This window comes from Helianthus annuus, chromosome 9, assembly GCF_002127325.2.
Source record: "Helianthus annuus cultivar XRQ/B chromosome 9, HanXRQr2.0-SUNRISE, whole genome shotgun sequence".
Taxonomy (NCBI): Eukaryota; Viridiplantae; Streptophyta; class Magnoliopsida; order Asterales; family Asteraceae; genus Helianthus; species Helianthus annuus.
Genome location: NC_035441.2, coordinates 93,304,064 through 93,376,152, shown reverse-complemented (window position 1 = coordinate 93,376,152; position 72,089 = coordinate 93,304,064). Strand labels below are relative to the sequence as shown.

Below are 72,089 nucleotides of genomic sequence, written 5' to 3'. Positions count from 1 at the left end.
GGGAGTGATAGAATTCCATCACTAGTGATTCCACCCCTCCTACATTTCTATCACTAGTGATAGAAATTTGGTTGATGACATGTCATGATTTGATTGGAGAGTGGGAGTGATAGAATCCATCACTAGTGAACCACCCCTAGTCCCCTAATGCCTATACACCGTTTCAGGAGGAAACTTAATAAATATGAGAAAACCCACTTATAAATCGAACCCAGAACCTATTGATTCCAAAGCCTATTTTCACCCCAAAACCATGGTTTATCTATAATTCTCATCATCACTTTCTCTTTAGGCACAATCTGTTTATTTGTCTTTCCATCATCATGAAATAATTCATCTTGCTCTTTTGTTGTGTTTGGTATTTGAAAACTTCTAACATCTTGAATGTTTACCTTAATTATTTTTAAATCGTATAGTTAAACTCTAAAAACATATTTTTATAACTATAATTTATTTTTCTTTATTTTGTAATACAAATTAACCTATCTTGTCTCACGTATAATTTAAAAATTGTTAGGCTATATTAATAAACTGTTAAACTATATTGATAAACGTAAAATGTTTTTAATAAAAAGATTAAACTGTTAAATCACATAATATGGTTAAATATAAAAAATATTTAAACTCATACTTGAGTTTACATTTGATTATTCTCCATAGTAACTCAAATTTTGTTTCAAACATATAAAGTTGTCTATCGTAATGCTTAAAAATCCGTAGATTCTACATTTTCTAGGTAATTAAATTCAAAAGTATCAGTTTTATTACTATTATAAATATAATAGAATTCAACTGTTTTTAGCAAGTTTTAATACAAAAATATCATTATCATTATAAGTTATAATTTAAAAATATATTTGAAGTAGGAGCGGATATTAAGGTAACGTATTTAAAAGAAGCAATATTGTCATTATATGATATTAACATGATATAAAATATAAAAAAATTAATTTTTGATTAGAAACGAATTCTTAGGTATGATACGATGTTGACACGTGACATTCTTTAAAATCGTGTATTAAAAGTAAGATTTATTATTGTAAAAATTTTGTATTGATAAGATGTAAACAAATATGAAAACCTATAAAAATTTTAATTGTGTACTGCTATGCTAAAAGTAGGAAAAATAAGATGTAAAAAAGTTATCTCTAAAACAAATACAACACTTCTTAAATGGAAAAGATAATAGTAATAAAAAATAAATAAAAATTAATCAATATCATGAACTATAATTTTGATAATAATAGAAAAGGATTAAAAAGTAGATAACTCTTTTTCTGTAAATTTAAATTGAAGTATGTGAATTAGATTAGATTAGATTTTATTAATCTATTAAATCTTTAATCAAAACATAAATAAAAAAAATGAGAGATTGTGGGAGAGAATGTCATGTGTAATTAATTAAATAAAAAAATGAGAGATTGTGAGAGAAAATGCAATATGTAACTAAATAGAGTCTTTTGTTAATATTTAGATTATTCTATAAGCTTAAATTTACTTTTTGAAAGAAGCTAATACTAATTTAATTTAATTAAAAATCATACTATTTAATGCACAAATCAATATTTATGTCTTCTACCATTTCTTATAAATAAAATTGATGATTTCGGCCATACACATACATATATACAAATGATATTTTGAGAAAAACATTATTACGAGAAGAGAAACATCAAGGGTATAACGGTAAAACACTGAACATTTTATTTAAAATTTATCCGTCGAAAATGGATTTCATAAAAACCCGACCCTTTCGTAAACCGGACTACCTCGTGTACAAAAATATATAATAACAATAATAAGAATTTATTTTTATTTTATTTATTATTAAAAGTTGTTTAACACTAATGTTTAATTATTTAATAAGCTAATGGGTTGTTAGGATATAATTAACTTAGTTAGCACATGTTAAATTATAAAATTGCAGGGACCGATAATGTCATTAATGGAATCTGCTAAAAAGGAAGTAAGAAAAAAATGGTGTGCCGTGGGACTCAAACCCGGGTCTCGCCGACCCATTAACACAACACACACATCCACTACCACTCCACCCCTACATGTTTTGGTATGATACAAAATACTCATTTCCTTTTAAACGAAACTTCACGCTGGTTTTAAATACTGGATTGCCGCCAAAGACTGTTAACAACGAACCTCAACCATATCTTTCATAAATCCTGTCCAAATCTTCTCTGATATTTGTTTTTACATGAGGTTATTGTTTCCATAATGTAAAGCAGGAATCAGGGCTTCGAATCAAGCGTATTCGTGATGTTAAAACCAACCAAATATCGTGTTTCATCAATTCAAATCTTCAAAATCGTTTTCTTTAGAAACAGAATCAAAATCGAATCAATTATTGTTTGATGTTGAAACCCTTTTAAATACAAGTCATAAATCGAACATGCGAACCTTTAGACCTACGCAGTTTCATCTCAAAACGTTCGATATCATCGTCTGCATACTTCGGCGGAAAACAGAAACCTTGCCAGAATATTTTCTATGAGGTCACCGTAGGTACATTATTCATCGTTCATATTCCTTTTTTATGACTTTTTTATGTAGATCAAAAGCTTAATGTGGTTAATCAAAACGTTATCTGTGTTGAACCAATTGAGGGAATAAATGGTTAGGGTTCGAGTTGGGTATGAACGATGAAGATGATACAATGCAGGTTTTATTCAGAATTTAAGCGAAACATATTTAAAAATAGAAACAGAAGTGGTGTAGTGGTGAGGATTGTTACGATAAGGCACGGTATATTGTCAGGACAAGTCCTAACCTTCAACGAGGCAATGATAAATTTACAGGTTAATCATATTCGCAACGGTATATTGTCAGGACAAGTCCTAACCTTCTACTTGGTGATATAACTCTGATCTCACACAGATCCTTAGGATCTAGGAAACCATGATGACACGAAACTTACCTTGCGAATAATAATAAAATGTAAAATAATTAATCGATAAAGATTCGTTGTGGTTTTGTATATATTATATTTAGAATTTTGTATCTATGTTTTAGGATAATTCTCGTCCTTTGAAGTTTCCTCTTCCATTGTGTGCTTATTTCAAGGAATCACAAAACATAACCCGTGAGTAGATCTTTCCCAATTCCTTTTTTATATTTTAAATGTTTTGGGGTGTATTATGTGTCATAACACATTTATTTAGTTCTTCAAGTTTTCATTATTCAAGTACATGCAAAGTTCAATGTATGATTATGTGGTAGTTGTAGTTTGTTCAGTGTTTTTGTCAATAACCATTGTCGCTAATTAGGTGTCGTTAATCATTATTCACATGGATCCATCAGGCTGACTAGGTTTCCCACGGCCATGGGTTGTAGACTAGTATCGCCACATCATTTAGATTCGGTCGTTGGTGGGCTTGAGTCTCATATTTACAGTGTCGTCATGTTCAGTTCAGTTGGTACATTTACATTATCTTGTTGGATGATTGATTATGAGTTATTTTTTTATTATTAACATTTATCGTCATAATTTAATTACCATTGGATTTGCATGTTAACATTTTTCTTAATACAAATAAACATAAACACTTTTCTTTAAAATAATAAGATTTACTCACCAATTTATGTTGACCCAAAAACTATTTATACACATGATACATGTAAACAGGTTTGAGGATGTTGATGATGCCATGTGGGGATGATTGCGTTAGAGAAATTCACGGATTATTTGTTTTGTCATGTTTTGTTTGGACAAGTTGAATGTATTGTGGTTTTTGAGACGTTTATTGAATTTGAATCTTAATAATATTAAAATATTAATTAGTATCATGAGTTGTGAACAATCATCATACCCTGCTCACCTATTCCGCTGCGGGTCAGGGTGTGACATATTGGTTTCGGAACCAATGACTATAGGGATTTAGGATAGGTTATTAGACCCTTAAACGTAGTTGATTAAATGTTTAACTGCTATGTGCAAAATTATTATGTTCTAGCTTATGATCATTATTTGATTGCATGCTTTTAAATTCCCGAATATCACACACAAATGCATGTGAGCACTTTAATTGCTATGTGATCTAAGTATTACATGTTATGATAATATGTGATTTGTTTACATATTTATAATATATATGATATATATACATATACACATAATAATATCACACCACAAACATTGCACGATATAAATATTAAAATTTATAATATCCTTATTATAAGTTCTAAACATTGCAGTTATCCTCAAAAATATTTTTCATTTATTTCTATTTAAATTTGAATTTTATCTTTCATTTTCCAAATCTCATCAAAGTAAGTTCACGTAACGGACATGTAGTAACTAGAAGGGTTTAAGTACCGGTAAATTGAATGACTAGTGTGCCTACCTAGGGACTAAAGCTAAGAGTACGAAAGACATATTAGGCTAAAGAATGTCACACCAATCGTTTTGTGAACTTACAATACTTTGATCAGTCATCGTATACATCCATGGGCACCTTCCGACATTATTTCACTTCACATTAATTCAAGTTTCTCAACATTTCACTATTTTCTAGTTTTTATGTACGTCAATGGGTTAACATATGTGAACCATACAAAAGCTTGGTAATCGCGGGGGCCCACGTGATTATGAAAGTGACGTATGGAAGGCATACAAAGCCCAATTACGAGCAAAGCCCATGACATTTTCAATGTTTCATATTTGAAACATCACATTATCTCATGTTTATTATTTTATGTTTTGACACACTATTAAGATCTGAGTTTGATACTTGTGATTTTTAAGAAAAAAAATAAGAACAAACAACTTTATCAGTTGTTTTCCATTGAAATTAAATGATTACAAATTACAATATGATGATTATACAATCTCCCCCCTCAACTTGATCACTCATAGATCAGTTCGTACAAAAGAGAATTTGTGTGAAATGATAACTAGACCTCTAACAGGTGAGATCTATTTATACTAAGTACAAAAGGTATGTTTGCAATCGGCTGACATCACCCTGATAGTGACATCTAATATTCCTAATAGAAAAGATTCCATAGATGTTTGCAAACATCTGTGGGAATCTAACATCTGATCTAATATACTAAAACTCTGTTACAAGCAAAATAATGTTACATAGATGAATCTACTGATCTTTAAACCGTTGTTGCTTCATATCAAATATCCGTTCGGCCTGAACGGATGTTTGGTCTTCTTTAACAGATCTTTGCTTCAACAACACTTTGGTCTTGATCAGTGCTTGGTTATTCTTCAACAATGGTTTCCAAGGCTTGAACAGATGTTAGCATGTCTTCAACAGATGTTCTGATTAGTGTTCAAGATTCACTATCTTAGGAAGGAGAATGCTTCATGTATTGTTTATTTCTTGATCAGATAGGTCATGTTTTGGCTTTTGAATATCATTTGTTCTTTTGTAGGTCCAACAATCTTCCCCTAGAACAGATGATGCCAAAACAGATGTTTATTAGATCAACTTTATTCCTTATCATTTTCTCTCTGATTTGGGCTTTGAATTGCTTCTCAAATTTTATAGAGAGAGAGTCATCTGGATCCCTTTCAAGTGGAAGACTCAGTAAGTCTTGCAGATCTTCAATTTTTAGTCCAGATGCACTATTTATTGAGTTCTTTCACACTTCTCAATTAGCTCTGACTATTGTCAATTCATGGCTTGCCCTGACGGATGACAATTTTAGAATTTTTAAGCTAGATGGATTTCTTAGGGTAGATGTTATTTGATGAGTTGAGTGAAATTGCTTTCCTAAGACTTGCCCAAGCAGTTCTTCTGGTTTAGCATCTGGATGCCCATACATTAATTCATTCTTGATCCCTTCTTTTCTTATTTCATCTTCATATTTCTTCAAGTTTTCTGTAGACATCTCTTTTAGCCTTTTAAGGTAGCTTTTGATAGGTGAAGAGATGTTCTTTGCAGTGGGAAGCTTTGAAGGGTCAACTAGAGATCTGATGGGAATGTTTATGTCTTTCTAATTTGGCCTTTTTGGGACCGAGGGATCGTTTTCTCTTAAAGCTTCAAGTTTCTTGTAGTTTTCTTTGATTGTTGGCTCATCCCATCTGGCCATTGATAGCATAGAGCCAAATTTGGCTGCTACCATCACCTCTTTCATCCTTTTAAGTTCAAGAGCCTTTTGGCCAACAGGCTTTTTACCTACTCTCCAATTGGGACAAGTGGGTTGGATATTAGGATTGAGATTTATTTTCTCAATCCTCAAAAATTCTTCTAGAAGGCCTTCTGTAGACCATCTAGAGAATTGAGCTCTTGTTGCTTTATAAGGCTTGTTCTTCATTATGCGCTCCATGTAGTCTTCCCTTAATGCTTTTTTTGAGGTTAGGGTCACTTACAGGGCCTTGTGAAGCCTTCTTGCTAAGATCCTTAGCATAATCTTCAAGTATACTCACTTTAGTGAATTCTTCTGATAAGATTTGCTGAGCCTCTTTGTCTCCATTCCTTTTACTTCTATTTGCTGCAATATCTCTACTTGTTTAAGATCTAGTTCTAAATATTCTTTGACATTAGAAGACTTTGGTAGATCATGCAAAGATGGGAATGAGAGTTGGCTAGGGTCAGATGAGGAATAGAAAGACTGTATTTCTGTTGATATAATTTCTAATTGCACTGGATGCGAATAGATGGTTATGGAAGTTGTGGTTGATGGTTGAGTTGTCGCAGTTGTGGTTGATGGTCGAGATGTGATGGTTAGTGTTGTGTTGTGACGGTTTTGATAGGTGATGCATCAGGTGTTTCTTCATCATCATCTTGAATAATGAATTTAGCTCTGCTGGATCTGGTTTGAGATGTGGGGGAGGTAGTGGAAGTTTTGTAGATGGTTTTCTTTTGATGAGTAGCCTTATAAGGGACTTTTGTGTTGATGGTAGTACAGATGTAACATGTGTTGTCACTTTTGTAGTGACAACAGATGTTTGGGCAATAGAAACAATGGTTTGGATAGTTGGTGGTGGATTTATTGATGTAGTGCTTTTAGAAACCTCTGTTGAGGAGACTTGATTATCTTGAATTTTCTTTCTTTCAATAATCTCTTGCACTGGCATCATCATGTTTGCTTCCCTTGTGTCTTTCCTCTTTTCTTTTTCAATTTCTTCTTGTCTGGCCTTTTTTGCTTCAGAAGTATCAGGCCTCTTTTGGGCTTTCGTTACAAGATGAGGGAGATTTCTCATGCTATCACTCTCCCCCTTTTTGGCATCATCTATGTATTTGGGGAGAATGGGAGTTGTACCAATGGTTTGAAGAATATGTTCTTTGATGGGCTTAAGGTATGCTTGAGTATCTTTGTACCTAGCATCCACCATGTTTCGTATCAGCTGCATTTGCATGTTGTTTGTTGCTTCTAAGATTGTTTTTGAAGATGGAGGTACATCTATGCATGCACCCACATTTCTTTTTCTATCTCTACATTGGTTGGTGGAGGTCTTGAGTTTTGTACCAAGGTCTTCAACATATTTTTAATCTCTTCAACAGAAGACTCTAACTTAGGTACTCTCTCCGTCAAATCCTTGTATCTTAACCATCACCTAAGTTAATAGGATCATCTGAATTCCCACCAGAGGTGGTTGTACTTGGTTTTGAACCAAGTGCCTCTTGTTCTTGGTACTGGGGAAGTCCAACTGTTATTGAATAAACTATCGTTGATTCAACATTTGTTGCCTTCAGGAAGGTCTTAGTTATGTAACCACTATCCAATTGTGCGACTGTTGTCTCTACGGTTGTAGTGGCTGCCTCACTTGAAAAAGCTGCAAGTGACTCTTGAGACGCAAGAGGTGTAGCCTCCTCTGCTTGTTGGCTAGCAATGACTTTTCAACTTGCCATAGTCACTTGTTATGGTATATTCTCGGTGATATGTTTTTAAGTGGAACTAGGTATGCACAAGTCAGTTTTATCAATTGCATCAAGCAATGATTGGAATGTTGGGGGTATTATTTTTGTGGGTGGTGGAGTAAAAAGAGAAGTAGCCCTGGGAGAGTGGCTTGAGAAGAAATGTTCAAATGAATCATCTCCTTCTTGATTTGGTTCCCATGTGCTTACAACACTATCCGTTTGTAAGGATAAGTGAGGGGTTTGGATGGGTGGAGATGCTTGAGTCTGTTGTGAGGAAGTATCAACAGATGTTTGCTGCTTTTGTGTTACCAAGGGATCTCTTGCATCTCAACATCCATAGATACCCTCTTTTTTTTGGATTTGGGGATGGGAGTGGAGTTGGTTTGTGTGGAAATATCTGATGTGGGTACCACAGTGGTGGGTTGATCATTGTGGGCATCAGGAGCAGTAGGCTCAACAACAAATGTTGTAACCTCTGTTGGTTGGTTTTGTAAAACATTTTCTTCAAGGGCATTTTCTTGACCTTTTGAGGCCAGCATGTAAGTGTTTCATTTGAAAGGCTATTCATTTCGAGGGCTTCACTCTATTCAAAATTTTCTTGGTATTAAAGCATTGTGTAGTCCAACCAGTGAATTGAGCTCTTGTGGTTGTATAAGGCTTATTTTTCTTGATGAATTCTAAGTAATCTTCCATTAAAGTTTTTCTAAGCTTAGGGTTGTTTGCTGGTCCTTGTGAAGCCTTTTGACTTTTGACTGACATCTTTGGCAAAATCTTCTAATGTATTCACTTTTGTGAATTCTTTAGATAGAATATGTTGTGCCTCCTTATCACGTTTCCCTTGCTTTTAACACCAGTTATTCTATCAGCCTGTATGATCTTTAGGTCCATGTACTCTTTTACATTTGTGGGCTTTGAATATCTATTGAGGGATGGAAAGGTAAGTTGGCTGGTGTCAGTTGTAGAGTAGAAAGATTGTATTTCTTTTGCTACATTTTCTAACTCTAATAGGTCAAGTACGGTGATAGGTGGTTTTGTTGGTGGAGATGTAACGGTTAATGTTGTGGTGGTTGTTGTAGATGGTTGAGATGTAATGTATAAAGCTATGGTGGTTCTAGTTTTGATAGGTGATGCATCAGGAGTTTCTTCATCATCATCTTGGACAATGAATTTTGTTCTCCTGGTTCTGGTTTGAAGTATTGGTGTTTTTGATGGTGGTTGTGTAAGCTTTATTGTTGGTTTTCTTTTGATAAGTAGTCTTTTAGGGGAGATATGTGTTGGTGGTGGTGGTAGTGTGGTTGTAACATTTGTTATCACTTTTGTAGTGCCAACGGATGTTTGGGTTATGGGAGCAGTGGTTTGGGCAACAGGTGTTTGGATAGAGGTAACAGTGGTTCAGATAGTTGATGTAGTGCTTTTTGAAACCTCTGTTGAAGATCCTTGATTATCTTGAATTATCTTCCTTTCAATAATCTCTTGCATTGTTATCTGCATATTTGCTTCCCTTGTGTCTCCCCTTTTCTCTTTTTCTTCTGCTTTTGCAATTTCTTCTTGTCTAGCCTTTTTGGTTGCAGCAATGTTAAGCCTTTTTCCAGCTTTCTTGGCATCATCTTGATATTTGGGAAGAATAAGAGTTGTACTGGTGGTTTCAAGGATAAAGTTTTTTTATGGCCTTAACCTATGCTTGAGTATCTTTATATACTTTACATCCGCCAATGTTCGTACTAACTCCATTTGCATGTTTCGTTTTTCTTCTGCAGCTTGTTTTTGAAGGTGAAGGTACATCTGTGCATGCACTCATATTTCTTTTGCAATATCTGCATTTGACGGTCGAGGTATTGAGTTTTGTTCCAAATTCTTGATCATCTCTTTGATTTCATCAACTGAAGATTCCAACTTGGTTACTATCTCCATCGATTCTGGATAGTTTAACCCATCACCTAACTTAATAGGATCATCTGAATTCTCACCAAAGGTGGTTAAACTTTGTTTTGAACCAAGTGCCCTTTTTTCTTGGTACTTGGGACTTCCAACTGCTATAGAGATTACATTTGTAGTCTCAACACTTGTTTCATTCAAGGAGGTCTTAGTAACTACTGTCCAATTGAGAGACTGTTGTCTCAACAATTGTAGTAGCTGCCCCACTTGAAAAACCTTCAAGTATCCCTTGAGACACAAGAGATGTCATCTCATCTGCTTGTGGGCTAGCAATGATTTCTAAACTTGCCCTAGTCACTTATTGAGGTATACTCTCTATGATTTGTTATTGAGAGGAACTAGGTTTGTGCAAGTCAGTTTTATCCTGCATCAAGCAATGATTGGAATGTTAATGGGTTTGGTTTTGTGGTTTGTGGAGTAAAAAAAAAAAGAAGTAGCCCTGTGAGAGGGGCTTGAGAAGAGATATTCAAGTGAGTAGTCTCCCTCTTAATTTGGTTCCCTGTGCTTACAACACTATCCTTTTCTGCGGATGAGTGAGGAGTTTGGATATGTAAAGATGAATGCATCTGTTGTGAGGAAGTAACAACAGATGTTTGCTGCATTTGTGCTACAACAGGTACCTCTGGCATCTCAACCCCTAGAGATACCTTCTTTTTGGTTTTTCTTTTGGATTTGGGGATAGGAATGGAAGTGGTTTTTGTGGAAATTTCTGGTGTGTTCCATACTGCTGGGTTGTGCACTGTGGTCACCAGGAGCAGTGGGCTCAACAACAGATGTTGCTTGGTTTTGTAAAACATTTTCTTCACCCATATTTTCTTGACCATTTGTCATTATACGCGTGAATGTTTCATTTGAAAGGTTGTTTATTTCAAGGGCTCCACCTTGTTTAAAACTTTCTTGTTTTAAAACACCTTCCTCTGTTAATATCATATGCTCTTAACTTAAACAGTCTTTTGTTATATGATTTTTCTTTCCACAAAATTTACAAAGTAGTTCTTTGGTCCTATCTTTCGTGTTACCCTTATCTCTTTTTCCAGTATCAGATGTTTTAGCATCAGATGTTTTAGTATCTGTTGGAGAGTTGGTAATAAGAATGACTTTTATCTTGGGGTGGCTTGAGACTATCTGGGTTGGTGAAATCAACTGGTTTGAAATTTTCAAGAACAGCACATTCATCAGACATGTGGGTTTAAATTTATATTTTTATTTTTCAGCCTGAATGGAACTTCGTGGCGTTTCAAGAGTAATCTTTTTCACACTAGGTTTAATGATCTTGATATCTTCACCAGTTGAGTTGGTTGGAATAATCTCAACCATTTCTGAGTCAATGGAAGTGTTGGAAAGTTGTTCTTTATCACGTTTTCTAAACCCAACACCAAACTTCACATTGCTTTTATTTTATTTTTCTAAAAGCATCTCACAACCATTACAAGATTCAACCCATTTTTCACAGGTAATCTAAGTGGATTCCAACTCCTTTTTGCAATTTTGATATTTTTCTATCATTGTTTGGACTTGGTCCTTGGTTATAGTTGCTTCATGCTTGAGATTGCTTATTTCTAGATCTTTTTCCGCAATTCTTGTTTTAAAATCTCTTTTCAATTTTTCAAGAACTATTTCACTGATTTGAACCTTTTCTCTTAATTTTTCATTTACCTCTTTAACATTTTCAAAATCTATGTAACATCTGTTAGAACACAACTCTTTGAGAGTTTGAGGTGATACCTTAGAGTCAGCCATTTGAACTTGATCCGCACTGATACATTTGGTGGAACTTTTGGGACAGTTTTCTTCAATCCTTACTGCATGCTCTTGGTCACAAACATATATTTGACCTAAGCTATCTGCAGTTTCCTCAACAAGACTTTCACCAACAGTTATTTGAACTTGATCTTCTTCACCTAAGATATGTTCAATAGCCATGAAACAGAAATTTGCATGTTCACCACAATCATTTGCCATTAATGCAAAATTTTCATCAATTAAATTTTAAATTTTCTGGCAAGCTTCTCCAATCAATATAGCCTTGTGTAAAGAAGCTTTGTTGATTAGGCTCTGTAGGTGCAGGAGAAGGATCAAGTTGTGGTGCTTAAACATGTGTAAAAGGTACTTGAACATACTGAACCTGAGGAACAGGAGTTGCTTGAACATAATGCACATGCACAGGGTTCTTGCTTTGTGCAAAATGGGTTGTGTTTTGTACACTTGGTCCACGGGTAGTTTGGATATTTTGATAAAACTATGGTTGTACATTAGATTGAGGTCTTTGATTAGAGTATGTGATCAATGGTGCATAGTTGTTTGATTTACTCTTACATTCTCTTGCAAAGTGACCTAATCTATTACACTTGAAACATTTGATTTTAGATTTATCCAACCCCACCTTTGACCTCCCACTTAACCCTGGATATGTCGCACCAGTCTTTTTGTAAAAGTTATTTGCTCTTAAACTTAGTATCCACTTGGTGCAATATATCCATTTCCTCAAGGCTAGTTGGGTCTATATACTTCAGATTATCAAGGACAAACTATCAGGACCATGACCATCAACATTTGCTGTAAATGCATAATTTGAGGAACATTGATCAGAGTTGATTCCAGTTGATATATCAATAAAATAATCAAAACTATGATCATTTGAAATTTTTGAAAATGATCCTTCCTGACTCAGAAGTGTCATGCTTCCGATATCAGACACTTTTCCAGTTTCCGAGAGCTTCTTTTTCTGGACAAGCTCCTTTCCAAATGTTGGGAGCCTTCCAAGAAGTTGAGTCACAGTCATGTCTTTGAAATCTTGGGATGTTCTTATCACTATAGCAATAGTGTCTCACTTCTCAGGGGGAGATGTTAAAAATTGGTTACTTAACCTTAATTTACAAAATTCTTTGTTTACCAACTTTATTTCACTGATTAGACATAGAAACCGTTCAAACTGTTGTGTAAGGGTTTCTCCCTTGATGTGTGTGAAAGTTTCGTATTGTTGGTTAAAGATTTCTCGAGTATTTTCGATAACTTCCTCCGTTCCACAAACTACTCTTTCAATGCAACCCATAACTCTTTGGTATTGTTGCAATGTAACAGGCCTGCATTTCATTCGGTAGAGCCATGGCCACAATGCTAAAGGCTTTGGCATCTCGCTCGAATTTTTGGAAACCTTGCTCTAAGTAGTTTTCCGGCTACTTTGGCTCTTGCACACTCGGGTATTCGGCTCTAGGTACCATTGGAATGTGAGGTTCAAATATAACTGATTTCCAACACCCGGTGTTTTGTTGAGCAAGTATGTGAGCCATCCTACCTTTCTAGATATTAAATTCTGATCAGACAAGCATGGTAGGCTTATTACTAAAAACAGTGTTATGGGGACCATTTTTTGCTATTTTCTTTTGTTCTTTTGAAGAAAAACAGAGTATGTGTTAGACACTATTGAGTTCTACATTTTACTACTCTAAGCTACGAACATATTTGGATCTTTGTGAGCTGATCTTTGTATGTTAAACTGATTGTGAAATTATGTTTAACATAACCAAGCTCTGATACCAATTGTTAGGTCTGAGTATACAAGGCTTGTGATTAAATGATAATTAAGAACAGATAATTTTGTATTTTCTAAGTAAAGATAAACAATCACAAGCAAGGAATCATCATCAACATCTGTTTCTCAATTATAATCCAATGATTACAAAAAGTTTTACAGAAAGATTGACTGTACAGACTCCCCCATCATCAACATTTGTTTCTCAATTATAATCCAGTTTAGTTGATACATTTACATTGTCATGTTGGATAATTCTTTATGAGTTACTTATTTATTATTAACATTTATCATCATCATTTTATTACTGTTGGGTTCGCATGTTAACATTTTTGTTAAAACGACTAAACATAAACAATTTATATTTAAAACAATAAGATTTACTCACCAACATACGTTGACCCTAAAACTATTTTTACACATGATACAGGTAAACATGTTTAAGGATGATGATGATGCCATGTAGGGATGATTGTCTTACAGAAATAAATGGATTATTTGTTTTGTCTTCTCTTGTTTTGTTTTGTTTGGACAAGTTGAATGTATTGTGGTTTTTGAGAGGTTTATTGAATTTGAATCTTAATATTAATATATCATAATTAGTGTCATGAAATGTGAACATAATCATGCACTGGTTTCCCTATCCGTTGTGGGTCGGGTTGTGACAATCCTACATATATTTTATACAAACCAAAATTCATCCTACATTTATCGAAATTAATCCTACATAAATTCTACACATATCGAAATTCATCATACAATATGAATTTGTTTTGTTTTGTTTTGTTTTAAGAGAATATATTTTGAAAATTAGTTATGCGTTTCATTTATTTGGCTAATACCTCACTCAAAACACTCCAAATCAGTAGCTAAATCTCAGTTTAAGGTCAGATTCAAGGCATGAACTTTCAAGTATAAAAACAACCATAACTTCCTCATTTAGGGTTACAATAAATTAATCAATCATATAGATTTTACCTCTATATCTTTACAATAACATTAAATACAAGTATTAAATAAAATATTATTATTGGTTTGAACTTTTTTTTTCTTACTAGAGATTTTCTTATCATTTAAACCCTGCAACATATATATATATATATATATATATATATATATATATATATATATATATATATATATATATATATATATATAGGACAAAGATCCATTAGCAACCACCCTTTATTGCGAGAACCGCGAGAACCGCGAGAACCAATGTGAACACAACCAAAAATGCCTAAAAATAGCTAAAAAACACACAATTTTTTTAATATTTTTTATAAAAAAATCGTTACTTTTAGGTTTTTTTTTTTTGGGGGGGGGTAGGGGTTAGGTTTTTTTAGAGTTTTTTTAGCTATTTTAGGTTGTGTTCACATTGGTTCTCGCGGTTCTCGCAATAAAGGTGGTTCTCACATGAACCTTACCCTATATATATATATATATATATATATATATATATGGGAAGTTTCTAAGCAAAACACTAAATATTATGAGAACACCTTGAACAAAATGAATCATCCAATTTTTTCAATCCTAAAAATCAAAAAAGTAAATGAAAATGTTACAAATGTAAGATTCATTATTTCTTAAACTAGAATTTAAAACAAAATATGAAAAATTTTCAGGTTTTATGTAACCTACACACATGTAGGTTATGTGTCGGTTAAGTTACCTATATGCATGTAGGCAATGTGTAGATAAAAATATATGGTCTTTTATGTATATATATAATACACATATGAACCTTAAATCTCAAGTTTTAATGATTTAGAGTATTTCTTTAATTTCTCACAATAATTAATGTTCTATAATGATTCTATAGTAAGAACAAAAACTTGATAATTTTATAGACAAAATGTAAATGTTTTGATATAATACTGTAAATTTAACAATAGGACATGTGTTAACATATGATTATAGTCAATTATTTACCAACATAGATACTTCAAGAATGAGCTACCGAGCAATTAAGACAATTTATCATTTTTTTAACAACTGATGCGTGTCAGTGTGTATATGTTTTTAGATGTATATTTTAAGCCCTTTTTACACTTTTAGCCAAGTTTTAAATTTATAAAACACGATATTTACTAACACTAAACACACATATGGGCAAGTGCACCCATCGTGGACGTAGTATAGTGTTGGTAAGATACCGAGGTCGTCCAAGGACACAAGAGCTTTTAGTACCGGTTTATCCTCAACGTCTAATCAAATCAAAATATTAGAAAAGATTTTTAAACTAAGAAAATAAAAACTAACTAAATGCTGAAAAATAAAATAAAAATAAAAAACAGATAGACAAGATGAATCACTTGGATCCGACTCGTGTATTAGTATAAGCTTTGATTATTTTCTCACTTTTGCACTTGTTTAAGAAATTATCTTAGTTATTGTAGTAGGCCCCTCTTTTGAAGGCGACGTTACCCTCAACCCAGTAGTTTGAGTCAGCAAGGATACAATCCTAAAGGGTCGGATTATTGAAAGATAATGAATTAAGTTATTAATGAAAATTATGGTAGGCCCCTCTTTTGGAGGTGACGTTACCCTCGACTAAGTAGTTTGAGTCAGCAGGGATACAGTCCTAAATAGCCGGGTTATAGTATTAATAGTAGTTAACTTATGAGGGGGTCAAAGAGTTTGGATCCCCGCCATCCAATACCTATGGGTATTGAAGGAGATCCTACTAAATTTGACCCAGGTCCCTTGCAGGACCTCTAAACGCTGAACAAGGGCAAGACCCTTACCAAACCGTTCCCTTAACCCCCGACCAGGTAGCCAACATACCTCCATATAGACCGTGGAGATATGAATGGTGAAAATCTTTTATTTTATATAGACAGTAAAATAATGCCAAGACACCACGGACAAACGATAAGGAAGAATCACCTTCAACATAAGTAACTAGTTATTAAAGTCATTAATACAAAACCAAAAAAAAAGTGCAAAAGATTAAAAATAAAAAGTATTATACTAAACACTTGTCTTCACCAAGTGATGTAAGAGACTTAGGCAAACATGACCTTGATTGTCAAGAACTCTTACGATCAATCTTGGATCCCGAGACGACTCACACACTCTATGATGGACAATGGATGATGGTGGTGGATGATGGTGTTATGGTGGTGGTGGGTGATGGATGAAGTGTGAGAGAGGTGGTGTGCCAAAGGATGAGTTGCAATGAAACCAAGCACTCCTATTTATAGGCTGAACAGAAGGCTGGGCACGGCCCCGTGTCCGCTGGGCACGGCCCCGTGCCTGTCTGACAGTCTCTCTCCTCATTAATTGTAATTCGCAATTACAATTAATGCGCCTGCAGTACTTTCGCCACGCCCCCGTGTTCACTGGGCACGGCCCCGTGGTGGGCAATAGAAGCTTCTATAGGTTTGTCTTTTCTGCTGCTTCTTGGGCACGGCCCCGTGCTGGCTGAGCACGGGGCGTGTTCAGTCTTCTGCCTTCTCTGTTTTGCTTGGGAGGATGCTGTTGAGGGGTCGGGCAATCCACTTTTGTTCCTTTTCTTATATTTATGTTAGATTTAGTTGTCTTTTTGCTTCTTTTGTTAATTTGAGCTCATTTAATCATGAAAATACAAAAGGAAGACAAAAACACTCTTTTTCCAACATTAGTACTTAAAAAGGGTTAGTTTTATGCCTCATTTGATGTAATTTATATGTTGCATTTTACACACATCAACAACCAATATTATTAAAACCAACAAACTAGCCAGACGCTAGACCATACATCACATAATTACTAAATATTAAAGTTATACCAATTCAACCAATCAAATGAGTATATCTTTGCTCTGTTTTTCACTTAAAGGAAGCTCGTCGTTTTGATTCCTACCAAGAGCCGAGAGATGTCGACCCGAATGCTTTAGAAGACCACTTCATTACGAAGCCGCTAAATACACCAGCATGATATTCGAACGATAGCACCATTATCTTCATTGAATTTGGGCCTGAAATATCATGATGAATCTGGAGCAGATCAAAAACTGAAAAAGCATAGATAAGTGGAATTGAGAGCCATCCGGAAACCATCTGCCACACAAGAATACTGATGTAACAAGATATGAAAATATTCTCGACCGATTCGTCCCTGTCGCTACGAAAAGAACAATGAGTAGAGGCCATTGATGTGTGCAAAATGCAACATATAAATTACATCAAACGAGGCATAAAACTAACCCTTTTTAGTACTAATGTTGGAAAAAGTTTGTTTTGTCTTCCTTTTGTATTTTCAGGGTTAAATGAGCTTAATTGAACAAAAGAAGCAAAAATGCAGCCAAATCTAACAATAATACAAGAAAAGGAATAATCGTGGTATGCCCGACCCCTCGACAACATCCTCCCAAGCAAAAACAAGAGAACAGAAGGCTGAACACGCCTCGTGCTCATTGAGCACGGGGGCGTGCCCGTCTGCAGAAAAGACAAAGTTGTAGAAGTTTCTATCACCCACCACGGGGGCGTGCCCAGCGGACACGGGGCCGTGGTCAACGCAAAGATTCGCAGAATCCAAGCAAATCTTGATAGTACAGATTCGCTTCTGCACACGGGGCCGTGCCCAGCAGACACGGGGGAGTGGTCGACTAATGCAGACAAACTGCATTTAATGAAGAAAGAGAAGATGGATGGATACGGGGCCGCGCCCAATGGACACGGGGCCGTGTCCAGGCTTCTGTGCAGGCTATAAATAGGGGTGCTTGGCTCACTGCAACTCATCCCTTGGCAAACCACCTCTCTCACACTTCACCCAACCACCACCACCATCACAACCCACATCCACCACCATCATCCATCATCCATCATCCATCATCCATCATAGAGTGTGTGTAGTAGTCTTGGGATCCAAGATTGATTGTAAGAGTTCTTGACAATCAAAGGCCATGTTTGCCTAAGTCTGTTACATCACTTGGTGAAGACAAGCATTTAGTGTAATACTCTTTATTTTTAATCTATTCGCACTTTTTATTTGGTTATGTATTAATGACTTTAATAACTAGTTTCTTATGTTGAAGGTGATTCTTCCTTATCATTTGTCCGTGGTGTCTTGGCGTTATTTTACTGTCTATATAAAATAAAAGATTTACACCATTCATATCTCCACGGTCTATATGGAGAAATGTTGGCTACCTGGTCGGGGGTTAAGGGAATGGTTTGGTAAGAGTCTTGCCTTGTTCAGTGTATAGATCCTGCAAGGACCTGGGTCAAGCTTAGTAGGACCTCCGTCAATACCCACTGGTATTGGATGGCGGGGGTTCAAATTTCTTGATCCCCTCATATGTAAACTACTATTAAAACATTAACCCGGCTACTTAGGATTGTATCCCTGCTGACTCAAACTACTTAGCCGAGGGTAACGTCACCTTCAAAAGAGGGGCCTACCACATTACGCATTAATAACTTAATTAATTATCTTTCAATAATCCAACCCTTTAGGATTGTATACTTGCTGACTCAAACTACTGGGTTGAGGGTAACGTCACCTTCAAAAGAGGGGCCTACTACTATAACTAAGATAATCTCTTAAAAAGTGCAAAAGTGCGGAAATAATCAAAGGTTACACTAAAGGCGAGTCAGATCCAAGTGATTCATCTTGTCTATCTGTTTTTATTTTTATTTTATTTTCAGCATTTTTAGTTTTTATTTTCATGTTTAAACCTTTTTCTAAAATTTTGATTTGATTAGACGTTGAGAATAAACCGGTATTAAAAGCTCTTGTGTCCTTGGACGACCTCGGTATCTTACCAAAACTATACTACGCTGACAATGGGTGCACTTGCCCATATGTGTGTTTGGTGTTAGTAAAGTATCGTGTTTTATAAATTTAAAACTTGAGTAAAGTGTTAAAAGGGGCTAAAAATATATATAAAATATATCACACCGCACGTACATCAAGTTTTTGGCGCCGTTGCTAGGGACACAAGGATTTTAAGAAAGCTTAAAATCGACGACCTAATCAGTTTTTCGAAACCTTTTTAAAACGCGCACACATTTTTCTTCATTTTAGTTAGTTTTTGCATTTACAGTAACCTAAACACGGGGCCGTGTTCACTGAACACGGGGCCGTGCTGCATTTTTTTATAAACACCCAGATACAGAGTCTGAACACGAGGTCATGCTCACTGAACACGCCCCGTGCTGCACAAAACCAGTCACTTTTATTAAAATGCCCAGATACAGACCCTGAACACGGGCCGTGTCCACTGAACAAGGGGTCGTGCCCAGCCTCTGTTTCCGTTTTTATTTTTTGTTTTCTGGTCTCGAGACTCTGTTGTGGTCTGCTGAGTGATTCTTATGGATCAATACTCAGGAGATTACAACTACACCTATGAGGATGATGATTATAGGGAAGACTATTGCACCATTTGTAGTAACCCTCACTCGGTACAATATTGTGACTTATTTCAACCATCCACTTCATACACCTACTATGAGGAGCCCAAGTACGAGCCGTCCACTTCATACACATCCTATGAAGACCCAAGGTATGAACCTTCTCCCTCATACTCATATTTTGATGAACCAAGGTTTGAGCCTTCATACTCATACTTTGAGGAACCAATATATGAGCCTCCACCTTCATCTGCTTATTATGAGGAACCATGGCGTGAACAACCCACCTCATATGAGTACTATGAAGACCGGTCCGGCCTGGATCCGGAGACTGCAGCGGGCCGGTTCCATGGTTTGAGCCCTTTCAACAATGTGCCGGTGGTCGGGCCAGTGGGTCATAGCAAGGGTCGGGCTGGTCACAAGGGAACATGAATTCTTTGAATGTAAGAAGAAGTCATGGTGGTGCTATAAAAAGTGAAAAACAATTGGAGAAGATGAAGTATAGATATTAAATAAAAACCAGATACACTCTTTTTTAGGTAAAGGATTTTCACTTTCTGTACTACTAAAACTCAAACTTATATTACTTTCTGTCAACTCAAATATTATTATATAAAGTGAATTTTTTCTTTATTGGTTTATTTAACTTAGTTTTAAAAGGTTTAATTGTATGTCGATTTTAGTTAAACTATATTATTTTACCTTTATTAGTATATTACTTTGTGCATTTATTAAGAATTGGCAAAAAAAAAAAAAACAATCATCAAACTCAAGTGAATATATATATTATGACCCTTCGTTTATAAAAGTCTGGTTTCGGTCACTGCCTGAGCAAATCCGGTCTTAAATTCGGGTCTTAAATCCGGTCGAACCGGTCGGACCGGTCCGAATTTTGACCCGGTAAGGCGACCGGGTCGACTTTCGGTCCGGTCATGAAAACATTGCTCAAAAGAGCTTCCATGGCTAGGATGAAGATGAATGGCCAATGCCGGTTCATAGGGGACTCGTTGACCAATATCGAAGAGCGTGATGAAATAAGGATACCATGAATCCAATGCCTCCATAAAGCGGGAAAGTTCATTTGTTGGAAGACCATGTCAATAAAATTCCAATTACCTGTGTCAATGGCCTATTGAAAATCGATCTTGAATAAGAATGCTCGGGCTTTGCCGTGCTTTACCCAAGAAATGATTTCACTAGTGATAAGGGGACCATCCAAGATGTTCCTATCCGAGAGGTAAGCCGATTGTTCTTCCGATATGACCGTAACAATAACCGATTTTAGGCGATTGGCGAGGACCTTCGAGATAACCTTGCTAATACACTCAATAAGGTTAATTGAGCAGAAATCATTTAAGTTAACCGGGTCATTGACTTTTGGAATTAAGGTGATAAACGAGGAACTACACCCTTTTGAAATATGCCCGGTATCATGAAATTGGACCATAATCTTATAAAAATCATCCCTAACAAGTTCCAGTAGTGCTTTATGAATGTGAAATTAAAACCATCCGTCCCCGGGGATTTGTGCCGCCATAATCCAAACTGCATATTTATTTCGTTAAAAAAGAACGGAGAAATAAGAGAAGTACCCTACTCGTCTGATAATTTTTTGAGTTGATGACATGTGAATGAAGGTCTCGAGTAAATTGACTCTAAGAACTTGTTTTCAAAGAATTTTTGAACCTCATCCTTGACACGAGAAGGATCGGCGCACCACTTACCATCAATCATGAGACCGTTCAACCTGCTTCTTGCTACCCTATTGTTGATGTAACCGTGGAAAAAGCCGATTTCTCGTCCCCATCCACAGCCCATTTGACCCGAGATTTTTGATGGAGTTCTTTTAGCCGATTGTCGTTGATATCTGTCACTTTATTTTTATGTTCAACGTATTCCGCTGCTTCAATATCTGAAAAGTCCCTGGTTTCCCCTAAAGAGTCCAATTTCTCTAAGGCTTCAGTCGAGGCTACAAGACAAGCATCCTCTTCCTTCTTAGTGAGTCTGTTCCAATCTTTAATCGCTTTCTTGATGCACCTTAACTTTTCCGCCACACAATCGAACCCAGGTTTGGTAAGCAAGGCATTAAAAATTTAAATGGAATATGACCATAATCGTTTGGTTTTGTGATCAACATTAACATGCAATGATCTGAGAGGTCCCTCAGAAGAGCTCTTAGTGTGGCAGTTGGCCATAGTCCCCAGAACTTATCGCATACTAGCATACGATCCAGTTTGCTGAGTTTATTACCCCTGTCGAGCCATCTTGTAAATTTAAACCCATTCATGTTATACTCTGCGAGATTCGCTTCATATTTGAATGAGTTAAAATCAACGTTAGGTGTAGGGTCAAAAATGCAATTTCTTTTCTCTTCAGCAGATCTGACTTGATTAAAGTCAGCAAGTAAGATCCAAATACCCCTTCGTGTCGCCATTATTGCATTAATTTGCTCCCACAGAGCCCGTTTTGCTGGGGCATTGTGGGGAGCGTAAATATTCAACACATAAATTGGCTCGCTAACTCCCATGATCGTACCACATAATAAAAAAATACATGTGCTTGATGGTATCCGATTTAGTGAAAAGTCTGGGATCCCATAAGCTGGCGATACCACCCGACCTACCCTCCGAGTTAACCTAGTCTACTTCCAGAGGCGAATTCCCCAAAACCTCATGAAATTAATTCTTGACCCATCCGCATACATGGTTTCCTGAATTGCGATAAAGCTGATCCCATGCTCTCTCTTTAGTCTCTTGATCCAACCTCCTTTACGAGTATCGCCCACCCCTCTTATATTTATTGTGAGAAAATTCATTGGTCCACTCTATTTTCTCCAAATCCCCTGACCATGCCTTCAAAGAGACTTGAAAAATTCTCCACATGCATTCCCGCGACACGTCCCACCTGAATTGTTGCATTAATTTCAGTAGTAAAGTCGGGGACATCCTCACCCTCGTTTGGTACTATCATTTCTTCATGGAGACTCTCAGCTTCAATTTGTACCTCCGGGACCGGATTGGGCGGAGCAAAAAAGATGGGTACCTCAGTTCTTCCACCACCTGGATGAACATCGTTGGTCGGTATCTCAGAAGATTGAGGGTGGATGGTGGAAGGGCGAAGATAATCCAGATAGGGTGGGAGGGGAAAGTCAAACGAAGTTTGGATATGTGATGCTGGGTCAATGTCATCGCACCTGGGTCTTTTGGTTGAAGGTTGTCTAGGGCTAGATAGAGGCCCAGGGGAGGAGCAATTGGGCTTGGACGAAGCCCATTAGTAGACCGCCTGGTTCTATTAGGTCCAAATTTATTGTTATGGGCCCTACTGGGATTTATGGCTGTAAATGTGTTGATATTCCTTTGATCCACTCCAGTTGTAACTTCCAAGGTAACTTTTTGGGGAAAAGCTGGCACTGCCTCTTGGGTATCTCCCCCATGCACGAAGCGTCACCCATGCATGACTGTTCGATTTCCTGCACAAACCCCTTGTCCTCTCTAACATTTCCCATCTCACTGGACGATATAGGTATGTCATCGTGAATAACACCTCCGACGGATACTTGACAGCGTTTTGGTCCACCAGTGCTCCTAGTGATAAAGTCCGGAACCCAGTCTTTCATAATCTCCGAGATCCATACCTTGTGCTCCTCATCCTCCCAGAAAATAGATAGCTCTTCCTTAATTTCCTTGCCGGAATTTATAAGGACTCCAACAATTTCAAAGGAAAGATTACAATCCTTAATCACGGCCCCCAGTGGTAGATAACTGCCTCAAAAGTGGTAGCTATCGTATTGAAAACCTCATGGTCCCAAGCTTGAATTGGAACCCCGTCGATGCGTAGCCAAGCTATCTTGTCCACAAAAGATTCCGTACTTTCCCATGGCTTGATCGAAGATAACCATTTTGAATTCTTCTCACAGTAATGGTTTAGGAAAGCGTCGCAGTGGATTTTGCGATTGAACGTCATGAGGAATCTTAACTCTCCGATGTACCTGAGATCGTCGAGGAACGTGGCAACCTTCCCCGTGATTTCGAGTAGGTTGCATTTATTTTATAAAATACTCTCTGAAAAGAGTAAGCATTTAATGTTATAAGAATCCAACTTCAAATAAGACATTTATTTGATTTATTTAACATTGAATAAAGAGGGTAATATTAGCTGTTAAAAAAATAAGGCATTTATTTGATTTATTTAACACTGAATAAACTCTTCATAAAATTTACTCCTACAATCCATTTAATATTTATTTTGTGTGACTCAAACTTGTATCATTTTAACGAGATCAAACACTTTGTGTTATTATGCCAAGAGGCTATGATTTTATTTGATGCTTTTTCTTATTTTGTTTATTTCTATTGTTACATGAATAAGATACTATATTACATCAGATAAAATTTCATGTGTAATACAATTAAGTGCATCAATCTTTCATGCTTTATGTGATCTATATCTATATATATGTGTGTGGAGGGAGGAATCGATATTGTTCCAAACACTCACAGACAAAGGAGCTTCAGTCTTTCAGAAGACCAAAAAAGAAAGCATACTTTTCTTTACCACCCCACAATGAAAAAGCTATCAGATTTCAAACCATCATAAGATCATGGAGATCAATCTCTCTCTCTCTCTCTCTCTCTCTCACACACACACACACACACATATATATAATATATATATACACATGTAAAAGTGTATTATAAATATGCTTGTATTGTGGCCAAATTAAGCGTGGATCTTAGTTTAGTAAAACTTTAAACCCCATATGCTCCTTCTTTCTCTATCCCTCTGTTTTAGCATAGAAAATTACTCATCTTGTACCCAAACCCACGCTTTTTGCCATTTTTCTTGGAAATATGCATCATTTTAAAGATGCGTCTTTTGATTTTTTCTTACTTTCTCTTTTAAATAGATCATGTAGATACATATACCGTACATACATGTCGACCCTTCTCATATCCTAAATCTCTCATCAACATCTACATTTGAAGGGTTAAGTTTTATAACATTGATTTCTTTCCATTTTCATCTATTTCTAGAGGTGTGCACATGCATGAACATATGCCTGGCTCCCTGTATGCCATTTGCAGATCTCCTCGACATATCGATGGCTTCCGTGGATGGCGTATGAGGAGCCAAGCATATATATTCCTCATCTTGTACACACTACCATCTACAACTGCTCTCATTTCTTTATTTGCGATTTTTTTTATATTTCTTGTATTTTCATGAAACTTTTATATTAATATACACTCATATATATCAATTTGTGTGTGTGTGTAAGTGTGTATAGATAATTAGATACAGGTGGAAGGCATCCCAAAAGAGCAAATCTTTTGGTCTGTGTGAACGTAGGCAGCTCAGGTACAATTTCTTTATCGATCAACTTGGTCACTATCTTACTTAAATGTTGTATATAATTTGTTTAAGTTTTCACATTTCTGTGTCGGAGTACTTGGGTTAACATTTTAATAATTATATTGAACATAAATGCTATTTAATAATACGAAAACTCAAGGTTTTAAAAATAAAAGTCTATTTATATTTAACATGATAAGTTGATAAGTTAATGCGCTGTTAGAAGTTTTTGACAGCATAATTACCTAATTAATTTATCCTTTTTTTGTTAGAAAAATTATCTTTTTTTTTGAACGGCCAACAGAAAAAAAAATTTATTACCAAACTAGCAAGATGCTAGACACCAAATTTACAAACACCAAATACAATTCACAATTAATCCAAGCCAGCTACATAACAAAACTAAAATTCCTCCACTCATTCCAAGACCAACTCGAAGCTTTTTGCCTATTTTTAATCCACAAGTACGACATAGATTTTGTTTCTTCTATCACCCTTGACATGTTTGGGTCAACCTGTCGGAATATGACCTCGTTTCTCAACCTCCAAATACTCCAAATCACCACTTGAAAAATGGCATTAATAATCTTCTTTTTTCTCTTCGACCCCGAGACAGCGTAGCGAATATCCAATACGTCCTTAAGGCTAAACATGATCAAAGGAGCGATTTTGCACCATTGTGCAATCCCGAGCCAAATTGCCTGTGAAAAGTGGCAAGCCACAAATAAATGCTCACTGGATTCGGAGTGTTCGTTACACAGTGGACATCCAGAACTCCCAATATCTATATTCCGAGCCGCCAATGCCGATTTAGTTGGCAACCGTTCTGACAATGCTCGCCACGAAACAATACCCACTTTTTTTGGCACCAAGTTATTCCAAAAAAATGAGAATTCGGGAACGGACCTGTTAAAGGTTGCCGCTGCATTTTTTATGGCAGCCACCGAGAAACCATAGGTAGGCATCGGTTTCCATATCCACACATCTGGCCCAGCACGCGGACGAAACAGGTTAAGCATGTCAATAAGGTTTTGTAGCTCATATACTTCATCATCTAAATTCAAGGATCTTTTCCATAACCACATGAAGCTGGCACCCCAAGATTCCCAAACTACCCTTTGTGAAACTCTACACAATTTATCAACTTCAAGAGCAAATAAAAGTGGAAACATGATATAAAGAGGCTGTGTACCAATCCAGTAATCCAACCAAAACAATGCCTTTGATTCAGAGCCCACTTCACACCAAATGAGATCGGGGAGACTTATACCAACTGAATTAAGGGGCGTTTGGACGCTAACTATTTGTTTCCACGGACCGGGAACGGAAATTCTTGCTGGGATAGGAGACCATGATCTCTCACTATGATGAACCGACCATATGACTCTTCTCCAAAGACCGTCTTTATCCGTTTTAAACCGCCACCACCATTTCGACAACATTGCTAAATTGGCATCACGGAGTGAACCAAATCCAAGACCACCATATTCAATAGGGGCGATAACCTTTTCCCATGCCATCCAACTCGTGTATGAGTTTTCATCCGATCCGCTCCAAAAGAAAGATCTTCTAATCCTTTCCAACTCATCGATTACCTTCGCCGGTGCTTTGTACAACGAGAAAAAATACGTTGGTAAAGAGTTCAACACTGATTTAATCAATGTGATTCGACCACCGTAAGATAAACTTTTGGCCTTCCAAATGGACAACCGGGACTTAAAAATATCAATCACCGATTTCCAGTTACGAATAAGATTCATGTTCGCACCTACGGTCAATCCCAAATGTTTGAACGGAAGCGATCCTTTTTTACTATTCATACAATCCGCCATTAACTCGACCTCTTCATCATTTATCCCCACACCGAACACGGAGCACTTAGCCAGATTCACTTTTAAGCCCGAGACCAAGAAAAAACATCTTAGAATTCTACGCAGATTTAGTGCATTTCCAAATGACCATTTACCGAGGAAAATGACATCGTCCGCATAGATAAGATGTGAAAGGAGTGGACCGTCGTTCGTGCACCTAAGGCCTTCGAAAATACCTTCGGATATAGCCTTTTTCATGATTCCTGTGAGTGCCTCCATAGCTATAACAAATAAGAACGGGGACAACGGGTCCCCTTGACGTAATCCACGAGCGTACTTGAATTCCATCGTCGGTGACCCATTTACCAGTACCGAGGCCCTTGCCGAATCAAGAGTAGCCATGATCCATTTTCGCCACTTAACAGGGAAATTCATTTGTATCATCACGGATTCCAAGAAATTCCAATTTAACGAGTCATACGCTTTATTAATGTCTACTTTAAAAATCATACCCGTTTTTTTCGCCTTTTTCATCCATGCTATGGCTTCGTTCAGGATTAGGGGGCCATCCGTAATATTCCTCCCGGCCAAAAACGCTGATTGTTCTTCCGAAATTAGCCTCCCGATAACCATTTTTAATCGATTAACCAACACTTTAGAAATTGCTTTATTAATAACACCGATCAAACTGATAGGACGGAAGTCCGCAGGAGAAGCCGGGTCTTTAACTTTCGGTATCAAAGCCAAAAAGGATGACGTACAGCATCTGCTAATGGACTCTTTGGTGAAGAATTCCTGAAATATCCTGATAAAGTCATTTTGAAAAAGATCCCAATTCCTCTTTATGAACTTAAAGTTGAAACCGTCTGGGCCAGGCGCACGGTCCCCCACGCAATCCCAGATAGCTTTCTTAATTTCCTGGTTAGAAAACGGTGCAACCAATGAGCTTGCTTCAGATTCTGTGAGAGACGCCAGATGATTGCAAATAATGGGAGGCCTAGAAGACATAGGTTCCACGAATTGTTGAGAAAAGAACTCGAAAAAATTTTCTTTGATCTCCACCGGGTTAGTCACCCAAACTCCATCAATGAGAAGGCCATTGACACGATTATTACTAATATTCGAGTTTATAATATTGTGATAATAGGCTGAATTTTCATCTCCTTCGATTGCCCACCTAACCCGAGATTTCTGTCTTGCATCCATTTGTTTCCGTCGATCCAAATCCAAAACGACATTGATACAATCAGCTCTTTCCGTAAGTTCTTCGTCGCCCAAAGCCCTCTCCTCCGCAATTATTTCAAGGCATTGGATCCTATTCTTTTTTTCCAGATACACACCATTGGTCCGCTCCCGCTCCCATTTCAGCCAAACCTTGATGTTGTTTTTAAGCCATCTCAACTTTACTGATAAAGCCACATCTGCCGGACCATTGAAAGTGAAATTGTGACAAATATGATGTACCATCTCCATAAAACCCGGAAGCTCCAACCATGAATTAAAGCATCTAAACGGTATGTGCCCGAAATCCGTTGGTGTTGTAGAGAGTAATATTGGTCTATGGTCTGAAGCATCACGGTTCAGGACCTGAACTGAAGCTGTTGGCCACCTCTCCATAAAACCTAGACAGACAAGGAATCGGTCTAACTTGCTCAACTTATCTCCACGATCGGATATATAAGTGAACTTACCACCCCCCATATTATATTCGCTAAGACCCGCTGACAGAATAAAGTGATTGAAAGCCTCCGCATTAGCTGCAACAAATTCCGAATTACATCTTTCCGACACATCTCTAACCTCGTTGAAGTCGCCCATAAATACCCACAATCCTTGTATGGAGTTTTTAATTTCCACCAGATTTGCCCAGATACTTCTTCGAACACCAGGATCATTAGATGCATATACATTGACCAAATTGATTCGAGTTCCCGATTGACACATAAAGCCCGATACGATTAGGTAGAATCGATTTTTTACCACATTATCACAAGAGAACACAGCCGGGTTCCAAAGGCAGGCCAGGCCCCCAGATCGACCCTCTGCATTTACTAGTTCCAATCTATATACTGACCGCCCCCAGAAACAATTAAACATAAATTTCGCCGATTCATCCACTTTGGTTTCTTGGATAGCTAAAAAATGTATCCCGTATGTCGTCTTCAAACCCCTAACCCAGTCACTTTTACGGGAATCCCGTATACCCCTAATATTGATAGAAAGAAAATTCATTGGGCACAATTTTTAGCACCTTCTCCAAGAATACTAACCTTAGTTGCTTCCTCGAAACCATTCAGATTGATGCCAATCTTTGATCCGACCGACACCGTTGCTCGAATCTCCTCCCTAATACTGAGGTCCTCCAGGATCGCTGCTCCCTGTACAGCTCCACTCTGATCCCTATGTAGATTTTTATCCGAAAACCGCTGATTGGATTCCACTTGCGGCGATCTCGACCCAGGGTTATCCTTGTCAACCGATCTCCTAGACACTGAGCACCTTGGGGAGGAGACAGGGCGATTAAGGTCGAAGGATGTATCCCCAGACTCAAAGTCGTGATTGAAATTTCTCATAGGAGGTCCTTGCATAGACCCAGTTGATGGTGGGCTTCGAACTTCTCTGGATCTTTTACCAAGCCCAATTGCAGGAGATGAGCCCACAACTTTATTATTATCCAAAAAAGCATTCCTTCTCTCTTCCAGAATTTGTGGGCCACCACCAGACAATTCAGCCGCCACACTGTCATTACCCATGCAATTATTATCCTCATGCATTGTACCATCCCCATGCACCTCTAGGTTTACCGGATCTGGATCCCGAACAGACTCGCCAACCCCGGGAGACTTTACGTGTTTTGACTGTCCAACTTCTCCCGGAGAAGCATTCTCCGGTGACTTCCTAACAGCCGGCAAGGAATGACATCCCCCGTCTGGAGCCGACTGCAGTCTCTCCGGCGACGAACATTCACCTTCCTCTAGTTCCTCCCCCATCCTATTATCTTCCATCTCGTCTTCCTCATTAATTTCATTATCCCCTTCATTCTCGCCATCAAAGGAACCACCGTCCGATTCTTCCGAATTGTTACCATCACCTCCGTTCCGTGACAGTACACTCTCCATATCCGGTTTCCAACCTGAACTATCCTCCGACACCCAAATAACAAAACTTCTGTTTTTCCATTTTAGAACAACCGATTCATCTATCCGTCTACCGTAAGGGACCAGGACTAGGACCGAACCTTCCGAGTTATCCGAATCCATCCATGAAAAGGATGAACCCTGGACTATTGATCCGAAAAGGCCCCCGATCTGGTCAAAAATCTCGTTATCTCTAAGAAGCACCGGGATACCGGTGACCCGGAGATTAACAATACGCTCCATTGGAAGATCTTCACCATTCCAAACATGGAATCTGCTGAAAACGCTATTCAGGCACTCCGAGTGATCATTCAAAATCCTCCTGACCATGCCCGGGTCCCCTAGGGTCAGTAACACACTCAAACCACCAACGTATGATAGGCCGAAATTCTCTATACCCCCAATATTTAGCAGATAGTTCAATCTATATAGAGTCCTTAAATCCTTAACAACTCCATGAATCGACCGACCCATGCAATGCAACGGGTATTTTGCTCCTTTATTTTCCACCGTAATAGTCTTCGAACCCATATTACTGGCAAGATTATCCTTATGAAACAAGCTAGCATACGAGACGCCTTCCTTAACCATACCTTCCCCAGATATATCTCTATGAACCTGTGGTTTTTCCTGCACACTACCTTTTGGTCTCCACATTTTCTCTCCCATAATCTTTGAAGTATATATGAACTGTTTGTGGTTTTTGTCGTATTTTGCGAGTGAAACTGACACCTTAGCTTCATAAATTTTAACTGTGTTCATCGCCCCTAGGGTTTGGTTTACATTCTCCACACCCACGTATCGAATAAAACCGAAGCAATTTCCACGTTTATCTTTTTTCCTTGCTACGTATGCATCTGACACACATCCAAACTCCTGAAATGCTTGCCTTAAAATCGCCTTTGTTGTACGTTCCGGAATATTTTGCACAAGGAATGTGATCTCTATCCCATTTCCTCGACCTCTCTTATTCTTTTGGTAGTTCACATCAATCCATGGGTCACCACCGTCGTCATACCCATCTGCCCCCATACTCGTACCACCATCCATCGATACACAGCAACACCCCCCTAACCCTCCAGAAAAAGAACAAACGAAGCAATGGCACCACAACCCTAAGGGTGTTAATGGAATTCGAACCGATCTAGCTGAACTATACTCAGATAGCCGCGATCGATATCAGACCCACTAAGCCCCGAAGAAATCTAGGAACCACTGCGGGAAGTGAGGGAAGAGGAGGATGCAATTTCGAGAAACGAAGAAGTAAAAACGGCCAGGTGGGGAAGACGCAAGGTCAAGATAGGATGGAAGGTACAGACCGGGATTTCAGGGAGAAAGCCGGGACCTCACACACTATGTCGACGTTGCAATCTCCGGTTAACACACCGGCGACGTTTCAGTTTTCATTATCTAAGCAGATGGATGAACGACTAAAAGTTTTAATTTAACAAATTAAACATTTCAATCTAAATAAAGCCAAACAGTGAAAATTATGCATACATCATTTACTTTAAACTATCACAAATTCATAATGTATGTAATTAATGGATATTATATGTTATGTGTCATATTAATTAGTAGTATTTATGAATCTATATATCTATACTCATTTTTTACATGTTTTAATTACCAGCTATTTTAGATGTAATTGTTATTAAAATATGTTTTCATGTAATTACTGTTCTACCAGTACTAAATGTACAATTAATTATATTTATGAACTTTTATATAAAGCATTAATTATCTCATCATTCTTGGTACATTGTTGTATACACGAAGAGTTGTTAGTTGCTACAATCTGTTTGAATATTACATCCAATGCAAGGTACTCATGTTCATGTACATGTACATGATATGTAAAAGCTAGTGGATACAATATATATATAAAAAATGAAACTACATCACTTAATGCATAACCTCTATACATATTATTTGTACCACTTTTATCATAGAATGAGATGAACTGAAACACTTATCTAACTAGAGGAAACATTTAATAAATATCATTTTTGAAATCAATACATGTAATATACCTATTGATATCGTTTGTACAAAGTGCAATTTTACATAATATTATTTGCAATATGTCATCTAATAATAGTAACTAAGTTCTTTTATTGTTCTATTAGGCTACACGGTACGGGGTCGTCCCCCTACCGTCCCGGTCCGTCGCCGGTTTGAACACCGTGCCGCCCCTTCCGTCGCCGTCCAGTCATCGTCCTCTCCGTCGGAATTTCGCCGTCCAGGACGGAGCAACACATGTGGGCCCCCCTCTTTCTTCTCGGCGCCGCTCTGTCACCCCGTGCCGCCACCCCCGTCGCCGTCCATCCCTCGGTCACCATACCGAGTAGTCTTAAAGCCACTATAGTTACAATACATTAATACTCTTCTATTGTTGCGAACTTTTATAAATGTTAGAATTAAGTGATTTTAATGAATACTACAAAACTCTGTTATGATTAAGTTATTATTTCTTTCAAGCTTAATTTAAAATACAACGTAAATTAAAGAAAAAAGAATCTTCAAATGATAATAAACTTAGTTACTGGTTTCATTTAAATAATTCAATTTAAACAGTTGTAAAAAATTACAGCAATAGAACAATATTAATTTAAACATTAGTCGTTTTTATAGTTAGAAAAAAATATATGAATGTAGAGTAAATTGTTATTTCTGTCATGCTTATTTTCGTCACTTTCATTCGATTCATTTTTCTTTTTCCGCTAGTTAGTGGTAGAAGACTTGGGTTTTTCGTGGAGACTCAAGTTCAATTCCCACTTGTGTCATATTGGGGTGGATATTGGGCAATGATGGTGACAAACCCACCGAGGGGGGTTCGATCCTGAGCCACACCCCGGTTTTCATCCGACTGTTACTTCAGCGAGGCAACTCGTGTGGAGGCAGTACGGTTTTCAGGGGAACGCCGTAACCAAGTCTAGCCAACCCAGCGCGGGCCCGGTTAAGACAACGTAAGTCTGGGCAGACTTGGCTAGGGCCGCCAATTAGGCGGTGTGACATTAGGTCACTCAAAAAGAAAGTCACCGTTCAAAAAAAATTACCTTTATAAAAAGAAATAAAATTCCTCAAATTTAATGGTAAAAGTTAACGAGGTTAAGGAAGTAATTGAAAATGCAAGAAATCATCAGGGTAGCCAGACGAAAAAAAATTGATGAAAGTGTTCAAAACAACATATGGACAAAAATTACATTTTGCATTGTTGCTATTTATATATATTATTACTAGGTTATATACCCGTGAGCTTCACGGGTTATGGGTTATTTTAAAAAATTTTATATTTGCAAAAGAATTTTTTTATATGATTTCTTATAGGTGGATAACCATTTATGTTTGGCAAACATTACAAAAAAAATTAACAGTTGTAGTTGAGATAAATTTTAACGTAACTGAAAATCTGTAAAAAAACACGTATTAAACAATGTTTATTGACATAATAAACGGAAACCTATAATATATTGGAATACCAACGGAGACATAATATACAAGCCTATAAGTACACCAAACAAAATAACAAATTATCCAAAATCTAGACCAGAGAAGAGAACGATGCCCAATTTGTTATATCGGCACCAGAGATATTTTCGAAGCATCCACCAAAGAGTATTCTCCTTTATATCTTGGAACATTCTTGATTGAGAAGTGTTCGTACATTTAAAAACTGCATGAATAACCTTTTTCTTTTTGTCTTGCACGTCTAGACTTAGGCTGAAATCGAGGATTTGCTTTAGTGATTAAAAAGGGTTGCCATTGGAAGGTTGAGCCATATGCAAATCTGCCACCACAAACTATCTTTCAGGAACTAAATCTGCCATCCTAACCCAAACCCATCTTGACCCATTACCCATCCGACCTTTTTTTAATATACACACCCTGACCTATACTCATCCTAACCTAAACCCATTTTGACCCATTACCCAAACCAACCCGACTTGCCCACTTTGCCACCACTAATTACGACAAAAGAATACTAATGAAGACCATGTCCCAGCGAAACGTCACTTTTTGTTCCTTGCAAGTTGAAAGTTGTAACCAGGTCCAATCTTTAATTTAAAGAGATGGAGTATTCTGTTGAGTATAGCTAGCTAAATAAAGTATCAATTTTAATTATTTTTATATAATAAACAAATGTCAATATTTTTATATTTTCACTGGTAATAGATGTTATCAAATTGTGAAACCATTTTTCAGTAAATTTACATTTATAAATGATGCAGAAAAGAATATTCTTTAGCAACAACTCAACAATACTTAGATGAATAAGAGGAAACTACCATTTATAAATGATGCATTTGAATGGGGTTTATACGATAGAGTTCAAGTAGAAGAATAAGAGAAAACTACCATTAAGTAACGGGTCAAACAGGTTATATTTGAATGGGGTTTATAAAGTAGAAGAATAAGAGAAAACTACCATTAAGTAACGGGTCAAACAGGTTATGCTTATTTCGCAATTCTGGTTTCTTTTTCTTTTTAACAGGTTATGTTATTTCTAATGGGTCAGTGGAAAAGAAAAACTAAAAATGAAACCTCGTTTTACCTGTTTATTTTTGGCATCCTTGACCACTATGGCATTCCATTTCCCCCCACTCAGTAAATTCTTGGATCCGTCACAGGTGGTGGTGTTGGTGCGTTCCCAATAAGATGCATCTTCCTTTGAAATTTCTTTTCGTTTGAAGGCCTAAGCCTCACTGCGACAATAATCATCTAATCTTGTGCAGTTGACTCTTGTCCATTACTTAGTACAAACTCGTCTCCCATAATCGACTTCATATCTTCTAAATAAACAAAGAAATGTATGATAATTTTTGTAAACATGATGATAGAATGGAGAAACCATCATTTTTTGTAAACAACAATCTGAAACCAACTTTGCCTAATTAAAACGAAATGTATGCAGGGCTTGACTCAACATGCTTATGAACCCTAACCCATGAAAGGCGTTAGAAATTTTTTAAAGACTCGGATCTGTCTATTGAGGTTACTCAACAAACTTATGAAACCCTAACCTAAGAAAGGCATCACCGATATTTTTACCCTCTTTGATTACCCTTTTTTACTTGATATAATGCAAAATCATAACATAAATGTGTAGTTCAACAAAAAAAAAACCTTGAATCATAGCCCTAGAAAAGCAAATCAATCAACATGGGTTAACTTTTTGTAACTGGATCAAAAATTGCATCCAAATCTATGGAAAGTACATAAATAATCCAAACCTGGAAGAGATTTGGGGCATCGTCGAGGAAGAAAGACATACGGGGAGAACCAGCAACGTTGATCAGGGCTTCAATTGTTAGAGAAGCAACAACTTTGATTAGAGCTTCAATTATTATCTGCGATGGGAGAAAGGCGATGATGCAAGTTATCTCCTTTGTTTTTGTTAGCGTGTTTGAGGAAACCGAAAGGATTCAAAATTTGAAACTTCTCTACGAAAGTCAATTGGGCACCCATTTTCCTTGGTAGTGATACAATCAGATATTTAGACAGGGATAGGTGTCAGCTTTAACCTTCTTCTTTAGCGTAAAGTTTAAATAAAAATAAAAAATCTATGAAAATTACACCTAGGATGGGGAGGCTTGAAAAATTGACACCTAGGATCGGATCAAGGGGGAGGCTTGAAAAGTTGACACCTAGGATTGGATACTCTTCCTTTATTATATAGGAAGATTATTTATTCTACATAATCTTAAAGGACAAAGTCGGTGGGTTTCTCACCGGCTTTGCCTCCTTGCCCCTCCTATTTTTATGACATTTCAATTTTAGCCCCTTAACTTTATAACTTTTAAAATTTCATAAAATGGCAAATTTAGTCTCTAAATCTTCTACTTTAAATTTTCAAAACCACAACCTTATCTATCAAATTTTGTCAGCACCAACCCTCTACTTTGGTTTTCCACCATCGCCCCCTTAGCTCTTACATAGTTACATACCAATCATCTTCTTTTACATTTCCACCAACACCACCTCATCTTTTACATATTTCCGCCACCACCCCTATACTTTTACACTTTGTCTTTTTTAGACTTTGCTTTTTTACCCCTTGCACTATTACTCCATTTTTACACCCGCCCAACGTTAAAAAAATTGCAATTGTAACCCCTAGGCTACATCTCCTACTTTAGCAAATGCCAATGCATTATGTTTTACGAAATGTCTTAGGCATTGTGTTTTACACTTTGTGTTTTACACTTTTTTGTAATTGTCTTTTACGTACTGCGTTATACGAATCGTGTTTTTGTCTTACTATATGTTTCCACCCGTCAAAAGACAAAGTCGGTGGAAACTCCACCGGCTTTGCCTCACCATCCCCCATACTTTCACGATGTTACAATTTTAGCCCCTTGACTTTGGTACCTTCAAAGTTTCATAAAATGACAAATTTATTCCCTAAACTATTACTCCATTTTACAAATAGTTTGCTTTTGACACCCCAACTTTGTGGTAGTTTCCTTTTCAGCTCCAACTTTACCTCAAAAATTTATCAAATTTTATCTTTACCCTTTCTTAGCCCTAAAGTTTAGGAAATGCAATTTTTAACCACTTAACTTTTTATGAACTCTGTAAATGGCACTTTGACCCCTCGAGAGTTTTTGGCTTAACTATATAAATTCGAGTTAGTCAGGTCGCGTATAATACATTGTGATTGTACGATATAAATTTGATTTACGTTACGCTTTAATACAATCGCAATGCAACTATAGGATACATTAACTTCAATTGGATACGTCAAAACGTGTGTTTTCATATGGTTAACACATCACATAACGCTTGGACTAATCCGTTCGATATTTGCGAAGTACCCGCGCCGCGACACGCACAGGTCTTATTACTAGTATACCCTTAAAAAGGAATGTCGGTCAATATTCCTCTTTAAGCCCCCAACTATTCCAAGTTTCCTTTTTACCCATTGGTTTTGCTAGGACATGTCTTCTTTACCAAAATTTTTAAATTTCCTTTCTACCTCTTAGTTTTGTTGGGACGTATCTGCTTCACTCCTAACTAATTCAAATTTCATATTTATTCGGATTAGCTACCAAATTTCAAAAATGATAATTTTGTGTAGACTACTACTCTATTTTACTTATCCCTAAACTTTTAAAAATGGTAATTTTGGGCGTTGGGCTACCACTCCATTTTACATATTAATCTCTATTTTACTTATCCCTAAACTTTTAAAAATGGTAATTTTTGGCGTTGGGCTACTACTCCATTTTACATATTAATCTCTTTAGTTTCTACTGTTTCAAACTTTTCCCATGAGCTACAACTCCATTGTACGGTATAAATCCGATTAACTTTACGTTTTGATCCACTCACAATGGTTATATATGTTACATTGAGTTCAACCGAATACGTCAAAATGTGTGTTTTCATACGGTTAAAACATCACATAACGTTTGGATTAATCCTTACGATACTTGTGATATACCCGTGCCGCAATGCGCAAAGGACGTATTAGTAGTATATCTTAAATAGAAATGTCAGTGACATTTACATGTATGGTTCCTCTGCAATTTTCTTCTTTGCTCCTCACGTTTTAGTTTTTGTATGCTTAGGTCCCTGTGCATGATTAACATGCTTCTTTTTACTTTTTATCTACTTTCTTATACTCAGTGTTCTCCCAAATCAAGACGAAGAAGAAAATGCCGTAATGCTTCGTGTATCATATTAAGCTGGTGTACGTTGCATCGGACCTAAAGTAATCGGCCATCCTATGTTTGTGGTCTCTGTTTTGTGCTTCTTCGGGTCCATGTTAGTGCCTATTTGATTGTTTACATGTGCGAAATTTAACTTCCGAAATTTAGTGTATTGCATCGGAAGGTAATTTTCGTTTGTTTTCCTTTTGTATCTTACATTCTGGCCAAAGAAAAGAACCCCAAATAAATGGAAACCACTGGTCCAAATTTGTGTACATACGATGGTCATGGTAACTGTCACACCCCGATATTTCCACGTATTACCGGTGGGCCCGGTAGGAAGTATCGTGACGTAGTTGATATCATCATAATCAATAATCATAGTTTAATGCACAGCGGAAGTCTAAAGTAGAAATATTACAAATCGAATGAAAGTAACATAAAGTATTACAACGGAATGTAAAATGATCCACAGGAAGATCTAAACAAAAGAAGATATTGTTCAACAGATTTTTAAGTGACAAAGCTTGCAAAGCCAGCCTATTTCGCATAGTACCTGCACTTAACCTTTTGGAAAATACGTCAGTTTACACTGGTAAATACAATTAACCGACTCTTTTTGAAAAGTGTTTATAAAATTGATTTAAATGCACAAGGCACAAATATTCTTTTATAACTTGGGGTAATTATTAAAAATAATCTTGTAAAAGAATTATATGTTTGTTATACGTTCAGTAACCCGAGTTAAAAACCAGGTTAAAGATTAATAGACACACCACATAATATATCCCATGGCGAGTTATTCTCGAACAGGCGGGTACATTATTTTACATACGCACCGGCAGGTGTATATGCCTACACCCCTTGCTTATGTCGTGGCCATTTCAATGAATGAGCCGAGGATATCCAAGACATGGTCATTAACCCCCCCCCCCCCCCGAAAGGCTTAAAACAAAGAAAACAGATTAAATGGGTTATCTCAATGATTTAACCTTCATATGATTAAAAATTCAATACCCGACCAAGCGGTATTCTATATACCGTACCCCAAGCCCGTATAAGGGAAAATAAGTTAAAAGTATTTACCGGAGGAAATTATACAAATTTATCTTAGCCGTATATAATCAGCAAGTGCAAATATCTTTTACTGAGCTCCTAAATCTGGAACAAAGGTTTTAATAACCTATTAGATTCCTAACGGGTCTTATGAAACGCCCAATTTTTCTCATTCGACAATTAACATAAAATTCATACAATTTTTACAAAAATTTGACATGACCCGTTTGCATTAAGAACTTTTCCACCTGCTTTTAACATTATTAAGTTAATTAAGTTCTACAACAGTTTTCAAAATAGCAAGGTGATGACCATATAAGGTTCACCATAAACATTTTATACAAACCATACTAAAAGGTTTAGAAATTCAAACTACATACTAACCTACTAGACATAAGTTTAACACCATATCCCAAAATTAAAACTTTGACCCATACATAATAGACAACTTGAACCGGAAGCGTATAAAAAGTCGACATTGTGTGTGTTCAGTCCGGGTGCGCCCCAATCAAGCAAGGGATTTACCTATCATTCACAACAACAAAACATTATTAGTTCATAACACATAACAATTTAAATCCTTTAATTACCTATCATTGTTCAACCCGTTAACATGACATGTTACCTTATTAACATCCTTACTTCCATTCGGATACATCCAACATATCCCTTTCCGACTCATTCGCAATGAATGGTTACATACCATACTTTCCAACATACTTACATTATTTGACCCGTTATGAACAAGTCAATACCACACATTCCAACAATCAATCTACCTATCATTCCGACCCATTTAAACGGGTCCTTTCACATTCACTACAACATCATCCTTAGAACATTTCTCAATTCACTCTTTGCATCAAACCAATCATGACCCGTAATGAAAATTTACAACAAGTCTATAATATCAAATACTACGATTCATAAATCTACATTTAGAGTAAATAAAGTTCATATGAACTTACCGCGGTCTTGAGATGCTTGTGCCTTCGAGTGACTTGTGCCTTCTTCCTTCTTCGTGCCTATATGTCATAATCTCATACTTTAGCTTTCTTAAACATTACTTTCACAATCCATATAGTACATATGGCGACTACTAATCACATACATCATTATCATAAAGAAGTTGCATCAACTTAACAAGTATCCATGTAAAAATCATAACTAAACTCACTTAGGCATTTCATCGAACACATTGTGTGCGTATCACTAGTTTAGCACAATGTACAAGCATCTTAAACACAATTTCCATAGTTCACTCATTAATTAACATAAACATCTCTAACTTGGAAATTTATCATCCTAAACATGAACACCTAGTTCTTAATCAATTTTTTATAACAATTTCATCAATCAACAATCAAATTAACATGTAGAACTTCACAATTTCTAACCCTCACTTGACATGCAAGTGGGTTTTTGCCCTAATCATGCTCATATTCAAAATTTAGCATCTATTGATGTCTAAACATTCATAGCAACCATAAACCATACTAGATTTTGTATTACATTCACGAATTACACTATACCCACATAACCAAACATCATCAAATCAGGAAATTTCACTTACTTGAGATCAAGAATACTTAGACAATCAGAACTCTTAGCTCATGCATTCGATTCTTCACTGATTTCACTTTCAATTTGATAGAAATTAAGATGTTAGGGTTTTTTAGAGGAAAAGCTTTCCCCTGGCCTTCTCACGCTGGCACACCAGGACCAATTTTGGTCTTCTCCCTTTTTTTATCTAATTTCAATTCATATATTCACATCTAGTCCCTCATCTTTTAGATCTTTTTCACTTTATTAATCCATATTCTAACTTGTCAACCTTTTTTTACTAATCCTTTAATATGACATAATTCTATACATTCCCATTTTAATTATTAGAACCTCACTACATATTATATTTTTATGATGTACGAAAATTTGGGGTGTTACATCTTACTTAAGTTTAAACTTAGACCGGTTAGTTTTAAGGAAAGGTTTACGGTTCAAAAACGCAAGATTATGCGAAGACCGGATTAGAATGTGATTTAGACCCGACGAGTATGAAGACTTGTGTAATATGGGTAAACTAAACACATTCTGGATTTTGAAGCAAAAATGATAAGGTTTGACCCGTTTCGGTCAATTTATGCAAACTAGTCACATAAACCGCACCGAACACAAAAATTACATAACGGGTAACCAACTGAGTCATGAACAGGTTTCCTAAGTTAATATGCTTTAAATATGTTGTGATATCAATAGGATACCTTCCATTATGCCCAAACGGATCTAAAATCAATTTAAGCCCCTTAGGAGTATTTTGGTCATTTTAAAGGTTATAAAAGAGGTTAAATATCAACTTGAGGTTCTGGTCTAAACTGATCAGTAAAATATTTATTTTAGTAGGTTATATCAGTAAGATATTGCATATATGTGAAATATATCATTTATAACCAAACCATGCACCGTAGGGGCATTTTGGTAATCTCACATAAGCTTTTAAGGTGAAATTTGGAAATCTGAGTTCAAAACTTTTACTTACTGTTAAAGTATAAAAATTTACTTATAATATCAGTAGGTAATGAGTCTTATGTGCCAAAAATAGTTTTAATCCATACTATGCGTTTATAACGCGTAAAAAGTCGGTTTCAGACGATTTTAAGTTTATATAAGAAAAGCTGAGATTTTTATCAGTCCAGAAGGCTTAAAATATTTTAGAGTAAATTACAAGTTTTTTCCTTTATGTTTACACCAAATTGCACGCGCTGTCCTTTAGCGCAAAAGTTGACAAGTTCTGTACTTAATGTTTCAAAATCTTGCACGTTATGTCCTTTAAGCCAAACCCAGTTAGATTTTTTCTGTTAAATCAATGTATATTTATAATTTTAGAAGGCAAACGAGGGTAATCTTGTAATTTTACCCATTTAATTAAAAAACAAAAAAATAAAACATTATACCCCTGTGTCTCTCTCTCTCTTCACTCCCTCTCAACTCTCTCTCACTTCAACCGCCTTACCACCGCCGCCACCACCACCTTAAAAACCCAACCACTCCTCAGCCTCTTCCACCCATCGTCTGAACATATAAACAGATAATATTCCCAAATTTCAAATCATCTTCTTTATTTCTCAAATAGATTTTAAAATTCAAATTATCTTTAACTAGAATTTAATTAGCCTAGACTACCTCTGTTGATAGAACCCTTTACACCTTTCTCCTCACAAGCTTATGCTAGTTCTATCAGTTTATCAAAATACAATAATATTCCCAAATTTCAATGAATTAAATTACATTCGATCATGGCAAGAGCTTTAGAGTCATTAGTGGGTTTTTCTTCATGAACAAGAGGTTAGATCGAGACAATGGCTTTGGCATCTTTCTTCTCGGCAGCGATAGGTGGCTCCAGCGGGCACTCGAGTTGTGAGTGATGGTAAGTGAAACCACCCATATGTCTCTCCTCTCTTTCTAAAACCCATCCTCTTCTCTCTCTAAAACTTCACACTAGAGATGATGGGTAATCAGTGGTGCAAAGGTGGAGGTTGTTAGTGATGGTTAAATAGGGTTACACTGAAGGTTGGGTTAAGGTTTGGTTCAGGGGAAATAGGTGGTGATAGTGTGGCGGCGGAATATGGAAGTTAGGGTTTCGCATATGGGTAACCAGGTTAGGGTTTTTGGTGGTGGAGGGTTGACGATGGTGGTGGAATTCAGTCGCAGGTGGGTGTAATCGGGTGGTAGTGGTGGTGGCAGGTGGTGGTGGTATGGTGTAGCTGATCTTATAGCAGGGACTGTATATAAAGAGATGGAGTAGAGAGAGAGGATGGAGTACAAAATAGTCCCTAAATAATATTTCTTTACAAAACAGATGAAAAGTGAAATGACAAAAATGCCCTCATGTGCAAGGCACATGACTATACTTAACCAAAAAATCTAACTAGGTTTGGCCAAAAGGACATAACGTGCAAGATTTTGAAACATTAAGTACAAAACTTGTCAGCTTTTGCGCTAAAGGACAGCGCCTGCAATTTGGTGTAAACATAAAGGACAAAACTTGTAATTTACTAAATATTTTATTTAACATATAAAATCAGTAGCAAAAGGTTTGGTATCGAAATGTTATGTAAAACTCATTTTATTGGTAAAAAGGGTATAACCGTTAATTACCGAATCAAAGCAATAACCCTATGTTATGATCAGTTTAAAAATTAATAAAAATCTTCAAAAATCCCAAAATTTTATATTACATTAGTGGGTAAAAAGTTTGGTGTCGAAATTTAGGTTTAAATAGGTTTTATGCTAAAAATGCCGTTTAATTAATAAAAAGCTTTCAATTTACGATATTGAGCATAACTCCTAATTTAGACCTCAAACTGATGTCAAATTTTTAGGACATGTTTATAAATCAGTAATAAAGGTTTTTGTTCTCTCACATTTTCAAAAATCTCGTTTTAATAACAAAAGGGCATAATGGTCAACATTTATGCAATTAACGGAAACATGCAAATGAATCGGATTACAAAGGGACCATATTGTATAATCTCAGAGGGTTATACTAACATGTAATATGGTCCTAAAGAAACCCTAAGGCATATCTAAACTAAGCTAAATAGGGTCAGAACTGAAAGTCAAAGCAAAAGTCTACTTTTGCGACTTTCGGTTCCGAACCGAGCCTAAACTCAGAATTGTCGGGTTGAACATGCTTAGACATGTTCTTACATTATTTACCAAGTTATTTTAGTGTTTAAACAGGTTCCATAACTTCTACATTATCAGTTATGAATTTATTTGCAAAAATAGCTTCTGTTGATTTTTTATAATTAAGTTTGACCAGACAATTGACCAAGTTAGAATGGAAATCAGAGGGTGCCCTTTTAAGGGTTTATTACCCACATAATTACCAACTCATAGTCACTTTCAATTTGAAAAATGACTGGACCATTAGTGATTAATCACTAAGTCAAAGCTTAATTACGATGGCTTTGACTTTTGGTCACTAAGCTAATAAAACCTTAATTACAGAGGCTAAGAGCACGTACAAGAGTCCTTAGCACGAAAAATTGAACTAACAGAGCCTCCTTAAAGACCAGGTTGCTCCAGAGAACTTGCTTTGAGAGTGTGTTTGGGAAATTCTTTGAATTGTGCAAGTTTCAAGTGAAAGAGTGAGGTCTATTTATAGTGATTTCTACTTCGCAAGATCACTCCATGTGTCTTCAGATGTTTTATGATGTTAACATGTGTATAGTGGTATTCCAAAACAGTTAAAAATGCTGCTGTTTTCGTCCCTGTATTGCAGAGAATCAGAATGGAGATTTCAGGTTGCAGAGCTGGGTAGCTGCCAGTTCAGGCTGGAAACCAGCCTCCATCGCGCCACGTGCCAAACCAGGTTATACCTGGCGCGCCACGTGAGGGGTAGTGTTTTCAAGTTGTTTTGTTTTGTTGCATGTTCAGTCCCTGCACTCATGTTACTCGATAATGTGACATTTTCAGCATGCATGGTCAGTGTAAACAGGTCAGGGGTGTCCTAGGGAGTGTGGCCATGCATTTGTAAGTCTTGGACATATGAAAAAGTCTCCCAATACTAGAATTGTGATATTTACACTTTTAACCCCTATTCTTGGAAACTTCAATATACTTCAAAATTTTGAATCGGATCTTTATGGAACTTTTATCAAATGTTCATGAGGGTGTAATAATGTATTACAAAGCCTTGGGAATGTTAATAGGTCACTCAGAGGTAAAAATTAACATGTTGACACTTTTAACCCCTATGTTTTATAACTTTCGATTTTTAAGCGCAAACGGCTTCTAGTGTCTGACAATTTATTCAATAATGAATACGGACGTTATATAGAGTCATTCAGAGGCACAAGTTTGGCATGTTGACGCTTTTGGTCCTTCTAATTACATCTTTGCACTGTTGACAGTTTTAGTCCCTCAAGATATCTTTAATCACAATCAGGGTTTATGACACGTGTCACCATTGTAATGGACATGATTTTTGCGAGGTGTTACATCCTCACCCCCTTAAAAGAAATCTCGACCTCGAGATTTACTGGAATAAATGAGGGTACTTCTATTTCATTGTGGATTCTACATCCCACGTGTATTCTGGGCCTCTACGGGCATCCCATTTTACCTTCACAATCCGTACATGCTTCCTTCGAAGTTTCTTAACCTGTCAATCCTCGATCGACAAAGGTTTTTCAACAAAATTTAAGCTCTCATCTATATGCACATCCTTATGTGACATGGCTAGCGATTAATCTGCTAGGCATTTCTTCAGATTGCAGATGTGGAATACATTATGAATTCCACTGAGCTCTTCAGGCAAGTTTAACTTGTAAGCCACTGTTCCAACACATTCGATGATCTCGAATGGTCCTATGTATCTTGGGCTTAACTTGCCTTTCTTGCCAAATCGCATTACCCCTTTCCAGGGTGATACCTTAAGTAACACTTTGTCACCTACCTCGAATTTTAGAGGTTTAGGCCTTTTATCCGCGTAGCTTTTCTGCCTATCCCTGGCAGCTTTGAGATGATCCCGTATCTGCACAATCTTATCTGTCGTCTCCAGGACTATATCAGGTCCTGTTAGTTGGACATCTCCAACTTCCGCCGAGCAAACCGGCGTCCTGCACCTTCTTCCATACAAAGCTTCAAAAGGTGCAGCTTGAATACTGGAGTGATAGCTATTATTATTCGAAAATTCAATCAATGGAAGATGATCATCCCAACTTCCACCTAGATTAGTAACACAAGCTCTTAACATATCCTCCAGCGTTTGAATTGTACGCTCGCTTTGACCATTCGTTTGAGGATGATATGCAGTGCTGAAGTTTAATCGGGTGCCTAGGGATTGCTGAAAGCTTTTCCAGAAATGCGATGTATATCTCGTATCCCTACCAGAGATGATAGACACTGGCACTCCGTGAAGAGATACAATCCCGTCCACGTACAACTGAGCTAACTTATCTAAGCTGTGTGTTTCCTTAATAGGTAAGAAGTGGGCTGACTTGGTCAGTCTATCTACTTTAACCCAAATTGTATCATTTCCTCGCTTTGTTTTTGGTAACTTAGTGATAAAATCCATAGTTACCATTTCCCATTTCCAGGTGGGAAGTTCAGGCTGTTGCAGCAAACCTGACGGCTTCTGGTGTTCTGCCTTAACTTGCGCACACGTCAAACACTTGGCCACATAAGTGGCTATAGATTTCTTCAAACCTATCCACCAATAACTTGCCTTTAAATCCTGATACATCTTATCACTACCAGGATGAACAGAATACTTGGAGCTATGGGCTTCTTGAAGAATCACATCTCGCAATCCACCATAATTTGGAACCCATATTCGTCCATTCAATTTTAGGATTCCATCCTGGCCATATGATAACTGTTCAGCAGTTACTCCCAACTTTTGATTTGGATAGTTGGCTTCTAATACAGCTTTCTTCTGAGCGGCTAACAATCTTTCATTTAGGTTGTTCTTCAATTCAATACTCTTGGCACTGATTCTAATGGGCTTAACCCATTCTTTCCTGCTCAAAGCATCGACGACTACATTCGCTTTGCCTGGATGATATCGGATATCACAATCATAATCATTCAGTGTCTCCATCCATCGACGCTGTCTTATGTTCAGATCCTTCTAGTTAAACAGATGCTGAAGGCTCTTGTGATCAGAATAGATCACACACTTGGTACCATGTAAATAATGCCTCCAAAGTTTTAGTGCAAACACAACGACACCCAACTCCAAATCATGGGTGGTGTAATTCTTTTCATGCACCTTTAATTGTCGAGAAGCATAGGCAATAACTTTGCCCTTCTTCATTAGCACACATCCCATGCTAGTGTGCGATGCGTCACAATAAACCACAAATTCTTCAATTCCTTCGGGCAATGTTAACACAGGTGCATTACTTAACTTTTGTTTAAGAATATCAAAGGACTCTTGTTGCTTAGGACCCCATTCAAACTTGACATTCTTGCGAGTTAATGAAGCTAGGGGTGCAGCAATCCTTGAAATTTTTTCAATAAAACGCCTATAATATCCTGCCAGACCCAAGAAGCTACGAATCTCTGTGGGCGTCTTTGGCTATTGCTAATTCATGATAGCTTCAATCTTAGCGGAATCCACCTGGATACCATGCTCACTAACCACCTTTCCAAGAAATTGGACTTCACGAAGCCAAAACTCACATTTTGAAAACTTGGCGTAGAGCTTCTCATGCTGAAGAAGTTTAAGAATACATCGAAGGTGCGTTTCATGATCAGCCTGGTTCTTCGAATAAATAAGAATGTCGTCAATGAACACGATGACGAACTTGTCCAAGTAAGGCTTGCATACGCGATTCATGAGATCCATGAACGCTGCTGGTGCATTAGTTAGCCCGAAAGGCATCACCAAGAACTCGTAGTGACCATAACGAGTTCTGAATGCAGTCTTATGTGCATCTTCATCTCTGACCTTCAGCTGATGGTAACCTGACCTTAAATCAATCTTGGAGAAGTAACTTGCCCCTTGCAATTGATCGAACAGATCGTCGATCCTGGGCAATGGATATTTGTTCTTGATTGTGACCTTATTCAGCTCTCGATAATCAATGCATAATCGCATTGATCCATCCTTTTCTTTACAAACAGAATCGGTGCTCCCTAAGGAGATGAGCTAGTCCTAATAAAACCTTTTGCCAATAATTCATCCAGTTGAGTCCTCAACTCTTTCATCTCTGTCGGTGCTAACCTGTAAGGTGCTCTTGCAACAGGTGCTGCTCCAGGGATAATGTCGATTTTGAACTCCACTTGCCTATCTGGTGGTAAACCAGGTAGTTCTTTAGGGAATACTTCTGGATATTCAGAAAAAACAGGGATGTCTTCAACCTTGGGCCTAGGTTCATCAATAGTTACCTGCGCCATGTAAATGACACAACCCTTCTTCAAACACTTTGACGCCTTTAGCATAGACACTTGCTCAGGCAACCCATACTGTGACAACTCGTAATTCGAACCTACTTTTGTGTAACGTTACGTGTTTAAGTGAGTTATTCTAATTGAATGAATGCATGATTTTGTTATATGGTATGTATATTAATTGAATCAATTGCACAAGTCCATGTGGGCCGGTCGCACAAGTCCTTATGGACTCCACATGAACCGAATGGGCAGCCGTGTTGGGTTCGGCCCATCATGTTGTTTGATTAGCATTAGGTTATTGTAACCACCTCACATTTGTTACCAAAGCACAACACACACAAACCCTAACACTTCTCTCTAGAAGCCGGCGACCCTCCCCATCCCTCGAAGCTCTCTTTGATTTCGTTCCCTCTCAATCGGTTAGTGAATTATGTTTTGTTACAAGGTGTTATGATTTGTGTTGTGATATTATGGTTAGAATTGTAGACGTGATTTTGATAAGGAACCGTATGTGATGTTCTTGTTAATCGGCTCACATATAGATTGAAAGATAGTGTTGATAATCGGCTAGCTTAGCTTGTTCACGAATTGCTTACATGATGAAATAGAAACTGTTGAATGTTAGTCGGCAGCTAGGGTTTTGATTGATGGTTTAATTTTGATGCTTGAAAGTGCACAAATCTTATATTTCGGATTGAATGTATGGCACGTGTTCATGTAAATCGTTATGTTTATAAGTGATGTTCATGTATGGTTCGGTTAGGGTTCTTGAGGAAACATTTGAATTATGCATGTTTGATCGATTTTCGTGTTATCAGATTTGTTAGAATGGTGTTGATTGATTTGTTAATTAGTTTGGTAAACTTGGAAACAATGTAACTAATTTCGTGAATGAAGGAAACTTGTAACCGACTTGCATAATATTCGGTAATTAAAACAATCACACAAATCTGATCCGAGCGCACAAGAGGCCACTCGCACAAGGCTTCGTATCGCACAAGGTGCCCGGATCACACAAGAACTGTTCACTCGCACAAGGTTACTGGACCGCATCGGTTGTTGTTAAGTAGTTGGGCCGCTCAGCCCAAATTAAACCGCACAAGTCCAAATCCAGTCGCACAACCTAAGCAGATCGCACAAGTCTGCTTGGATCGCACAATGTCACTTAAATGTTTCCTGTTGGGCCGAACAGGCTATTGGACTGTTTTTGTTATTGGGCCGGATGCAAGGCCGATCGCACAACCCATTGTGGATCGCACAAGTCCTGCGGATCACACAATAGGTTGGGCCGCTATTGGTTGGGCTTTACCTTTGGACTATACAAATTAGACGTGATGGGTACTTGAATGCCACTGTCAATGTGATAACATGAATTATGTGTTGCCATGATCTATACGTGCTCGTAACGTGTTTACTCGTGTGAAACCTATGTGCATTATATGAGCCAAAACCTGACTTGTATGATAAACGTGCTAGGACGTGGTTGATCACATTGTAGCTTAACTGAACTTTTTGTGTATCATACCGAGCAACCCCAGGTGAGTTCATTGCATTTTCTCAAGCATGCGTCCCGGTGGTTTGGGACAACTGGTAAACATTTGGAAGGGAAACCTTGGGTAAACAACTTAATCGGTTTTGGTTATTAAACATGGAATCTATCATCGGATTGCCTGGAGGGCAATGGGGGTAATTAGTTGATAGCGCTATTAGGTGGGAAACCTCACACCGGGCCGTAAGGACGGGGTGAACTAATTATCTGGGTTTCACTATGGTTGTTAAGAGGCACACTCCTCGGTTACGTAAGGGCGTTTTCCCTAGGGTAACTAGCGTGAACAACATAGTGGGTTGCTAAGAGGCACACTCCTCGGTTACGTAAGGGCGTACTCCCTAGGGTAACTAACATGAGCAACATCGTAAAACAACATTGAATCGCATTAACATATATCTGGTAACACAACACGTTAACGAAACCTTGAACTCACCAGCGTAGTCTGACACACTTGTTTGCATGCTTGTAGGTCGTTAACCTTGGAACATGGACTTGCTATCTGGGAGTGCTGGAGTGGTCATGGATCGAAGCTATTGGATTACTTATAATTGATACATTGGTCTTGAGTTTTATTATGAAACATTTGCTAAACAACTTATCATATGCTTCCGCTATATAACTCTTTGTGAATTGATATTATGTTTGACATTTAATCTTGGCAATTAAGGACATGTTTTATTTAAATATTCATCAATGGTTCAATGTGATTGGTGGCTCAGACTCTGATGTGTAACACGCCTCGCGGGGTTTCCGCAGGTGGTATTTTGAGGGTGTTACAGTTTGGTATCAGAGCCACTGGTTATAGTGAACTAGGTTTTAAAACGTTTTATAAAACCAGACTATAACCAAACAACTTCGTAGATCGATCATGACACTCAGCTCCAGATTGCAAGGTTCGTCTCTCTCTCACTTTATACATTACTTGCTTAGCAGTCACACACTCACAACATATATGAAATGAAACATTAAACACCATAGTGACTTGATAGTGTGACACTACTCTTCGACTCATGTGAATCATAGACCTGTGATACCATCTGTTGTGTTGTTTGAACGGGGGAAACTTCGAGCGCAAGCTAAGAGGCACTGAGGTAAGCATGCAAATCGCCTTATTATTATGGGTGCACACTTAATAATAACGTGGGGTGCATGCAAGTCCCAGTGAGGCTTATCGAGCGTGAGAAGGGTTCTGCCTTATTGTGTGTGAACTTGGTAGTATGTAGATCTCAACGTGATACATGATTTCCATCTCGTTTCGATTTCCTGAATCGGTTCATTTCCAACTTTAGAATCATGAGTGGACGAGGACACGGACGTGGCAACATCAACATGACTCAGGCTGAGTTGACTGACTTAATCAATACCCGTGTGGCTGAGGCCTTAGCAGCCTATCAAGCTGGTACGGAATGGACCAAGTACTTTTTACTCTTATACCACGTACACGCCTTTTCACTCCTATAATGTGTTTCCTTCCGTCATTTAGGTCAGCAAGCGCAACCTCAACCTAACCAGCCTGCGTGCACATTCAAAATGTTTATGGACTGTAAGCCACAGACCTTCACCGGGACTGAAGGGGCTGTGGGACTTCTGAGATGGTTCGAGAAAGCAGAGTCTGTGTTCGCTATCTGTAACTGTCCTGTTGGGGACAGGGTAAAATATGTTGCGGGTACCTTGGCAGATGGTGCCCTAACATGGTGGAACGCCCAGGTACAGTTGTTGGGCATCGAGGCAGCGAATGCCACAACCTGGGAAGACTTTAAAGAACTGATCAGGGAGGAGTACTGTCCTCGGGATGAGGTCCAGAAGTTGGAAAACGAATACTACGACTTGAAGATGGTTGGATCTGAAGTCGAAGCGTATGTGAAGCGATCATATGAACTGGCCGACATGTGCCCGAACTTGTCCCGGCCTATGTCTCGGAGGATTGAGTTATTCATCAAAGGGTTGCCTCCGCGTGTGAAGAGTTTGGTCACTGCAGCCCATCTCAATGATTTGACACAGATTGTTCGTCTGACTCATAAGATTGTGGACCAAGAGGTCGAGAGCAATTCGTTACCTCCGCGCATTTCAGCCACTGTTGCTGCGGCACCCACTGCTACTACATCTGCTAATGATAACAAACGGAAGTGGAGCGACTACGACAAAGCACCCAGTGCTGGTCAGACTCAGAAAAGGCCAGACAACAACAACCGCAGCATCAGCCAGTCGTCTTCGGTCAATCAAGGCCAGGGAAGTGGCCACAGCCAGGGTTCGTATGCGGGGAGAAAGCCACGGTGTAACAGGTGTGGCTATCATCATTTTGGGCCGTGTGGCCGGACATGTAACAAGTGTGGTAAGACGGGCCATGAGGCCAGGGATTGTAGGGCCTCACAACCCAAACACCAGCAGCAACAGAACCAGCAAAACCAGAGACAACAGGGGCAACCACCCCAGCAGAACAAGGGTTTCAGAAAGGGGTGCTATCAGTGTGGTGACGAGGGCCACTTTAAGCGGGATTGCCCTCAGTTAAACCAGAACGCCAACGACAACAACCGCCCGAATAATAACAATGCTGGGAACAACAACAACAACAACAACAACAACAACAACAACGTCAACAATGGGGGAAATGGTGCTCGCGGCAGAGTGTTCCAGCTTGGAGCAGGGGATGCCAGGAATGACGGCAACGTTGTAACTGGTATGTTTCCTGTTAACAATCGTATTGCTTCTGTATTATTTGATTCGGGTGCCGATTGGAGTTATGTGTCCCTAGAGTTTAGTCCACGATTAGGGATAACCCCAACACCTTTAGAAGTTAAACAAGTAGTAGAACTAGCAGATGGTAAAACGATAGAAGCCTCGAATGTCCTTTTTGGATGCAAACTAGATCTCGTGGGTCAGGTGTTTGACATTGACCTCCTTCCCGTTACACTCGGTAGTTTTGACATAGTAGTAGGGATGGATTGGTTGTCTAAGCACCAAGCAGAAATTTTGTGTAAGGAGAAAGTTGTGCGTATTCCTCTCCCTGATGGGGAGTCACTGTTAGTTCAAGGGCACCGTAGTGGGATGATGGTTGGGATTATCACGGCCATGCGTGCACAGCAGTATCTACAAAAGGGGTATCCTGCAATGTTAGCGTTAGTTACCAACGCTCAGTCTGAAGAAAGTAAGATCGAGGATCTACCAGTGGTGTGAGAATTTGCTGATGTGTTCCCAGAGGAGCTACCAGGGTTACCTCCTCATCGTCAAGTAGAATTCCAGATTGATCTTGCGCCAGGAGCGGCTCCGATTGCTCGAGCTCCATACCGGTTAGCACCGGGAGAGTTACAAGAACTGTCTAATCAACTGCAAGAGTTGTTGGACAGGGGCTTTATTCGACCCAGTTCGTCGCCTTGGGGAGCCCCAGTTCTGTTCGTAAAGAAGAAAGACGGGTCATTCCGTATGTGTATCGACTATCGAGAGCTCAACAAGGTGACCATTAAGAACCGCTATCCGTTACCACGCATCGACGACTTGTTTGACCAGCTGCAAGGGTCAAGTTTTTATTCCAAGATCGACTTAAGATCGGGGTATCACCAGGTAAGGGTTAGGGAAGAGGATGTTCCCAAGACGGCTTTTCGAACGCGCTATGGACACTACGAGTTTTTGGTTATGCCGTTTGGATTGACTAATGCACCAGCGGTTTTCATGGATCTCATGAACCGCGTATGTAAGCCTTATTTCGACGAGTTTGTTATAGTGTTTATTGATGACATCTTAGTCTATTCGAAGAACAGGGAGGATCACGAGCGTCACCTACGTCTCATCTTGGAACTTTTGAGAAGGGAACAGCTGTATGCGAAATTTTCTAAGTGCGACTTTTGGATTCGAGAAGTGCATTTCCGTGGGCACGTTGTTAACGAGAAAGGGATACATGTGGATCCTGCGAAGGTGGATGCAGTTAAGAATTGGGCGGCACCAAAGACTCCGTCTGAGGTGCGACAATTTCTTGGTCTCGCAGGATATTATCGGAGGTATATTAGAGACTTCTCGAAAATCGCTCAACCTCTCACCTCGTTAACACAGAAGAACACGGTATACTCTTGGGGAACGAAGCAGGAAGAGGCCTTCCAGTTGTTAAAGCAAAAACTTTGCAGTGCACCGATCTTGTCGTTACCAGAGGGTACCGAAGATTTTGTGGTTTATTGTGATGCTTCGATTCAGGGTCTCGGTTGCGTGTTGATGCAACGCGAGAAGGTGATAGCTTATGCTTCTCGTCAGCTGAAGGTGCACGAGAAGAACTACACGACACACGACTTGGAGTTAGGAGCGGTGGTATTTGCGTTGAAGATTTGGAGGCACTATCTGTACGGTACCAAATGCGCCATCTACACCGACCATAGGAGTCTTCAGCACATCTTCGACCAGAAAGAATTGAATATGCGACAACGACGATGGGTGGAATTATTGAACGATTATGAATGTGCCATCAAGTATCATCCGGGCAAGGCGAACATTGTAGCTGACGCCCTCAGCAGAAAGGATAATGCACCTAGGCGTGTGCGAGCATTGCAACTCACGATCCAGTCCAACCTTCCTTCCCAGATACGAGACGCTCAGTGAGAAGCGTTGAAACCAGAGAACGTTCGAGCTGAAGCTTTACGTGGCTCGAGGCAACGACTAGAACGAAAGGGAGACGGTGCTTACTACGTAACTGGACGCATTTGGGTCCCATTCTTTGGTAACTTACGAGAACTTGTAATGGAAGAGGCACATAAATCACGCTACTCTGTACATCCTGGATTAGATAAGATGTACCACGACTTGAAAACTACCTACTGGTGGCCCAGCATGAAAGCTCATATAGCAACCTACGTCAGCAAATGTTTGACTTGTGCTAAAGTCAAAGCAGAACATCAAAAGCCCTCAGGTCTACTGCAGCAACCAAAGATACCCACCTGGAAGTGGGAACAGATCGCCATGGATTTCGTGACAGGACTACCAAGAACTCAGGCTGGGAATGACACCATTTGGGTGATTGTTGATCGCCTCACGAAATCAGCACACTTCCTAGCAATCAAGGAAACAGACAAATTCTCTCAGCTGGGTGATTGTATCTTAAGGAGGTGGTTTCTAGGCATGGGGTGCCAACTTCTATCATTTCAGACCGAGATCCGCGTTTCACTTCAGAATTATGGCAGTCAATGCATAAATCGTTTGGTTCCCAACTCGACATGAGCACCGCTTATCACCCGCAGACGGATGGTCAAAGCGAGCGCACCATCCAGACACTTGAAGATATGCTTCGGGCATGCGTACTCGACTTTGGGAAAGGATGGGAGAAGCACCTACCGTTGATAGAATTCTCCTACAACAACAGCTACCATTCAAGTATTAAGGCAGCCCCGTTCGAAGCACTATACGGACGAAAATGCCGTTCACCTCTCTGTTGGCATGAGGTGGGTGATAGTCAGATCATAGGGCCTGAGTTTGTTCTTGAGGCATCAGAAAGCATTGTGCAGATTCGAAACCGTATGGCCGCAGCTTGCGACCGTCAGAAAAGCTACGCTGACAAGCGTAGTAAACCGCTGGAATTTGAAGTTAATGACCGCGTTATGTTAAAGGTTTCACCCTGGAAGGGTGTGGTGCGTTTTGGGAAACGCGGCAAACTAAACCCTCGTTATGTGGGACCGTTCAAAATTCTGGAACGAATTGGAAAGGTGGCCTACAGGTTGGAATTACCTGCTGAGTTGGGTAATGTCCATGATGTATTTCACGTATCGCAGCTAAAGAAGTGTTTGGTTGATGAAACACTAGTAGTACCATTTCAAGAGCTGAAGATAGACGACAAATTGCAGTTTGTCGAAGAAACAATTGAGATTATGGATCGGGAAGTTAAAGTTCGTAAGCACAGCCGTGTACCGATTGTGAGAGTTCGTTGGAACTCAAGACGTGGTCCAGAGTTCACGTGGGAACGCGAGGACCAGATGAAACAGAAGTATCCACATTTGTTCCCCAAAGACCAGTCAAAACCTAGCAAACCCAGTGTTGATGCAACTAGTGAATTTCAGGACGAAATTCCCATTCAAGTTGGGGAGGATGTGACACCCCAGGAAAACCAGCAAACGATATAACTTACCTAGCTCCCTCAGTGAGTGCGTACCAAATTTCGGGACGAAATTTCTTTTTAGTTGGGGATACTGTGACAACTCGTAATTCGAACCTACTTTTGTGTAACGTTACGTGTTTAAGTGAATTATTCTAATTGAATGAATGCATGATTTTGTTATATGGTATGTATATTAATTGAATCAATTGCACAAGTCCATGTGGGCCGGTCGCACAAGTCCTTATGGACTCCACATGAACCGAATGGGCAGCCATGTTGGGTTCGGCCCATCATGTTGTTTGATTAGCATTAGGTTATTGTAACCACCTCACATTTGTTACCAAAGCACAACACACACAAACCCTAACACTTCTCTCTAGAAGCCGGCGACCCTCCCCATCCCTCAAAGCTCTCTTTGATTTCGTTCCCTCTCAATCGGTTAGTGAATTATGTTTTGTTACAAGGTGTTATGATTTGTGTTGTGATATTATGGTTAGAATTGTAGACGTGATTTTGATAAGGAACCGTATGTGATGTTCTTGTTAATCGGCTCACATATAGATTGAAAGATAGTGTTGATAATCGGCTAGCTTAGCTTGTTCACGAATTGCTTACATGATGAAATAGAAACTGTTGAATGTTAGTCGGCTGCTAGGGTTTTGATCGATGGATTAATTTTGATGCTTGAAAGTGCACAAATCTTATATTTCGGATTGAATGTATGGCACGTGTTCATGTAAATCGTTATGTTTATAAGTGATGTTCATGTATGGTTCGGTTAGGGTTCTTGAGGAAGCATTTGAATTATGCATGTTTGATCGATTTTGGTGTTATCAGATTTGTTAGAATGGTGTTGATTGATTTGTTAATTAGTTTGGTAAACTTGGAAACAATGTAACTAATTTCGTGAATGAAGGAAACTTGTAAGCGACTTGCATAATATTCGGTAATTAAAACAATCACACAAATCTGATCCGAGCGCACAAGAGGCCACTCGCACAAGGCTTCGTATCGCACAAGGTGCCCGGATCGCACAAGAACTGTTCACTCGCACAAGGTTACTGGACCGCATCGGTTGTTGTTAAGTAGTTGGGCCGCTCAGCCCAAATTAAACCACACAAGTCCAAATCCAGTCGCACAACCCAAGCAGATCGCACAAGTCTGCTTGGATCGCACAATGTCACTTAAATGTTTCCTGTTGGGCCGAACAGGCTATTGGACTGTTTTTGTTATTGGGCCGGATGCAAGGCCGATCGCACAACCCATTGTGGATCGCACAAGTCGTGCGGATCGCACAATAGGTTGGGCCGCTATTGGTTGGGCTTTACCTTTGGACTATACAAATTAGACGTGATGGGTACTTGAATGCCACTGTCAATGTGATAACATGAATTATGTGTTGCCATGATCTATACGTGCTCGTAACGTGTTTACTCGTGTGAAACCTATGTGCATTATATGAGCCAAAACCTGACTTGTATGATAAACGTGCTAGGACGTGGTTGATCACATTGTAGCTTAACTGAACTTTTTGTGTATCATACCGAGCAACCCCAGGTGAGTTCATTGCATTTTCTCAAGCATGCGTCCCGGTGGTTTGGGACAACTGGTAAACATTTGGAAGGGAAACCTTGGGTAAACAACTTAATCGGTTTTGGTTATTAAACATGGAATCTATCATCGGATTGCCTGGAGGGCAATGGGGGTAATTAGTTGATAGCGCTATTAGGTGGGAAACCTCACACCGGGCCGTAAGGACGGGGTGAACTAATTATCTGGGTTTCACTATGGTTGTTAAGAGGCACACTCCTCGGTTACGTAAGGGCGTTTTCCCTAGGGTAACTAGCGTGAACAACATAGTGGGTTGCTAAGAGGCACACTCCTCGGTTACGTAAGGGCGTACTCCCTAGGGTAACTAACATGAGCAACATCGTAACACAACATTGAATCGCATTAACATATATCTGGTAACACAACACGTTAACGAAACCTTGAACTCACCAGCGTAGTCTGACACACTTGTTTGCATGCTTGTAGGTCGTTAACCTTGGAACATGGACTTGCTATCTGGGAGTGCTGGAGTGGTCATGGATCGAAGCTATTGGATTACTTATAATTGATACATTGGTCTTGAGTTTTATTATGAAACATTTGCTAAACAACTTATCATATGCTTCCGCTATATAACTCTTTGTGAATTGATATTATGTTTGACATTTAATCTTGGCAATTAAGGACATGTTTTATTTAAATATTCATCAATGGTTCAATGTGATTGGTGGCTCAGACTCTGATGTGTAACACGCCTCGCGGGGTTTCCGCAGGTGGTATTTTGAGGGTGTTACACATACTGAGTATCTCCTTGTATTGTGAGTGGCTCACCATACGGAGTCTTGATAACTACTTGTTTCTTGTCACAAACTATATGGGCTTGGTTATGAGATAACCAATCCATGCCTATAACTATGTCGAAACCAGCTAATTTCAAAGGAAGCAAGGACAGAGGAAAGGAGTGGTTCCTAATGGATATAAAACATCCATCTAACACAGTTGAAGCAGTTTCTACCGTACCATCGGCCAATTCTACTCCATATTTTATGCTTAGGGTTCTAACAGGCAGATTTAATAACTTACAAAATTTATCATCAACAAACGACTTATCTGCACCCGAATCAAATAATACCCTTGCATAAACATCATTGATTAGAAAGGTACCTGTTATCACGTTGTCATTCTGGATTGCTTCTTGTGCATTCATTTAAAAGACCCGAGCATTGTTCTTTTTACCTTCCTCAGGTTTCTTGGCATACTTTGGGTAGTTAAGACTTGATATGCCCCTTCTCGTTACAGTTGTAACAAGTCGCATCATTTATCTTCTTACAATCCAATGTCTTATGCTCACTAGATTTACAAATTCCACAAGCCCTAGGCTGCAATTGGGATTTTGATTCATGCCTGCACTTTCCCAGATGACGCTTCTTGTAGGTCTTGCATTTGGGCTTCTCACCCGACTGTTGGTAATCCTTCTTGAACCCTGAACTCTTCTTGTGATCAGAGTTCCCCTTATGCTTTTTATCTGAACGGTGTGAGTTATCATCCTCACGTTTCCTCTTCCCCGTATCAGGATTCCTAAGAGATCTCTGCCTGACCGCATCAAGGGTAAGAGATAATGACAAATCAGCTACTAACCTAAAGGTAGTAGGTCTTGATGCTTTCACACTAGCTTTAATCTCCGGGGCTAAACCCCTAATGAAACGGGCTATACGTTTTGGTTCCGGTGTCACTAAGTATAGAACCAATCGAGACATGGTGTTAAAACTCATGAGATATGCCTGACAATCTAAGTTTTTCATATCCAAGGTCAAAAAGTCAGTCTCAATCTTCTCAACTTCATGTTGAAGGCAGAAATTCTCTTTGATCAAAGCAACAAACTGAGCCCATGTTAAGTTGTATAACGGAATCTTTCCAGTAGCTTGGATTAAGGACCTCCACCAAGCTAGAGCTTCTCCCTTGAATGATTGTGAAACATACTTCACAATATCTTGCTCTGCACACCCACTAATATCAACTACCGTATCCACTCATCTAGCCACGTCATGCAATCAATGGCTCTTTTTTCCCTAGTGAAATCCCTGGGCTTGTAGGAGACGAAATACTTATAAGAACATGTTTTTACTCGTGGCTCCTTATCAAATACAATCTTCTTAGACGGAATGCTATGCTGATTTGAAGAGTGCTGGCCATCATCCTTCTTTGACTTGTGAGTTTTAGATGGTGGCTTACTATGAGCCACAGAGTGAGTCTTAGGGTGTGATTTAGAATGAGGTACTGATAGGGTCTTGCTCCGAGTACCACTTGATTCATTAAACTGCCTATCCATGGCCTTGGTAACAGCATTATCAATCAATGCTTGAAGTTCCGCACCAGTTATGTTGATTCTGGTAGTATCATGATTCTCCCTCGGATGACTATTGACTTCTTCTGATTCTGCCATGTAGGTTGATTGCTACATAAAATGATGACAATGATTTATTTAGAAGTCTATAGCAGTATTGTCATTCTTGATGATTTATTAACCTTGGTATTAATAAACCATATTGGTTAGTTTATTAAACATTTTCATTCGGGATTTTCATCATAATTATCCTTAGTTATAATTTACTAAAATATTATAATGGCATAAAAGGCCAAGTCATAAGGACAAATTTTAAGTTTCAAGCCATGATCTTATAGGATAAAGGCATTAAGGTTTGAACGTCGTTCATCACCTTTCCTTGATAGGGAGTCGTAGACTACAACTGTCTTTAGTCTCAAAGGACATTAAATATTGAATGATTAACTAAATAGAGGAAAGGAATTGGAAGAATCTAATAATAGGATGACTTATGTGATTTTATCGAATCACATTTGTCAGGAGCGTTAATATGTTTTCAGATGTTAACAAGGATCTGAATCTTAATAGAGAACTACCATCATGGCCCTGTTTTAAAATGACACATGGCTAGGTTTTGTCTTTAAGATTTTGTTTAATATATAGTGGCAGATCTTACAAAAGGAATGATATACTTTTATTTATTTCTTGTTTTATATTGATGCACATAATGACAGAAATGATATTTAAGATTAAAACATTCCATTAAAATTTAAAAAGGAGTACATATTTGCCCTAAACGGGACTTTAACATAAATAACTTGCCCACGCAGGGGCTAACTGAAAATACAAGTCCTCACAGGGACTAGGTACATAAATAGATGTCCACACAGGGACTTAATTGAAAATTAAAAATACAAAACAAACAAATAAGGAATTTCAATGATCCCTTCTGTTTTTCCCCTTGATTAAACTTGCCAAACCCTTAAGAAATTCTCGGTGGCTTCTACACTCCTCTTGAACCTCACGTTCCACCTGGCTCAACCTTTGAAGAACTTCCTGTTGCTGTGGTGGTTGGATCTGCGGCGGCTGCTGTTGCTGTGGAGGTTGAGGAGGTGGCGGGTATTGGTACCCATAGGCCGGGTACCCAGTCTAATATGGGGCTCCGTAGGGTCCCTTAGGATGAAGAGCATTATAGTTTGCCGCTACAAGGTATGGGTCAACATGGGGGGCATTGTAGTAGTTGTAGCCAGTATGGACTGGCTGCTCAAAAGGGTTATATGCTGCTGCATCGGCGTATGAAGGAATCGGGTTATCATAACCCATGTGTGAAGGTGGTGGTGCGACTGGCGCAGAGTCCGCCTCTGAAACTGGGTTTGAAGGCCCATCCATATGCGGGTCTTCATACAGTGGCGGGTAGTGGCTGCCACTAGAGTGTTGAGGGGTGCTGAAATGGAATCCCCCTCGGACGGACATCCGTGCTCCTGATTTTCTCCGCCTCGGTGGCTCCGGAGGCGGTTGCTGCTCTGGCGGGGGTGCTGGCGGTGGAGTAACCGCTTGGAAACATGAATCCTCATAGTGATCCTGTTGCTGCTGTAGGGGTGCTGGGTTAAAAGGGGGAGTGAACTCCCAAGGGTATGAGGCAAACCTTGCTTCATAGCTGTCTGGGCCTCGGTATGGTAAACCATGAAAAGATGACCCATCTAAGATCTCGATGGGATGGGTCGGTGTTCCGGTTGGCATCTCGGCAGAATCTGGATCTGGATCTGGATCCTCTTCCATATCCATATCCATATCCTGGGCTCCAGGATAGTGGTCTTCTGGTCCCAATGGGTTATAGCCCATTGGATCTTCACTCACGTTTGCCGGATTAAACCGACTCTGGAAGTAGGGGGTTGGGTCTTGAAAGGCCCGGTGTGATCCCGATCGCAGCAACGGGAGGTAGGAGTGGTGAGAGTTGTTGGGCTCATTTTTCGAGTGCGGCCCAAAGGAGTGGTGGTAAGATGGTGATGAACTGAGCGAGACTGAACGCCTCGCCGGCTCGAAGTAAGTCCTCCAATCCTCTTGAGGACTTGTGCTCATAGTTGCTGACGGAGTTCGCCGGTGTGAAGGCCCGGCCTCATGATCGTTACGAGTAGTGAATGACGCCTTGCCTCGTCCTCCTCTTCTGAATCATGGCGACATTTTGTGTTCCAGTCAACATAACCAAAAGAAACAGCCAAGAAAACAAAAAAGGACAAAATAAAGATTTTAGAATTAGTCTTAAGTCCTTTGCCTAGACTCGGAGGTCAAGGAATGTGCAACTGTGTCATTGAGATTAAACACAAAAGGCTAGGGTTTAATTCACTCAATGTTGGCTCTGATACCAACCTGTCACACCCCGATATTTCCACATATTACCGGTGGGCCCGGTGGGGAGTATCGTGACGTAGTTGATATCATCATAATCAATAATCACAGTTCTGTCCTCATTCTTCACGAGTGCTAGCCGTACCAGGCTAGATTTCATTCATCCATGTAATGTGCCTTCGCTCGTACGCATCCTTCCACCAATTCGATTGGTTTCATCACATCAAGGGTTCTATAATTCTTATACAATTTCTTACATACGCGCTATAATGTGTCACACATTTCATTCCTCACAAGCACCTCTTTTATTCCAGTTACTTATTCGTCAACCTTCGTAGTTTGACTTTTCAAAGCCAAACTGACAATTCTTAATTATCATACATGTATTGAGGCACACGTATGTACTTCTTTCCATTCATGCTTACTTGCAAGGACGTTTGTTACATCATTCGGTACTCTTAACAAAACTTACCCTTCTCATTCATACTCAAATTATTGTCCGGGTCATAGCCCGTCGTTCATTATGACTCATAAGAGTCGATTTCTAACACATTTATCACATAAATTGTTCGAAACTTCTTCCTTTCGCTTTAAAATTTAGGTTTGCATGCCAATTACGATCATTCTTTCATTTAGTTACTTTATATTTACTCATGTGACTCGTTTGACGTGACCAAGGTCAAACTATCAGCATATTCTGATATGAGCTATTTTCATCCTTTTTACATTTTTAAATCCGTCCAGTGATTCCAAACGTACCATTCATACCTTTTCTTCCTTCTATGATTTGAATCCATCTAACGGATTTCAAACAAATCATTCACATTTTTCATTCCTTACATGTGTTGAATCCGTCTCGCGGATTCAGACTTATCACTCCTACATTTCATTTCCTTGAATCCGTTTTATGGATTCAAAAATTCCATTCATGCCTTTCATCCCTTGAATCCGTCTCGCGGATTCAAATAGGTCATTCATACTTCATTACTTTCATGCTTCGAATCCGTCTCACGGGTTCTAGCTTATCATTCATACTTTCATTCTTTTCATGCTTCGAATCCGTCTCGCGGATTCTAGCTTATCATTCATACTTTCATTCTTTTCATGCTTCGAATTCGTCTCGCGGATTCTAACATATCATTCATACCTTCATTCCTGAAAGTCATACGTTTCTCTTCACCCTCACGTCCACCTACTACCTAATTCTAACGGACAAACCTGTAGCAGTTATCACGGTCTCACGAACGTCATATGTTTCTTGTGTCTTCATGAAATCGCCACCTTATGTCCGAATCCGTCTCGCGGATTCAGACTTATCACTCCTACATTTCATTTCCTTGAATCCGTTTTACGGATTCAAAAATTCCATTCATGCCTTTCATCCCTTGAATCCGTCTCACGGATTCAAATAGGTCATTCATACTTCATTACTTTCATGCTTCGAATCCGTCTCACGGGCGGCACGTGTATCATTTTCAAAACTTCATTGCCATATTACTATTACATTTTCTTTAAATTTTCTTCCCACTCACTTAATTATACCACTCCATACGCCCGCACGCACCTGGGGTCCATTTGTCTTATCACGTGCCTTGATGCCGGTTCTAGATCGCATTCCCGGATCATCCTTTCCAAGCAGTTATGCTTACCTTACACATAATATAACCGTTAGTTTCTTCATATGAATGCATACATACACGTTTTCATTCCAATTCTACCTTTAGATCTTGATCGAGTCCTGGATTGTACGGGTCCCTTATCACAAGAGCACACAGGTTTGAGTTCAAGTACCTATACTCTCGTACTTGATTCTCTCAAACCAGGGCTCTGATACCAACTTGTAAGGCCCTAACAAGCTTTAACTGAAAAGACGCAGCGGAAATACGACCATAAAATTCCTTCCATTATAAACGTTTTGACTTACTTGAAAGTTCATTTTAAAATAATTCTTTTCAAAAATATGCATCCTTTGTACTCACTTAGTAAAATAAAAGCATAACTTATGTTTACCAAATTACATATTCAAAGATTCCCGTACAATCTTTCTTGTGACTCGGTCTTTGATCGCTACTCCTCGTGATGATAATCTGTGATTCGTACAACCTGCACCCACCACATACATTCACAACATTAGCGTACATTATATACAAACAAGATTCATTATCATGTAGTCTCGTTATGTTCTATCCACATATACTTCCCATCCCGATATCTTTCTAGATTTAATCATTCCATCTTGGTGTCTAGTCCTTGACGAGACTTCAATAACATACCTGCATTACATTTTATTCTTAAGGCACACTGTTAATAACGTCAATACTTAAATGTATTGAAGCCATGTATACAATATATACATAACTACGTACATACATACACACAAACCTTTTCTTGCATACATACGTATCTGCATCCATACATACATACCTACATACCTACTCACATACTTACAGTCCTAGATGTGTTTGCCTATGGATTCCCTTTACTAATCAAATAGGAAAATCCATACTTATACTTACATATGCCTCTATACTCATTTCGTTCCATTTTATACTTTCGTAGACGCTCATCGCATCCCATAAACGCTCTATAATGAGTTTAGAATACAACTCAGGACTCCTTGTAGATTACGGGACTGATTACATATGAATTCTGCACGTTCAGTTGAGCTGGCAGATGACGCACGGCCATGCGTCCCAACCGCACGACCGTGCGGATCCTACGACGTCGGGGGCACTGGTAGTGCACTGGTTTGCTTGGAAACGCACGACCGTGCGGCCCAAGTGCACAACCGTGCGATACCTCGCGTCGGTCAGCTTCGCGTAGACAGCAATTTAAGGCGTCGGGCAAAATTGGAAAATGCACAGGGCGTCGGTGACGGACAAAGGGGCGTCGGCGACGGCCTCTAGTTTTGCCATTTTTCTGCTGTGTTGATTTCGTCGTTCGCACGCAATAAAACTTGCATAACTTTTAAACCGTTTACCCGTTTAACCTCCCGTTTCTTCCTACGTGGTCATAATTTGACCCTCTATCAAATGGACTTGGAATCCCATATCCGACTTAAGGAGTTTCCTACCTTACGTGCATTCGGCTTATTATCATTTTCTAATTATTTGACCCGTTCGTACATTTATCAACATAATCTGTTTATTTGACCCCAATTTCATATGAACTTAATAATTTCATTGACGACTATCATAAGAGATTAAATTCTCGGATGCCTTGCATCCTCTTAACCCATTTTCGCTCAAAAGCTTATTTTGACCCGTTATGGGTATTTGTGCATTAAATGGTCTATGACATACAAAACCATACTCTTCTCTCACACATGACCAAAACATTACTCTAATCAATTAGCTTGTTTCCAATAGACATTTAAGGTCGTTTGCCCGATATACCTATCAAGGGCGTTTTTGTCAACATTGCTCCATCCTTTACAACCAAGGACTTCATTGCATATTTAACCAATCCTACCACTTAACTACAATCCTAACGCACATACCTTGCTCGGATCAAAGCTAAGATCCGTTTAATACTTCATCGATTTCATACAACTCATTCCTATTTGACCTTAATTATCATACTTAATTAAGTCACACATAACTTTACATAAACAACTAAGAAGTGATTACGGAAATCACTTACCTCATGCATCCGTGTTCATATTCGTTTCCTCGCCACTTCTTCACCCGTTAGCCTTCCGTGCTTGATTCCGTCTCGACATGATTCCTATACTTCCATGTCATCGAAATCACATTCTTATTAGCATACACAATTGTACATGATAACGATCATATCGATCGCATAATTCACATTTGACATTTATAGTCACTTCTAACAAGCATAATACATGTAACCAAATTCATATCATTTCCAACTCGTGTAATCCGTCATGTCATCGCATTAAACACACATACGTCTAACACGCACCGTATAACTTACTTGAATCTTACAATTATGACAACACGTCTAACCATTCTTCTTATACACAGTTGACTTTTAGAAGTCAACGGTTCATTTAATTTAACTTTCGACTTATCATTATATACCCGTAACATCATAATAGCCTATACGGACAACACTATATATATTTCATCATACACTTGGCGTGTTTACTACCTCCTAAGTATAATGTACAACTAGTTCATGCATATCCTTCTTTTTTTTTTGGGTAAAGGGTTACCCCGGTGAATTTTATAAATAACCAATAGAAGAACAGGGTGTATCATGGACTCGACACACACTACTAGCCAAAGCATACCCCGACTAGGGAACCAAACAAACAAGACAAACCAAATAAAACACAGCCAAGTTAACAACTAGATAGAACACTACCCCAAACTAAAAGACAAACAAAACAGTCCAATGCCTCCTTAGCCTGGATCCGAAATCATATCCTTCTTCGAGATCTGCCACCTGTCAAGAATCTTCATGTGATTCGGGTGTCTAGCAAGCCTAAATCCCATTATCTTCAACCGAACGGTATTAATAATAACTTGCGAAAGCATAGACGGGGTACGTTGAAGCTTCGAGAATAACCGGTTGTTTCTTTCTTGCCATATGAAATAAGTAGCTGCCCCTAAAAGAATCTTGCAAACAATCCTTTCAAGTTGCCTAGAGTTAGCACTATGCTCCATCCAACCCATAATCGAGCTCCATGTGTTATTGACGCTCCCCATATCAACCCTTTCCCTAACTGTTTCCCACACCTCAGATGCATAAGAACACTGGAAAAAGAGATGATCCCTAGAGTGGCGATCATAACAACACAGCGGACAACACATGAGGATGAGGTTAGTGGCACTACCCGCTTCCCAAATAGCCATCCTATCCTGAGTCTTTAGCTTGTTATTGATAACGAGCCAAATGTGAAACGAGTGTCTAGGAATACACTGGCTAAACCAAACCGAATCAACCCAAGCAACTTTGTTGTTTCTCAGCCGAAAAGAGTACCAAGCTTCCGAAGAGTGAAAAAATTGTAAATTATCTTCACTATCCTTCCAACGAGTTCGATCAACCACATCCTCCATTAGAATTAGGGGCGAAATATTTATTAGCACCGGAAATAGATCATACCAGGCCAGAGGCCATTTCCATTGACCATTATCGTCAAGCAGATCCGCAACCATCAAGCTCAGGTTGAAACCTGCATTGGCAATAATTCTAGGAGAAATAAAGCAACGAAGGGGGCTGCAAGAACATCAGTTATCACTCCATGCATTTGTTTGGCGACCGCTTTGAATAGATTTCCAAACATAGGGCCGAATCTGATTACGAAGCGCTAGAATCTTTCTCCATCCCCAGCTCGGATTGGCTGGACATTTTACCTCCCAAAAACTAGTGCCTTTAAGTTTGTAAGAATGAATCCATGAAACCCACAGAGAGCGACGATTGTTAATAATACTCCATATATGGTTTGAAATCAACGCTTTATTAACATCCATGACACTACGAATACCCAAACCACCTTCCATTTTAGGCAAGCAAATATCCTTCCAGGCAACTTTCGAGCGAGCAGAACCTCGAGCTCCCCCATTCCATAGAAACCGACGCATACATGTTTCAAGCTCCTTAACAATTCTAACCGGAAGCATGAAAACTGAAGCCCAGTAGGTATACATAGCCGAAATGACCGAGTTAATCAACTGGAGCCTCCACGCAAAAGATAACGACTTAGACATCCAATTATCGATCCTCCGTTCTACCCGTTCAACCAGAACTTTACAATTGCTATAAGCAAGCCTTGAAGAGATTAACGGTACTCCAAGGTAGCGAACAGGGAGGGATCCCTCCTGGAACAGAATTAACCTCAAAATCTGAGCCTTCGTATGAGGAGGAACATTACAAAAGAAGATAGTACTTTTCGGAGCACTTGGGACCAATCCCGAGATCCTCGTAAACCTTTGTAGAGCGTCCCTTAATAACTTAACCGACACACAATCAGCATGAGCAAATATAAACAGATCATCCGCAAAAGACACATTAATAATCTTTTGCTTAGCACAATGCGCATGAAACTTAAAACCTGAACCAACCATCGCCGCACGCTGAAGAAGAAGAGAGAGGACCTCCATGACTAAGGTGAATAAGTACGGAGACATAGGGTCACCCTGTCTAAGACCCCTCTTCCCACTAAAATACCCATGCAATTCCCCATTAATACTCAAGGAATATGACACTGTAGAAACACATGTCATGATCCACTTGACCATTTTCCGATGAAATCCAAACCGCAATAAGACAGCTTCAAGAAAAGACCAGTTGACAGTATGATAAGCCTTCTGAATGTCAATCTTCAAGGCACATCTAGACGGACCTCTATCAATATGGTAGTTATGCATAAGCTCCTGAGTGAGAAGAATATTATCAGTTATTTTACGACCAGGGACAAAAGCTGATTGATTTATGCTGACTAAACCATCCAAGCTTCCTTTGATTCTATCGGTGATAATCTTGCTTATGCATTTAAACAAGACATTACAGCAAGAAATCGGCCTGTAGTCCAACACCGTGTTAGGGGATTCCTTTTTTGGCACCAATGCTATAATAGTGTGGTTGATTTGCTTCAACATTTGACCATTCTCGAAAAAATCCAGAACTGCATTCGTAACTTGATCACCCACTACATCCCAAGCTTGTTTAAAGAAAGCCGAAGTGTACCCATCCGGACCCGGAGCTTTATTTTCACCAATACCAAACATAGCTTTATTTACCTCATCTCGTGTCACCGCACGGACCATATGATCAGCTGAAGAGTCGCTCAAAGTATTGACAAACAAATCCCCAAAATCAAAGCTTTCGACCTGGTCATCCATGCCCAAAAAATTAGCATAATGAGTAAGAAGAGCAGCTGGGACTTGATCGCCCTCATACCGGTTCCCTTGCACATCCATAATACTCGAAATTTTACTTCTAGCGTTCCTACTTTTCACACACTTATGAAAGAAGGCCGTGTTTGCATCCCCCGCACATAACCAATCAACCTTGGCTTTCTGCTTAAGGAAGCACTCCTCATCATACGCAACTGCTTGAAAATCACGAAGACATTTGGCATGATCATCACGAAACGACATATCCAAGGGATTAGCATCCACTTGTCGCTGAATCTGGTCAAGTTTAACTCGTAAATTAGCAACCCTATCATGCAAGTTACCTTGCTGAAAGAGGATTTTACGAAAGATCGGCTTCAAATTTCTCATTTTTTTCACTACAGCAAACATAGAGTAACCTTGCACTTCCTTGGCCCATTCTAGCGTAACAACTTGCCTAAACTCCAATTTGGTTTCGATAAAGTTGGGAAACTTGAACGGTTTCGGTTTAATACGGGCCACCGACGATATCTCCAAGATACAAGGTGAATGATCCGATATATGAGCCGGCTGAAAAAGCGCATAACCATCCGGAAATAGTTCTAGGAACTTGACATTACCCATAACACGGTCTATCTTCTTCATAACCCCAATTCCCTCTCTCGGCTTCTGGTTCCACGTATAGTGGATGCCATGACTCGGAATATCAAGTAATTCGGTCTCCTTAACACAGTCATAGAACTCCTTCATGCCAATAGAATGGTTAGAAGGCCCAGATAAGCAATCTTCCATATTAAGAGCCACGTTAAAATCACCAAGGACTACGTACGGTTTATCACGAGACAAGGCATTAAATTTGCATAAATCTTCCCAAAGGGATCGACGATCATGGTACCTCTTTTCCGCATAAACAAAGGAACAGAAAAAAACTTTTTGTTACGAGACAAGGCATTAAATTTGCATAAATCTTCCCAAAGGGATCGACGATCATGGTACCTGTTTTCCGCATAAACAAAGGAACAGAAAAAAACTTTTTGTCAGCTTTTACGAGGACTTGAGTATGCATCACCTGATCCGATTGAGAGAGAACCATGATATCCACCACATCCGCATTCCATCCAAGAATAATTCTAGTGCCTCTGGTACATAACCCGCCATTAGACGTCCAACTCCAATTCCTAAAAACTTTGTTACAAATACCAGCTAACTTATTCACATGGACATGAGTTTCCAGCACTGCACAAACATTTAGATGATTTTCAGCTATAAGAACCCGAACCTCAGCTTGTTTAAGGGGACGGTTCAAGCCCCTAATATTCCAAGCGGCTAAACTATCCATTTAAACCCGTAAGCCCGGGAGTGCTTGCCCCCTCAGAATTATTTCCTTGTAAATTACCGCTCATAAATTTTGACATCTCCGTAGGCACCACCTCTACAACCTCTTCCTCATTAAGATTGTTAGATCTATTACTTACATCAGTCTTTTGCCCCGTTGGTTTCTCGCTAACAAGAGTGCTTATATCCGCATCCCCATCGGACTTAGATAGAGTTTCAAAAGAGTTTTTGATTACCACATTGCCATTCAAACTAGATTCAGGCTTATCATTTTTCGTACCCGACGAGCTCGCTCCAGAGTTTCCTACCTTCGGCTTGTAGACAAACTTGGACTTCTGTTTCTTTTGCATAATCCCTATCCTGGCCGTTTTCCTCTTATTCGTTATAAAACCCTCATCGTCAATGACAACTTGTTTAGCTTTAGCTATGACATTCTTAGGACACGTCTGATCATTATGACCAAACACACAACAAACCGAACAACGCTGAGGTTTCCATTCATACTCAACTTTCACCTTCTCAGTAATATAGCCGTCCTCATCAAGCTTCGGAATGGCAACAGTAATGTGATCCTTCAATTCATTATCCGCATTAATCTCAATCAAGGCCCGGGCAAAACTACTTCTCCCCCAGTTATCCACACACATATCCGCTGCGTAACCATCTAACCTTTTAGGGATTCCCAGTTTAGACGCTAACAAACTCAACCCATCATCCGTATATACTACAATAGGAACATTACGGAATTTTACCCATACCGGAACCGATTTGATACACTCCTTCTTGAGGCTGACCGATGGAGACCATACACTCAAGAATAAAGGTACCTTTCTAATCAACCAGAGCCCTCCTTCAAGCACTTTAGTCATACCCTCCTTAGTTTCAAACTTAAAAAAAGAAAAACCCTTCTGAATTCATCATAATCTTAGCAAAACCGTGTTTTGACCAAACATTTTTAGCATAGTATTCCACCACAGGGAAGGGAAGCCGATTACCTAAGAAATAACCATACAAAACATTGTCAAACTTCTCCTGTACCTTCCGTATTACCTCACGAGGAATAAGGACATTAGCATCTTCCACCGTTTCAATCGGATCCAATCTCCTAAAATTAACTTCCCGTTTCAGCGAAGTGCACTTTTTAAGAGTGTCGGCATAAGAATAAGGCATTGTAGTTTTCACCGCATCATCCCTCGGTCCATGATCATTATTGCTTTCAACCTGAACCGGCACAGAAACCTTTTCCAACTCGTCAATGATGTTAATCGGCCGCTGTTCTTTTTGTAGAATTCCCCGCCTCGGCATTAATGAGTTTCCATCGATATTAATCGGCTTGCCATCAAAATTTTTCCGAACCAACGAAGGTTTCTCTCTTGTCTCCTGGATGTTCATCGGCATAGAACCCTTCGACGTAATGAAGATATCCCCATGCAACCTTTCAGAAAATGATTGAAAACCTAAATCCTCCAGTCCCTGATCTCGATTTCTCTCCATGTAACAAGTAATCCGAAAACACAAAACCAATCCTCACCCAAACGACAGAACCATGCAAACCAAGAATCTGAAAAACAAAAACCCTACTCCTTGAAAACCCTAGAATCAACCTTCAACCCTTAACCGATTAAAACAAAGTATCAATCTAGCTAAATTAATCTCAGTTAATCGCGATCAATAACAACAGATTTAATAAGTCAGGGTTTCTGATCGATCACTTAGGTGGCGATTGAAGAAGAAGAAAAGACAAAACCCTAATTTTAGATCAATCACTAATGCTAACTAGTTCGTTATAGATTTTTGAAAGATGAAAGCTCTAATCACAGACTGTTATGCATAAGATCTCAAAGAAAAATCAGGGTTTCATGAGGAGCCGAAAATCGCCAAGGAGAGAGAGAATCAGGGTTTTTCCCTCTTTAACCAAAACTTTTTTGCATATCCTTCTTATCTCATACACAATTCATCAAATTCCTACTTCTAATCAACATGAATCGTACATGCAATAACATCAAACATACTAGTATCATATTTCTTTCAATTCCTCTAACAAGAAACCATCATACAAATCAAAATACATCAATATTAAGCAAGAATTAGGACATGGGTGATCATTCAAGTCGTCACCATCACCATAATCAACGGGTTTCACTTAAAAACATCAAATTAACCCAAACCATGCATAATCCATGTTCCAATTGATGAATCTAACACATACACATGCTCAATTTCATACAAATTCGCGATTTACAACATAACCCACTTCATGCATAATCACCAATCTAACTTTTAAGACATACCTTGCGATCCCCTTTTGAAGGTGATCATTAATCTATGCTCGATTATGAGTTTAAGCTTCATCTTGCCTTTCAATTTGAAGATTTTGAAGAAACTAGGGTTTGAACCCTCTTTTTCCTTCCTGATCATCGACACACACACACACACACACACACACTATGTGTGTGTGTGGTGTTTTAGTTTTGTTTTACAAAATCATGTTTCCCACTTAACGGTTTTGGTCCCTCTAGTTTCATTTTGGTTAAATAAGAGATTAAAACTCATTTCTTTA

At 38.8% G+C, this 72,089-nt stretch overlaps 1 protein-coding gene and 1 long non-coding RNA gene across 2 annotated transcripts; both read right to left on the bottom strand.

The window, feature by feature from the left end:
* Window positions 1-39,015: 39,015 nt before the first annotated feature.
* LOC110874413 lies at window positions 39,016-40,355 on the bottom strand. Its single transcript, XR_002555926.2, has 3 exons — window positions 40,222-40,355; window positions 39,617-39,673; window positions 39,016-39,173 (listed from the first exon to the last, which is right to left on the bottom strand). It is a non-coding gene; the product is annotated as an uncharacterized LOC110874413 (long non-coding RNA).
* A 25,403-nt stretch (window positions 40,356-65,758) lies between these two features.
* LOC110875876 lies at window positions 65,759-66,415 on the bottom strand. The gene has a single exon (XM_022124072.1). The coding sequence runs from the start codon at window positions 66,413-66,415 to the stop codon at window positions 65,759-65,761; it is 657 nt and encodes a 218-aa protein (XP_021979764.1).
* Window positions 66,416-72,089: the final 5,674 nt, after the last annotated feature.

What these genes read in the sequence shown, in the direction of transcription:
- LOC110875876 (XM_022124072.1), bottom strand. Translation starts at nt 66,415, where the DNA reads ATGGAGGATGTGGTTGATCGAACTCGTTGGAAGGATAGTGAAGATAAT.